General features: G+C 39.1%; 2 protein-coding genes across 3 annotated transcripts; one reads left to right on the top strand and one right to left on the bottom strand.

Annotated features, from left to right (window-relative positions):
- Positions 1-15,186: 15,186 nt before the first annotated feature.
- LOC121426254 (CCR4-Not complex 3'-5'-exoribonuclease subunit Ccr4-like) lies at positions 15,187-45,028 on the bottom strand. Of its 2 annotated transcripts, none has more exons than XM_041622485.1 (8): positions 44,989-45,028; positions 24,045-24,313; positions 22,827-23,003; positions 21,065-21,244; positions 19,166-19,360; positions 18,237-18,317; positions 17,069-17,167; positions 15,187-16,316 (listed from the first exon to the last, which is right to left on the bottom strand). In XM_041622485.1, the coding sequence occupies exons 2-8, from the start codon at positions 24,297-24,299 to the stop codon at positions 16,056-16,058; spliced, it is 1,248 nt and encodes a 415-aa protein (XP_041478419.1). In that variant the 5' UTR covers positions 24,300-24,313; positions 44,989-45,028; the 3' UTR covers positions 15,187-16,055. The 2 variants fall into 2 exon arrangements, with proteins under 2 accessions (XP_041478419.1, XP_041478420.1); XM_041622486.1 differs by having other exon boundaries at positions 24,045-24,309; positions 44,989-45,023.
- A 1,107-nt stretch (positions 45,029-46,135) lies between these two features.
- On the top strand, positions 46,136-58,329 carry LOC121426235. The gene is made up of 2 exons (XM_041622456.1): positions 46,136-47,199; positions 54,459-58,329. Exon 2 carries the CDS (start codon positions 54,719-54,721, stop codon positions 57,035-57,037), a length of 2,319 nt encoding a protein of 772 aa, XP_041478390.1. The 5' UTR covers positions 46,136-47,199; positions 54,459-54,718; the 3' UTR covers positions 57,038-58,329.
- Positions 58,330-72,089: the final 13,760 nt, after the last annotated feature.

Here is a 72,089-nt window from a genome sequence, read left to right as displayed (position 1 = left end):
ACAACTCAGCAATCAGACAGTAATGTTTCTCGTGAATAATCGTGAAATAAAAAGCTAAGAATAATTTTATTATATTTGATTTTATTAGTGAAATGAATTATTTCAAAATTTATCTTAGTGTAAAGGACTATATTTTGGTTGTTTGCGCTTTGTAAAATTGTAAAAAAATATAATAGAAATAATCTGATTTAAATCAAAATAAATCCGATATTTTGTTTATTTAAAAAATGATTAAAAAATCGACAACACTAATAATTATCTCGGCAACAAGTTTACTGGTAGGAAATTTCTCCTTAACCCCCCCCCCCCCCCACAAGATCCTATAATGCAGAGTCTCGAGAACATAAACTTACTGCGTTATAGGTAATTTCAGATGCATAGTGTAAAGTTACAGAAAATTCATTTGGTATTTCGTTTATGAAAGTTTGCAAATTGCCTTGAATCCGGGCCTTTAATATATCCCCTTTTTCTTTTTTAAATGAGACTTTTTGTGTTAAATTTCCTGTTTCAAGAATTTACAAAACGATTCTGTTATTGTTCTGCAAAATTTTCTGTCTTTAACTTTGTGACGGGCCTGAGAAAAGAAAGCAAAATAGGGTTAAGATGAAAAATAATAAAATGGTAAAAGAAAGAAATGGAAAGGAAAGTAAATATTTATTAAGTACGTCTTCTGTTCTTTCGCTCCAATCATTTATCTTTAGATTTTATTTTCATTTTATTTTAATTTATCATAATTTTAAGTTTTTTCCAACCTTACACCATCCTTCTCCCACTATTTATTTCATCATATTTTTATTTCTGCCGACAGGGCAATTGCGGGGTGTCACACCCTACCTCCACGGCCCCTCTCGAGTTGCCCCTGTTTATGTTACCTGCTCAAAAAAATGCCAAAAATTTCTTACCTGTTCAAACAACTTGCTCCAGATTATGCCACAGAAATCTAATAAGACTTCTTTTCTTTCAAAATAAGTTCAGTATTGTTGATAGTTTAAAAATAATTTCTTGAGAGACGAAATTTCACTCGCCGAGCGGCCCTTTGTTGGCTGATAGACAGTTTTGATCTAAATGTACAGCCTGTAGATACATCTACATCTTTAAAGGTGATCTGTCTGAAACGCCACGCCCACTCCTGGGGAATTCCAGCCTAACCTGGCCAATAAAAATGACTTACGAACATAAATAAGGCTGTTGCTGCGTTAATCGAGAATTGCCCCACCAATGAGAAAGTTTGTTTCGTCAACACGTGATCACCTGATTATGACGTCATTCTGGAGAGAAGGATGGGATTGCATGGAGCGGCGCTGTTATCATGGCTGACATTAGTCGATTGCCCAATCGATAGTGAATTTCCCTGCTGCCAAGACAAGATTTCAACATGTCTCTTCATTCGGGGTTTTTGTTGCAACGAAAATTATTACCCCCCCCCCCATCGTCTAATATTCAATTCAACCATCTTATATGATGAATAAGAATAAGGCCCATTATAATGTGATATGCGTCGAGTCTGAAGGATGGAGGTGGATAGAATAAGTTATCTAGAGCAAGTGGCGTAAATCCGTCCGAGCAGGGGGGGGGGGGTGATAGCAATATATTGATCTGAAAATTTAGACATTTTGGGACACCAAACAATGATGGTACATAACTATATAACCGTATACATAATTCTACTATCTATCAGTTAAAGGCCTGTCACGATATTTTGTCGTTGGTTATATTCTAAGCTATACTAGCTGAATTACACTTAACATCGATAAGCGAGAAACAGAAGCAAGCGAGCAAATTTTCAGTAGTTGGAAGACAAATTGGTGTCCAAAAACCTCTTGCAAATGGTGTTAATCATCGCATCAAGGGCTATGTATGCGGGGTATATAAATACTACCATCTATATCACCTGTATCACTTTTGATGATGACAGTTAAAAGCCTATTACGACTTTTTTCGATGACTATTGGAATGGTTTTGTAATATAAACTAATGATTTAAGATCAATACCCTCGTGCGAGCTACCATTTTTTTAGTAGGGAGACAGAATGAAAACATAAATGTCTTTCAAGGGGTGTTCAATTAAGGGAAAATCAAATGCGGTGAGCGAGCGCTGTGAGCAAGCCTTGAAAAATGTTGCTTCAGCGGTTTCAGATAGAGTGTATATTACGTGCATATAACGTATTCATAACGGATACAACGGACAAGCAAAATTTCGGCGTGGCTCCACCCGTTTCATCCGTTCCAGACAATGGACAAAATGGACGAACAAGTAAATCACAGTGGAAGAATGCTCGATGGATGTAGAGCGTAGGGAACATGAATGCAAATAACGGACACAATTTCCGGATGAACGGATGGCACGATTCTTTCTGCATCCGTACGTGCAGTGAGACTGATAAATGTTGCATTAACACGGTATTTTGATCAATGTCATTCGTTACAGGCAGTACATATATATATATATCCATATTTCTTTCGGGTGGGGGATATGGGGTGCAAATCATGAATCAACGTTCCAAAGGCGCTTGATCTCACAAAACAAACAAACTCACCCACACACACAGGCCTATATATAAATGCGCATCAAAAAAAGTTTACACTTAGAAAAAATCCTGTAAAATTATATATTTGTAATATCCTGAAGATTTTTCCACATTCTAACATCATATGACGATTTAACTGTCGAAAAATATTTCCGCTTGAGTGAGCACCACTTACTTTTGAAAAGTTAGTGAAAAATTATTTGCGCAGAAATCTGAAATAGTTGTGCGAACAAAAGAAGACCTTAATTATGAAGAACACGAGGAATTATTCTACTAAGATTGATTTGATGATGTATTTTACCTTTAACTTGTTTCCTTGCCAAAACACTTCCAAGAGCGCATTGCGCCCCACCCCCCACTCCCCCATACACCAAGGCCATCGTGACGATATTTGCTTTACACTGAGCTGTATGTGATTTACATGAAATGGCTTATAGGCTTAACTTTCATTTTGTTAATCATTTTCAAGCTTAGGAAAAGTGTGGAGAAACAAGTATTAAATGACAAATGAAATGTAAACCCACTCTAAATGATGCAAACTTAGTGAAAAAATGCTGGAGAAGCTGATATAAACTTTTGTTTAGATTCAGTTATGTCCTCAGATCCAGCTGGCACAAAAAGGGTAAAGGTTGTGCTTCCTAAGTGTTAAAATTTCAATTTGGGTGGCAAAATTGTTACAGAATACTTGGATGTATCCTTAATTTCAATTGACTAAAAGTGCAAGGAAAATCGATGAGAAATGTTTTGGAGGGTAAGTTTGATTTCACTCCTTCCCCTTTACAAAGGTCCCGGAAAACAAGCATTTCTGCGCAAAGAGATTTCTGCGAGCTTTACAAAAATGGACAGTGCTCACTCAGAAAGTGTAACATTCTGTCAAAACTTTTACTTGCATTAGATAGATGAGACCCAAACCCAAGATTATATGTGAAAAAATTACCCACATGATGTATATCCCAGGGCTCATTTTTCAAAGTGTAAACTTTTTTTTTTGATACGCACTGTATATATATATATATGTGTGTGTTAGAGACACATATCTCACCAACAATCAATAATGCGAGTGCGAAGCGCGATCGAGCTGAAATAAAACATGAAAAATGTACTTGTTATAGGACTGTTTGTCGTACCTCATAAGGAGGACATATCTCATTACAAAGATAATGCGAGTGCCGAAAGCGAGCTGAAATTTCTTATTCTGACTAGCTGAGTTTCATTTTTGGTACGTTGATTGAGATGGGTGCGCGAAGCGCGCGAGCTGAAATGTTGATATTTCAATCTGAAAAAATTGACAGTTTGACGTTTTTAATAACGAACAAGATATATCCAACAAAAGATTATATTGCAAAACAAAGCAGGAGTGATTTGGCATAATGAGCAAGTAATAATAATAATGAGGAGGCGAGGCGTATCAGGCGAAATTTTGACATTTTTATTTAAAAAAAATCAAATTTTGTGATAAATTTTGACTTAATATTCAGAAAATAATGTCACATTTAACCCTTGTTTCCTTCCTTTCATTTTTCCTTGATATTATATTTAAGCCCCCCCCCCCCCCCACCCCACCCATCTGTGAGCCACTGTAGAGTACGTAGGCCTATAGTTTTTGTAAATAATTAACCCTGCTTCCTAAGATAAGGATATGACAACCCCTCCACCGGCGGGGAACACTTGCCATAACAATCAACTCTTATGACTGTGGGCAACAAGGCGCGGGAAGACAAGACAAAATAATGAAAGTTTTCCACAATATCGCCGTGCATAGTCTATCGCCCATTGGGGCGTATGGGCTAAACCATCATCTCAGAGTAGTAGCTAGGTCCAGTAGCGTACCTAGGATTTTCCAAAGGGGGGGGGGGCAAAATCACCCCCCCAAAAAAATAATAAAAAAGGTCCTCAACTTCCCGTAAGGGGTGTGGATGGGGTAGGCAGGGATAGGTCCCTTGCATGGGTTGTGACTCGTCAGGGGGGGGGCAGTCTGCCCCCTACCCCCCCGTAGGTACGCTATAATGGCTAGGTCCCGGGGGAGCCACTTCCATTGACAATTGGATACCACGCGCGACCATGGGGTCTCGATAGGAAAGCACCCTAAACACGTATTTTCCATATTCTGAAATGCACCCCTTAACAAGACAGTATTGGCGTGTGAAACCCTACCATCAACCCCATCAACAAGTATTGGAAGCAAAACGATACTCTTGGCAAGTATGCCCTGAATTGAACCCCTAAACAAGTACAGCGATATTGTAATTGTTATATGTCACGGACGTCGGTTTTACCTTTACCTACATCATTGGGTCTAGTACGGCCCTGTTACAACCGATAATGTCGCACCAACGCATAATGTCGCAGCAACGCATAATGTCGCAATCTGCGACATTATGCCAAGAGCGTCCGACGCATAATGTCGCAGTCAACGCATAATGTCGTAGTTTTTCTAACGCATAATGTCACATGTCGCAACGCATAATGTCGCAGCAAATCGTTAACGCATAATGTCACATGTCGCAACGCATAATGTCACAGCGGTATTTTCTTCAGGACTCGAGCTACAGATAAGATATAAAACATGCTTTTACTTAGTATTTTGAGACACGAAAACGAGAATGAAATTATTTTGAAATCAGGATTACTCTTTGTATGGATATTTGTCGCTTTATTGCCATTTCGTATACTGCCTTTTCCCCGCTATCGCATGGTCTGATATCACTTCGTCTACCATTAGTTAGTCAACTATCAACATAGTCCAATAACCATTTCGTCTAATTACCATCTCGTCTAATAGCCAGTTGGTCTAATAGCCGTTGTGTTTATTAATATTTAGTCTAATTGTATTTTTTTCAGTTGGTCCTATATCCATTTTGTCCAATATCATTACGTCTATTACCTTTTTGTCTAATAGCCAATTGGTCTAATAACCACTTGGTGTACTCTCATTTTCGTCCATGTTCCATTTGGTCTAACTTCAGTTGGTTCGCTATCACTTTGTCTAAACCCATTTCGGCTAACAATCATTTGGTATCGTTACAATGGGTCCTATCACCGGTTCTAGGACAATTACCTCCCCCCAGAAAATCACCTTCCGGACAACCAATTCTTGACATTTAGCCTCCGAGGTAAATTACCCCCCCCCCGGGACAATTACCCCCGTACAATATCATCCAATGGCCAATTATTTCACAGACAATTACCCCCCCCCCCCCAGCAAATGCCCCCGAGGACAATGATTCCCCAGACAGTTACCGCCAAACAATTACCCCCGGAAAATCCCCCCCCCACCTTCTCTCTGGCATCGAATCAAGTGTGACCCCAGGGGGGAAGGGGGCACTCGACCAAACAAGAAGTAGGGGTGTGCCGCGGGCGAGACAAAAAACGGGGTCCTTGGAACGGATCGCTAGCGTGTCAGTGCTGATGCATCCGTGTGGAACGGACATGCGTGCATGATGTAGCTCGCCCGGCGGCGCGTTTCCGTTTTACACCCTGGCGAAGGCATTTTCCGGAAAAGTAGCTAAAAAGCGACTAGTGAAGAGTCTACGTCTACGTTTGTCAGCCGGGCGCGCGATCCAAAGTCCGCACCGAAGTTATCCGCAGAAACATATACTGTCTTGCAAATGCAGCTGCATGAGCTTATACTTTCCAGGTTTGATCATTTGCCTTGCCGACTTGCTGATGTCTGTCTTTCTCTCTATCTGTCTATATATCTATCTCTCAAATTCTATCTCTATCTATCTATGTAACTGCAGTATCTATCTATCTAATAATCTTCTCTGTCTCTCTCATTCTTTATCTAACATCTATCTATCTCAAATCTCTCTATCCATCCATCTGTCTGTCTTTATTTCTCTCTCTCTACCTACCTATGTAACTACAGTATCTATCTGTTAATTTGCCGCTCTTCTCTCTCATTCTTGATCTATCTGACATCTATCTATCTCTCAAATTCTCTATCTACCTCTCTATCCATCTGTCTGTTTTTCTCTATTTCTCTCTATCTATTTATCTATTTTTTAACTAGAGTATCTATCTGTTAATTTGTTAATAATCGTCTCTGTCTCTCTCATTCTTTAATTATCTATTTAATCTCTCTCTATCTATCTATCCATCTGTCTGTCTTTCTCTTATTCTCTCTATCTATTTTTTTAACTTATCTATCTGTTAATTTGTTAATAATCTTTGTCTCTCTCCCTCTTTATCTATCTAACATCTATCTATCTATCTGTCTGTCTTTCTCTACTTCTCTCTATCTATATATCTATCTATCTATGTATCTATCTATCTGTTAATTTGTCTATCTTCTCTTTCTCTCTCATTCTTTATCTTTCTATCTATCTAACATCTATCTATCTGTCTCTCAAATTCTCTATCTCTCTCCCTCTCTAGCATTTTCTCTCTTTCTCTTTGTCCGTCCATATTTCTATCTACAACATCTCTCTCTCTCTCTCTTTCTATCTATCTATCTATCTATCTAGTCTCTCTCTCTATTTCTATCTATCTATCGATCTATCTGTCTATCTTGTCTCTATTTATTTATCAGTCTTCTATCTATCTTTCGGCAGCTTCTAAGTGTATCAATCCATCAAACTTCAATTTGTCTTTCCATTATATAAGTATCTGTTTATTTTGATTTTGTCTGTCATTCTATTCATTTAGTTAATAATTTATTTTTATAAAAAAAAAACTATCATAAACAACGCGACTGCAAAAGCATGTTCGGATTTCACTCCTGACTGCCGCTCTCTCTGTACATGAAGTGCCGAGGAACTCTGTGCTCTGATCAGTAACTGTCGCGGTGGTGGACTCGCCTGTGTCGCACGCTGCATGCAACCAGCGACGTGTGTAGACTCTTCACTAGTCGCTTTTTGGCTACTTTCCGGAAAATGCCTTCGCCAGGGTGTAAAACGGAAACGCGCCGCCCGGCGGCACGTCCGCCGGGTGCGCTCGCGCAGAGGTCCGTTCGGACAGCGCTCGCGCCGAGGTGATGTGCGGCACCAATGCACTGCCAGCCATTCATTGTAGCGGATGAGCTCCGGAGCGGAACGGGAAGTAACGGAAAATATATGACAAGCTTTGGAGCGGATTTTTTCTTCTTTTTTCTCGATAAGAAGAAAATGTTTTGCCTTGGAGCGGCTTTATTTGTTCTTTTTCTCAATGAGACAAAGATGCTATGTCTTGGAACGGAAATTTGAGTGTAAAAATGGGGGTCCCCTCCGCTGCACATTATTATATACTTAGTGCCCCCCCGGGCGTGAACCATTATAATGGTCTGGGTCGGTGGCACAGGTTTTCAATATATTTTCTACTTTATCTTATGTTAATAACTTTCTCTCTTATATCGCTCCTCTCCCTTTTTCTCTCTCCCTCTCTCTCATTTTCTTCTTTTTCATTTTTCTTCCTTTTCCGCCTTTTTTCTTTTTTTTTTGTTTAGCAATGCCTTCGGCATCATGAAAAATGGGGGCGGGGGCTTGCGCTATACGCATATGCACATCGGAAAACTGTGTAAACTGGCCCACATACTAAGTTTTCATAGAACAATTGAACATTCATGAAAAGACACGATTAGACATAATAATCACAAATGCCTAATATCTCTGATTCCAGTTGATCTGATTTTTTCTTGATTCATTTGGGGTTTAATTTCAGGAAAAAATCAGGAAAATAGATAAAACATTAAAAAGACACCTTCACAGGTAGAAATATTGAAAGTCGGTAACGCAAACCATCAACACTACTATTGACAAGAAGAACCTATAAACCTGTTATTTTAAAACAATTCATCTAACAAGAAGCTAAGAATTATGAAACAATTGGTGCACATTCCAGATTAAGATGTGGCTTAAGTTTTAATACAGTAAGCAAAAAAAAATATGCAAAGATAATATACACAAGAACGCCTTGTAATTTTACTATTTAGGCCCTAACTCTGTGCACTCCCTTTGTCTAGGGGGTTATTGTCCCCGAGGCAGGGTATTTGTTCCCGTTGGTAATTGTCCTCTGGGGTAATTATCCGGGGGTAATTGTCCTCGGGGGGGGGGGTAATTTTCCTAAGGGGTAATTGTCCGGGGGTAATTGTCATCGGGGGGTAGTTGTCCGGGAGTAATTGTCATCGGGGGTAGTTGTTCAGGGGTAATTGTCCGGGGTAATTGTCCAGGGGGTAATTGTCCGGGGGGAAACTGCCCTAGGGGGTAGTTGTCCGGGGGGGGGGTAATTGTCCTCAGGGGGTAATCGTCCTCGGGGGTAGTTTTACAGGGGGTAGTTGTCCGGGAGTTATTGTCTAGGGGGGTAATTGTCCATGGGGGTTATTGTCCGGGGTGTAATTGTCCTCAGGGGGTAATTGTCCTCGGGGGGTAATTGTCCTCAGGAGTTAATTGTCCAGGGGGTAATTGTCCTCGGGTGGGTAAAATTGTCAGGGATTAGTTGTCCGGAAGGGTGATTGTCCGTGGGGTAATTGTCCTAGAACCAATGATTGGACCTATTGGTGATTGGACCCGTGGCAACGATACCAAATGAGTATTAGCCGAAATGGATTTAGACAAAGTGATAGCGAACCAACTGAAGTTAGACCAAATGGAACATGGACGAAAATGAGAGTACACCAAGTGGTTATTAGACCAATTGGCTTTTAGACAAAAAGGTAATAGACGTAATGATATTGGACAAAATGGATATTGGACCAACTGAAAAAAATACAATTAGACTAAATGATAATAAACACAACGGCTATTAGACCAACTGGCTATTAGACGAGATGGTAATTAGACGAAATGGTTATTGGACTATGTTGATAGTTGACTAACTAATGGTAGACGAAATGATATCAGACCATGCGATAGTGGGGAAAAGGCAGTAGACGAAATGGTAATAAAGCGACAAATATCCATACAAAGAGTAATCCTGATTTCAAAATAATTTCATTCTCTTTTCGTGTCTCAAAATACTAAGTAAAAGCATGTTTTATATCTTATCTGTAGCTCGAGTCCTGAAGAAAATACCGCTGTGACATTATGCGTTGCGACATGTGACATTATACAAATAGCGAATAGGCATGAGTGCGATGGTGCGAGATTTCGCATGATGTGAAAGAAAGATGCTCTATTCAACGAGGCGTTAGCCGAGTTGAATAGAGCGTTTCTTTCTTTCACCGAATGCGAAATCTCGCACCATTGCACGAATAAGAATATTCGCTATTTGTGTTGTACAACGCCTCGGAATCTAGCGAAAATATGAAAAAACAAGAGTTTTTCCCTCCAGTAATCTATGAAAAGGGAGCAAAAATATTGAAAGCGAAAAGCAAAATCCCACAAGCCGGGCCCACAAGCGCACATGACCTTGGACAGCGTTGCGCATTTAGCCAGCCAGCGAGCTGTACGCGCATTGTCACCTTATTCAATTAAATCGCATTGTGACGTCACCTCCTAAAGCCGTGCAATGGTACATTTTGGATGGTACGTCTTGTGTGCAACGGTACGAATGTGTGACGTTCAGCCTCCCATTTGATCGCGTACAACTAGCTAAGTAGGCGTTGTACAATATGCGTTAACGATTTGCTGCGACATTATGCGTTGCGACATGTGACATTATGCGTTAGAAAAACTACGACATTATGCGTTGACTGCGACATTATGCGTCGGACGCTCTTGGCATAATGTCGCAGATTGCGACATTATGCGTTGCTGCGACATTATGCGTTGGTGCGACATTATCGGTTGTAACAGTCCCCACCCATGCCTTGCGCAAATCGTACTCTAAACACGTAATGTTGACTGTTGGGGCAAGTTAGAGTACATCCTTAATTTATAAAACATTTTTTATACCCTCGCAAATTTGATCCTAAACACGTAAAGCTTCCTAGCGAAATATTACGTTACGCACGTAACGTGCCCTATCCTGAAAAAAAAATACATCCTTTCTATGTGTATTTTTGGTCTAGCAAAACTTTATATCCCCTCCCTCCAAAAAGCAAAACTAGCACAAACATGCATGCAGATGCAAACACTCGCACAGACAAAAAAAGAGAATAGGGCAGGTTTCAGTCTACTTTATTTCTTTCAAAATTCAAATTGGCAACCAGCTGCCAGGTGGGAAAAGGCTTTCCTGGTAAAAAATATACATCTATAATAATCCTGTCAATATATTAGATGAATGTCCACATATATGCAATTACATTTATAACAAACTATTAATTCATATCAACATGGTTGATGAATTAATTTGTATTCCTATCATTATTTCTTTAACAGTTCAGAAAATAACGGTACATTGAATTGCTTTCATTTAATAGTAACATGCAAGATAAGAGTGTATTAGTTTTTTCCCCCCTGGAGGGGGAGGGGAAGGGGGTGGAATGTGGGGGTGAGGAATACAATATTACTTGAATCATGGACCAAACAAAGAGATAGCCCCGGGGAGGGGGGGGGGGCAACTTACATTGACGACTGGATATCATGCGCGACCAAAAAAACACGTTAAAAGGATGTCCTTTTCACGATAGGGCACGTTATGTACGTAACGTGATAAGGGTGTCAAAAACACAAAAATAAGAAAAAGGGTATCTATTCGCTAGGAAAATTATGTGTTTAGGGTCAAATTTGCTGGTATGATAAAACAAAATTAAAATGTTTTATAAAGGATGTCCTTTTTGCCCCAACACTACGTGTTTAGAGTCCTATTTGGGCGAGCTCAGGGTAGAAGGTGGGGTCGTACTAAACCAAATAAGGTAAAGCCGACGACCGAAGGAACCGTAACAATAAAACATTCCTGTACTTGTTTAGGGGTTCATTTCAGGGAATATTTGCCAAGAGTATCGTTTTCTTTCCAATACTTGTTAAGGGTAGGGTTTCACACGCCAACTACTTGTTAAGTGGTTCATTTTCAGAATATGGATATTACGTGTTTAGGGTGCTTTTCGAGACCCCTTGGTCGCGCATGGTATCCACTCGTGAATGGAAGTGGCCCCCCGCCCGGCACGGACGTCGGTTTTACCTTTACCTACATCATTGAGTCTAGTACGGCCCCACCTCCCACGCCTTGCGCAAATCGTACTCTAAACACGTAATGTTGACTGTTGGGGCAAGTTAAAGTACATCATTGATTTATAAAACATTTTTTATACCCTCGCAAATTTGATCCTAAACACGTAGAGCTTCCTAGCGAAATAGATACCCTTTTATAGTGTTTTGACACCCCTTTTACGTTACGTACGTAACGTGCCCTATATTGAAAAAGAGACATCCTTTCTATGTGTATTTTTGGTCTAGCAAAACTTAATATCCCCTCCCTCCCAAAAGCAAAACTAGCACAAACATGCATGCAGATGCAAACACACACACAAACAAAAAAAGAGAATAAATAATAGAGTAGGTTTCAGTCTACTTTATTTCTTTCAAAATTATAAATTGGCAGCCAGCTGCCAGGTGGGCCGGGAAAAGGCTTTCCTGGTAAAAAATATACATCTATAATATTCCTGACAATATATTAGATGAATGTCCACATATATGCAATTACATTTATAACAAACTATTAATTCATATCAACATGGTTGATAAATTAATTTGTATTCCTATCATAATTTCTTTAACAGTTCAGAAAATACTGTACACTGAATTGCTTTCATTATATGCAAGATAAGAGTGTATAAGATTTTTTCCCCTGGAGGAGGAGGGGTGAGGAATACAATATTACTTGAACCAACAAAGTAGCTAGGACCCATGATTACATACTAGTATTTGAGACATGCAACCAAGCAGGAGAACTATAAGATTTTTTTTCTCAGCTTCAGAAATGATAAAGGAGAATGAAACCATTGGAACAAGATAGCTTGTGTGAAAACAGAAAAATCAAAGAAACAGATCAACAAAAGTTTGAGAAAAATCGGACAAATAATGAGTAAGTTATGAGCATTTGAATATTGCGATCACTAATGCTATGGAGATAGCAAATCGGCAATGCGACAAAGATGTGTGATGTCACTTGTGAACAACTCTCCCCATTACTTTAGTATATATTTCACTTGAATTGCCTCTTTTATCACATCTATCCATAGATCATGTGTTCTTTCTACATGAGGGCATGTAATACATATTTTTTAAGAATACATCTTGGATAAAGAGTTTGTATCATCATAAGAAAAAGTAAAAAGAGACATTTTGAGGGTATTTTATAGTCCACCAAAGGGAAAGTTGTTCATCAGTGACATCACGCATCCTTGTCGCATTGCCAATGGGAGGATCTCCATAGCATTAGTGATTGCAATATTCAAATGCTCATAACTTTCTCATTATTTGTCCGATTTTTCTCAAACTTTCTTTATTCTTATTCTTTGATTTTTCTGTTTCTACACAAGCCTCTTTGTTCCAAAGGTTTCATTCCCCTTTAACTAGTGTAAAGCCCCTCCCCAAAAAAGTGGGGCAGGGGGGGGGGGGGGGGTCACTGCCCCTGCCACATCTACAGAAGTGTTTTAAAGACTAATTTCAAAATGTCAAATTTCAATGACTTTTCATATTGACATTTTTCCAATCAAGCCTATTGTGTTTCAAATTTAAAGGAGAAAAATAGATAACAAACAGAATGGAGCCAGTTTGACAGATATCAGACAAGCAATAAGAAAGTTATGGCTGCTTTAAAGTTAAGATTCCTGTTATATGTAGATTTCAAATTGGCAAGTGGGTAAGTAAATTATGACAAGGGGCAAGGACAACTTTGCCACAGGTCATGTGACTAGCGCCCAGCTGAAGCGGATACCGGCGCTATACAAGAACCCATCATCATTTGTGGTTTTAAAATAAAGTACCCATTCCCCTGGGGCAGTGATCTAAATATAACCCAGGTAGTATATTGTTTTATGTCCTCATAAAAGAAAATATAATTTGAAGTAAGACTTTTGAAAAAAAATGACATTTTAGCCATCTTTTGTATAGGAATACAAGGAAAGCAGCCAATGCCTTACATTACTATGACATATACCGTATGCAGACAATTTGAAGTGTCCATCGCATTGTGATTGCCAATTTTTACAACTTTCATTCATAACTTTCTTTTTGTTTGTCTGAAATTGTTTAAGCTTTCACCTATCGCCTTCTCTGATTTTTCTATTTCCTCTGAAAACAAGTTCTTATTTGGGTTAGATTCCACTTTAATGCTTCCAGAATGATACATGTAAATAGCAGATAGCAGATTTTTTCATGAATGTGTAAATTTAACAAAATGTCAGGGTATGGCAACTGAATATCATGGAATTAAACTAGCAAAATAACAATGTCCGTGCATTGATAAACCATTTGTTTAACGATTAATAATATTTTTTAAAGGACAAGTCCACCCCAACAAAAACTTGATTTGAATAAAAAGAGAAAAATTCAACAAGCATAACACTGAAAATTTCATCAAAATCGGATGTAAAATAAGAAAGTTATGGCATTTTAAAGTTTCGCTTATTTTCAACAAAATAGTTATATGAACGAGCCAGTTACATCCAAATGAGAGAGTTGATGACATCACTCACTCACTATTTCTTTTGTATTTTATTATATGAAATATGAAATATTTTTATTTTCTCGTCATTGTCATGTGAAATGAAGTTTCATTCCTCCCTGAACACATGGAACTCCATTATTTTAACATTTTGTGCTTCAGGCAAGGAGGTCCTAATGCTCAAACAATAAAAAACAAAATAAATAGTGAGTGAGTGACATCATCGACTCTCTCATTTGGATGTAACTGGCTCGTTCATATAACTATTTTGCTGAAAATAAGCAAAAGTTTGAAATGTCATAACTTTCTTATTTTACATCCGATTTTGATGAAATTTTCAGCATTGTGCTTGTCTGATTTTTCTCTATTGTTTCAAATCAACATTTTTCTGAGGTGGACTTGACCTTTAATGATTAATTCAAGAAATTAAAGTATTTGAGGATGAAAACACCAGATAAATAGAAAATACCTATAGAAGATAATACTGATAATTGGGGCAAACCAAAACCCCCATTCTATTTGGTTCTTTGGAACATAATCTATATGTAAATTGCTTAGAGACTTTGTTTAGTGCTATATAAAAGCAGAATATTGTTTTCATTACTCATTATTAAACATTGGAATGAGGTTTGATTACATTTGTGATGCTTCCCTTCCCCAAATTGGGTTTTCTATTGAATTATTGGGGCAAGCACGTTATCAGGGTCCCATCTTACAAAGAGTTACGTTGATCGAATTAATGTTTAACTGCATGGAAATCCATCCATACCATAATTTTTTTCCGCAGAAAATTTGCACAATCTCCGTAGTAAACAAAGAGAATCACATTGAATCTCCAAGAGAATGATGAAAGTATGCATATACATCATATCTAGAAAATATTTTGAACAATCATGCACCTTAGTTTAGGTGATGACGTTGCTGGCTTTCCATAGTTGTTGATTGGATCAATCGCATGTATCTCTTTGTAAGACGGGGCCCTGGGCCTGTTGTACAGAGTTACGATTGATCCGATCATTCGTAACTCTATGGAAATCCATCAGTGTTATAATTTTTCTACAAAAAATTTGCACAATGTCCTTTTTTATGCAAAGAGAAGCACAGTGAATTTTCAAGAAAACAATGAATGCATGAATATACATCACAGAAAATATTTTGAACAAATATCCATAAAAGATGTTGACGTTGCTGGCCTTCCATAGTTGGGATTGATCAGATCAATTGTAACTCTTTATACAACAGGGCCCTGGTATATTTTTTATGAAGGAATCCACTTCATTGGACTTGTGTGAAATCCTTCTTCTGTCAAGTGGATTAATAAAGAACATTGCAAAACAAATGATGCACGGTGACAAAATCAGGGGCAACGGAACCGGGTGGGGGGGGGAGAGCTTCAGCCCCCCTTTTTTCTGAAACTGTGTACAAAAACGTAAAACTGACCATATGATTGTGATTTTTAGCATGGTCAGCCCCCCTACTTACAAAACCGTTCCGCGGCCCCTGAAAGTGTTCAGAAGTATCTAAACCATGACCAAGGTTGAGAGAATACAGGTCAAAAATGAAAATATATTATAATCATTCAAAGCTCTTTTTAAATATGACGAACACTCTTTCATGCATTACAATTTAGATTGATTAGTATGTTCATTTAGGTATAAAAGGGACAGTGCATATGCCTTCTTGATTTTGACTTATGGCACCAAAGGCCCTCCATAGTTGAGATAAGATTGATTCGAAGAGTCATAACTCTTACTCTCTAAGTAATGCTAAGGTCACTAATACCTGTAGAAAAACCATACTACGATTTTTATACACAGCAATAAACGGCATAAAATCATTCATACGGTGTTTGTAAAGGTATTTGTGACATAGCATAAGGTGTTTTTTTTGGTAATGTCCATTGGCGAGAGAATTACAATCAAACGAAACTCCAAAGAATCGAACTAAACCTGTTTCAACCAATCATTAGCATCCACTCGCATTTGAACTGTTGTGATGCATTCAAACAATTCTTTTTGCAAAACACCCTGGATCTTGATGCACTAAATTGACAGTGACAGTTTGTCACAGATCATGAAAAACAAATCTTGCTTTCATCAGCAGATGATCTGAGGGAAAGATCTGGTTAGGGCAGGCCCAGTAGGGGGCGATCACTTCCTTCCCGACGACTTCCTGTATCCCGAGGCACCTAAGCTTCTCTGACGAATACCAGATGTAATCCAAGGTCTTAATGCTGCGGGGTGGGGCAATGCTTCTGTTGAGATTTGAATCCATGACCTTCAAGGGAAAGTGCCTTGGTGTTGGGGGATCGGTGGTTTCTTCTTGCTGATGAACAAGAGCAAAAATATGTAACAGTGATTAGTGGTGCTTATCGCATTCCCATCTAGAGTATGTGTAATATATATGTGAAACTTCGTCTACTAGCATATGGTCTAATTCTTAGATCCTCAACATGCACTGGGACCACCCAATTTTCATGACAAAAAAAAGGGAGAAAAGGAAAGAAAATGAGAGAAATTTGATAGTTTTTCCAAGTGTTATTTCAAAATCCATCAGAACATTAGATTTCTTTCATTAAAAATGTTACAAATTTTGCTCGTTTACAGCTTTTCAGACACTTTGCCTGAAATCCCATGTCTGGCCCCCGATAATTTTTTTTGCTCATTTCCCTACTGTCCACATGGTCCACTTGGTCTAACCATCACTATGTGTAGCATCATTTAGTCTAATGCCTAAAGTCTAATTTCAACTTGTCTACTTACTTACACTTTTTCATATGAATATCTGGTTCATACACAGTTCATCTGGTCATATAAACTTAGTGAAATTAGACCATTGATAAAATGGGAATAGCATAAGCTTTAAAATTCAATTCCATTTCATGTAATATGATACATATACACAGAAACATTTCTTCCGAATAATAGTGAACCAATAATAAGTAAGCAAAAATGAATTTTGATATTCCAATATTTTGCCACATCTGATCACTAACTATTAAATGATATATAACTTGACAATATTGATCAGCTAGATCAAATACATGTATGCACTAGACTGAGGGAAATGGTACTAACCTCTCCTAAAAGTCCCTCCAATTTGTTGTGTTTGGTGTATGCTTCTATCCACTTAAGTCCATAGTCATCTGTGTAGCAAGTGAATGGTGGTTCCTTTCCCTACAAAAATTAATAATAGTAATAATAACAACAACAACAACAACAATAATATACAAATAATGCATGCAGCCGCCGAGTGCGTTAGTGGAAATGCAGAGCACGCGAGGTTTCTTTAGATAGATGCTGCACTGTGCACGAGCCGCTTGCGGCAAGTGCCCAGTGTGCATCATCTGAAGAAACAGAGCTTTCTCTGCATTAAATTTTACGCACGAAAGAGTGAGTGCATTATTTGTTTTATAAAATAGCAACACAAACAAATTTTTAAAAAGTTACAGTACAGTTTTGTTGGACTTCTCCCGGGACTACTACCGTACTGGTTTACTCAAGCGTGCAATATCAATTTTCGTTGCGCACCTTTTGCACTGCCTTGCAGTGCACCGAAAAAGTTGGATGTCATGTGACGTGTATTGGCCAATCACGATGCTTAAAAACACAGAGCTATTTTATAATGATAAATAACAGTCAGTTCTTGTCAGCGCATAACACATGAATAAAGTCTCTATGCACTTTCAAAGGACTTGGATATTGAGTGGAAAGATGAATATTATAAAATTATAAAGATTAATACACATAAAATCTGAATATGAGTCACAAATATGAATATGCATCTACATCATTAGTTATGGTATCATAAATGGAATGTACGATTAAATGAATATCATATGAAATATTGGATGGTGGGTTATTCAAATGTGACACGACATTCGCTCCCGCAACAATTGCTCCGGGCTTTATTTCATCGAAGGTATAGGGTTAGGGTTGAAATAGAGTTTAATGTTAGGTTTAGGACAGGGAAGTGTTAAATCCAGGGTTATATTGCTTATTCTGTTATTGTGTGGAATTAACAGTGTGCAATTGTCGCTGGAGCAAATGTTATGGAACCAATTCAAGTTTGTATTTTAGTGGAACTCACCTATCTCTATCAAATCTTACCCTCTTTAGCAATAAAGTGATTACACCCCACCATATCATAGCGAAAATGACCCATTATTTAACAAGGTATTCTTGCATGAGTAGAACAATGTGGACAATATGAACCTTCCTCTACAAAGACAAAATTAGCACTTACACAAATCTCTGCATATGAACTCTTCAAATTCTTGAAGCTATGGCAAAACCAGCGAGGAAGGACGTCAACCAGGCAAGATTCCTAAAGATCAAATAATAAAAGAAAAAATAATGATTTACCCCCCAAAAAATGTATGGGCAAATTGTATAAAATGTATTAGTCCGTCCCAAGCACTCAGTGTGGGAATTTCCTTAAATGATTTGTGCCTATTTTCTAGCTCATAAGAAAATGTGTTATCATACATTGTAGGGGTATTAGCAGGCTACAAAGCCTCCCAAATCCTACCACACTAATACCTGTCCTTATTATTATTATTATTAATAATAGGCACAGGCACAAGTGACGCCAAACAAATAATAATAATAATAATACCTGTCTATGTGAAGACGGAGGTGGGGCGATTCAAGGTATGTACAAGGTAGGCTCAAGTCATCTTGGCCAGAGTAGTTTTGCCTCCTTAAGCACCAGCACCGGTGACCCCTATAGAGGGTTCCATCAGGACGCCACGAGCAGCCATCGTGGAGGACAGAACAATGGGACACCTGTGCATTAGACCTTAAAAACAATGATTGATCATGGTTTGATGCAAAAAATTTTATTACTTGATCTTCAACATTGCTACCTGAGGGAACCATGCATCAATATTGAAATAAATGGATAAAGCATAAACATGCTCGTTTGAGGCTACAGGAAACACTTAAAAGTACTAAAAAAGGTCGCTATTTTCTCTTGGGTGCATGTGTGCATGTTGTTTCTTATGTAATGGTATGGTCCCATATACTATCAATTTGTCATGGATTACTTTTCCTATAGCTTCAAGCTCATGTGCGCAGCAGCATACAACAAGCTCTATCCAGTTATTTTTATATCAATGGTGGGAACCCTCCAGTTGAAGGGGACTGTACTGTTATACCACACAGCCATATTACCTTCCTATGTCCTTCATCATTGGACTTTGAATGGAATGGATATTTCCTTAGATCCATGCGGCTCTTGTCGTCTAGGCAACCGTCTCTGACGAGTTGATAGCCAGGCATGTCAGGCCGATGATTGAAATCGCCGCACATGATGCAAGCGCCCTCGGGTGGTGAGAATTCTTGAAGTCTTTGAACAGCAAGAGCAGCCTGTAAATGTGAGATAATATCACACATAATCGTTAAAAAAAACCCTTATCATATGTCACTTATCAATGAACAAAATTAAATCTTTATCAATAAATAAACCCTGATATCAACTGAAATGTAAAATTAGTTACACAGGTCAATGAAAGATTCAGCAATCTCCATTCAAAAGCGATGATAAAAAAAATCATATTTAAAAAATTGTTGTCATACAGGCAAGCAAGAGGACATCTCCACCATGATCCAACTTTTGAGTTTTCATTCTATGGGAGCAATGAAGCAATATTGAATTATACAAACAACAAAAAGCCACAAAAATCATTAATTTTCTTGAAATTCATGGTATCTGCAGACTACTTGCAACATCATGTTTCCTGCAGACAGTCGAGAATGCTGTTAAACAAAGTTTAGCAATTGATCAAACAGCTGATTTGTACAATTGATTGCATTAATTGTTCATTAATGATAAGTCGCAAATATCAGCCCAATGACCGATTGCTTAGTTATATATTACAGGGAGAAATCTATGCATATCATTCTTAAAGATCCAGACCGGACCCAAAAATGAAATTGACAAATTATATACCAATCGTAAGCTTATAAGCTACTAAATACAGCAATGTATGCTTTATGCATTTTCATCGCTTCCAGCTGAGTATTTGGCTTAAGAATATTCCAATTATCGGGTTTCGAACCCGGCTTAGAAAATAGGCTTTATTGTGCTTTTCACCTGCCTCGAGACCGTGACGTCACGTTGTGTAAGAAGCGTCGTGATTCCATAGGTTTGTACACAGTAAAACTGGGTGTTTTTTTTGCTTTCAAGATAACGCATTTTATTCCCTTTACTTCTATCACAGAGGGATACACATATATTTTTCCCACAAGCTTGAATTTATGAAATCTACAGTTTTGATCTAGTTTTTGCCATATTTTATTTCCTGCTTATTTGGCGCAGATTTCAATTCTAATTGCATTTAAATTATGTATAACAACTTTTCCTGACATAGCAATTTAGGCCCAATAAGAGCCAAACAAAGAAATCACAAAAAAGGTAGTGAATAGTTGTAGGTTTACATCAATTTGAACAGTGAATAATTTTGAGTGCCATTTTCATCTGGAAACGAAAAAAAAAATGGATTCATAACATGGAAATGGAAGAAATTACCCAATGCTTTTGTATACAAACCTATGGAATCACAACCCTCCAGACACAACGTGACGTCATCATTTCCAGGCGACGTGGGGGTGCTCAATCGAAGCGTACATTGGAGGAGAAGTTTCTTTAATTTTTATTTAATATTTTTAAGAAATGGAAGGAGATATATGTAATATTTTTGGTACATTTGTATTCTATGAACCATTACCTTTATTTTGATATATGATTGTTTTTACACCGGTCAGGGTCTTTAAGATATATAATATCGTCTTGCTACTTTCATTCTACAAGTGTGCACTCAAGTCCAAATAAAACTTCTGAAGGATTCCATAGTGTAGGAAAATAGTAGGTTTCACAGGACACAATGTTTATTTCAAGGGCAAATGTTGGTCCTGAAAATGACCACCCAAACTCGATGTTTCAACAAGTGTGTTCTTGTCGTCTTCAAAGAATGAGCACAGTATGTAAAAGCAGGCCTTACTTACACTGTCCAAATGCAACAACACAGGTATATGTACGTGTCTTTGATAGTGCATCATATTTAAACATACCTGCATTGCATTAAGGTCCGGTACAATACTGGTCTGCCACACTAAGTGAACATTTGCGACTGTGAGAGGGCGCCCTGTATTCAGACAGGTGAAGGATGTAAGCAAGATTGGGGTCTCATACGCAGCCCGACTCTTGATAGCTTCACAAAGATCTCTGTCAATCTCTTCCCCTTTCAGTTTCTGAATTGCATGGAAATACAAGTGATAATTAATATTGGTTATTTTAACACAACAAGTGGAATGCCTCTGGCCGTCTCACCTGCATCACGTGGTTCAATATAGCAGCAGTGCTGACTTTGAATACTACTCTAACTCGCACAAGATGTTCAGTGATACATGGTTACTCTTATGTCCACTTTTTATGAACTAGACCAATAAACTTACAGAGATATGATGGTTATTCAACAAAAAACCACAACATGGCCAAAGTTCATTGACCTTACATGACCTTTGACCTTGATCATGTGACCTGAAACTCGAACAGGATGCTCAGTGATACTTGATTACTCTTATGTACAAGTTTCATGAATCAGATCCATAAACTTTCAAAGTTATGATGGTAATTCAACAGATACACCCAATTTGGCCAAAGTTCATTGACCTTTGACCTTGGTCATGTGACCTGAAATGCGCACAGGATGTTCAGTGATACTTGATTACTCTAATGTCCAAGTTTAATGAACTAGACCAATAAACTTTCAAAGTTATGATGGTAATTCAACAGATACCCCCGATTCGGCCAAAGTTCATTGACCCTAAATGACCTTTGACCTTAATCATGAGACCTGAAACTTGCACAAAATTTTCAGTGATGCTTGATTACTATTATGTCCAAGTTTCATGAATCAGATCCATAAACTTTCAAAGTTATGATGGGAATTCAACAGATATCCCCAATTCGGCCAAAGCTCATTGACCCTAAATGACCTTTGACCTTGGTCATGTGACGTGAAACTCATGCAGGATGTTCAGTGATACTTGATTAACCTTATGTCCAAGTTTCATGAACTAGGTCCATATATTTTCTAAGTTATGACGTCATTTCAAAAACTTAACCTCAGGTTAAGATTTGATGTTGACGCCGCCGCCGCCGTCGCCGTCGGAAAAGCGGCGCCTATAGTCTCACTTTGCTTCGCAGGTGAGACAAAAAGGGAGTTTAATATTTCCAAATATAATATTATGAATGCTGCGCTCATCAAAACATTACGGACACATTTTCATCAGATGAAGGGTCAAAACATGAATGTTTATTCATAGAGAGGTAGTTGCTAACGCTGGTTTGACCGAGTGTACTTGGTAGAGAAATGCTACCTCTAAATATGCTTTTCACATTGCATTTCTTTAACCTCATACTATCTGCTTAGCGAAGGTTAACGCCTTAAGCCCGGACTATTCCACAGCTCATGAATATTGATGATTTTACCATACAGAGCGTGATCAATGTGCAATTTCGACTTCTGTGATTGGCTAATGCTTAGCCCCACTTTCCTTAGCCCTGTTTCGTTTTCACACTGCATCTCTTAGCCCCACAATTGTGGTCCACATAAAAGCCGGCTAACCCTGCTTTTTTGCAGGGCGAGATAGTACCTTACTATTTACCGTGCTAGCCCACTTTGCTAAAACGTAGTGTGAAAACGAAGTGGGCTAAGCTTAACCCCGGGACATTGGTGGGGCTAAGGCCCGCCCCCCCCCTTAGACCCACCAATGTCCCGGGGTCCGGGGTTAAGGAAAAAAAGTACAGTGTGAAAAGCATATATCTTACCTGAGCTATCCAGTCTTTGAAATGAGCAGCCTCTTGCTTCTCAAGCCTGAACCTTTCTGAGCGGTAGAAGGTGGCCACACCCTCTGGTACTCCCAGTGCCTTCTGATGGTGAACACCATGGTAACCCAGACTCTGCAGTTCTGGAAGTAACGTCTGGGTGTAGTAATCGGTCTCTACCTGAAATAAACAAGCGAACATGTTTATAATAATAATATAGGGTATTTATATTGCGCATATATCCATCTTGTTAGGTGCTCAAGGCGCTCCTATATTACCCGGCTAAGCTAGGCATTCATAGCGCACAAAGCTTTTCCAGGAATTACTTCCTACCGGTACCCATTTACCTCACCTGGGTTGAGTGCAGTACACTGTGGATTTTTTCTTGCTGAAGGAAATTACGCCATGGCTGGGATTCAAACACATGACCATCTGTTTCAAAGTCTGAAGACAAATCCACTGGGCCACAATATCAACAGAATATTATTGCATAAACATTTCATAAAAAGTGATGTGACATTATCGAACATTATTTTACAAATAATTACTGATGATGAACGGGCAGACTATTTCTTAAGGTGATTTGGATTATCAAGCTATCTTTCCCAGATGAAGCACAGAACGTTATCAACAAATCCATTCAAAGATGTGATAGATTCTCCCATCCACTGTCACAAAACAATGATCATCTTCTTCATATTGAAAACAATATAATTTTAGAAAAAAGGGAAGCAAGGATATAATCCTGGCAAAGCTATTAATTATCAAGAAGTACAATCTTTCATGGAAGGGTGCTCTGTTTGCTTTCAATGGGCATTTGTCTTTGCTTTATCAAACCCTAAAGAGAATTCAAGAACCCTCACCTGAATTGTTATTTATTTTTAGAAATTTTGCTCACAAATGAACCAATTATCATTATCATAATCCGGTATCTTGTGATAAATGCATACATTTATTTTGCAGGTTCTACAATGGAAGACTGACGTACCTAAATCTTCCTAAGATTCAAAATACAAATACCAGGTATAACTATCCAATATTTTACAACGATGAATGGTTCCTGAGATATCATCTAGTTCAAATTGAAATTCAAAATATATTCTTGGTATATCTATGAAAGATATTGGAATCCATCATAATTATGAATATAGATGAAAGGTAAAAGAAAGCCACAAACCCATACATACAATCTTTTTTTTTTAATTTTAGATCTACATGTACCTCTTGTAAGCAAATGATGTCTGCATCGCCATGGATACGAAGTTCAACCATCAACTGGTGATGCCTTTCAATCGTCTCCCGGTGTCCTGTCGGGCAGAACGGGTATCCCTGCGGCTTGATGTGGATGGATGCTAGGATATTGTAGGAAACTATGGTAACCGCTGCAGCACCTGTTGATGCATCTAATGGGGGCAATGATGTCTTCCAGTCAATCTGAGAATGATGCATGCTGTTCTGAAGTTCTTGGCTTGCCATACTTTGAAATCTTTCTATCATAATTAAAGAAATGAAAGGTCATTTGACCGAAATTGTCCATGAACTATCTACGAACTGGTCTATTGACAAGTCTTATTTCTGTTCATTCCACTGTTATATTATCATTTTCTTTGATATTATTTTGATTAAATTATTTTTTTGTTATTTAATTTTATCTTATTTCTTATTGAAACCTAAGGGAGTTCTTTATTGATATCATTAAGCATTACACTGGTTTATATTATATAATCTTTCTTCAGAGTATGTAAATTAGTGGATTCATTCATTCCTTTGTTTTTTCTGTTGTTATGACTGTTTTTTTTCATCATTCTTCAATATTCTATCCATTCTATTGTTGTTTTTCTTCCTGTATATTGACATTTATATTCTTTGACAAATATTATCATTCAATTATTTTGTATTTATTTACTTGTTATTTATTATTGGAAATATATAAAGGGACTTCTTTTGAGAATGTTTATTTCATAATATTAAAGTATTACATTTATTAAATTCTCATGAAGTGAAGGTATTTTCCAATTCTAGTGCATTTAAGCATCTTTTATTTTCAAAAAAATATCACCCCTGTATACTATTGCACAAAATTCACATCCTGGGGCCGATCCGCCGATTGCATGAAAGGGTCTTTCCAAGGACCATCTTTCGTGCTGCCCATCTTTTATGATGCGCTATAAGCGAGGTGTTTCTGAAATTTATAATTAAAAAGTAAGATTTGTTAGCTTGCTTTTAAATAAAAATTTATACAATTTCATATATCACATCATTTTATGAACAAATATTTTGTTTATTTTAACGAACGAATAAAATATGTTTGCAGATAATTTATCTAAAATGCGTTTCACATGGCGCATCATAAAAAATGGGTGACAAGAAAGACGGTCCTTGCAAAGACCTTTTCATGCAATCAGCCCCAGGGCAATTCCAAGAATGGAACCTTTTTTGGTGAGGATGTTAGAAAGTAGAAAGGCAAAGACAAACTCAAACTTGAAAGTTTGGAGATCAACAACCTTGTCTCAAAAGCACATTATCAAATTCAAAATTGACCTTGACCTTGAATTGCGCATGACCCCTAAGGTAGCTGGCTGTCAAAAGTCCATGCACCGTTCTTCATCGTTCTTCCCGCATCCGGGTTTTCGCTTCGGCTTTCCCGCCCAACGTTCCTTTCTCTTCAAAGGAACGGTCGCCATCAAAGGCCCTTTGATGCCACCGTTCTTTTGTTCGTCTTTCCTGCAAGTCTTAATTTCTGTCGAAAGGCCGAAGAATTTATTCTAAATAGCTCCCTCTACGACCAAAACAAATGTGTGCCTTCATCATGTTCATATTGACTGTTGGATCGAGATTTCGCGTCACTGTTCTGAACTGTGGTTCGCATCTATAATGGAAGTTCTGGTGCATTCATAAAGCCACGGTAGCTTAATAAAAAATCACGCACCTGTCATTAATCGTTACTGATCTTACGAATTTGCTGCAATAAACATGAAAACCTCTTTTTTGCAATTGGAAGAGAGTCAATTCATGATGTTTTAGGTGGGAAAATAAGATTCCACATATTTTCGTTTCGTAGGCCCAAGCCATTCGTATAATTCACGTCGACTTAGAATATTAATTATTACTCGCATCTCAAACAAGTGTCGAGAGCCCCCCCCCCCCTCCAAAAAAAACCCAGAAGGAAATAGAATGATAAAATAAATATGACCGGAACAGCTTGAAACTATTAGGCATAGATAGATCAAAGATTTACAAAGATTTATTAGAAACTGTTTTAAATAGTTTCTAAAAATTTTTGACGGGCAACAATTTCCCCAGGATAACATATTGTCTCTTAATTTTCTTTATCTCCATGTTGTAAAGAAGCGGGACCAAAAGAGATTGTGAAAAGAGGAAAAAGAAAACTAAGAAGTCAAAGGGAGAGGAAAGGAAGGGGAAATAGAGAGAAATAAGAAAATAATATTGGGATGGAAAAAGAGGAAGGGTGAGAAAAAAAATGGAGGAAATACAGTTGAAAGAGTGGGAAAAAACTCGGAAATTTGAGAGGGGTTCTCCAGATAAGCGATTCCATGTCCCTCGACATCAATGTCCGATTGTGTTAAAAACGACTGTCATCGATTAATATTAATCTTTTTTTTTCGTTGTTTGACCAAATGCGTGCGCATCCCGATTGCTGCTTCTGCATCGAAATCAATATTCATGAGAAAGCAGAGTTGTGTTCTCGCAGAATTCGTGATCAGGTGGGGGGGGGGGTTAAAAACATTTTCCCCAAAATTCATGACTTGCGTCTTCGGAATGAGAGTACGCATGCGCGTGGACTGGATATTTACGAAATTGTGGTCGTCTATTTGAATATTGTATGCCATGAATGAATCAGCATCCTCAAATTTCCGTTACCTTTCTACCCCCCCCCCCCATTATGAGAGGCACAATTAAAATTTGTAATGCAAAATGCAGCCAAAACAGAAGAGTGCCCCCCCCCCCCTTGAAAGCGAACCTAATTTCCCCCCTGTCATGGATCCGCCCCCGACCTTTAGACATTATGTTGTATAGACCCAATTCTTGGTTGGATTTACATTTACATAGGGCCCGCCCCCCCCCCCTAGTGGCGGTGCAAAAAAAGGGGAAAGAAAGAAAAAGAGAGGAGAAAAAGAAGGGGAAACATAGGAGGAGGAAGGCGAGTGAATAAGATGAGGCGAAGACTTAGAAAATAACTTTAATAATCATTACGCTACTGGGACAACCAATTCAAAGAAATAAACAAATATCAACCTTGGGCGGCCGATCGGGGAAAATATGGGTGAAAAATGAAATCATCCTCCCCCTATTGGCGGAGGCTGGATCCACCCCTGATTTAGATTTACATTTTATTCACACTATCGATCCCCTCTCGGGGCATGAGTGTACAACATAAAAACATATAACAGACTAAAGTATAACTTCATTTAATTGGTTTAACGTATTAAACGTAATGTTCGGAATTAAAGATAAATACCAATTGTGGTAACGATCAGAAAATTAGTTCGATCAGAATGCAATAAATTTTACCAACGAAGTGTTTGTTTGTATAAATGAAAAATATTTGCCAAATAGCCCTGTGAAAGAAAATGGTAAAAGTGCTGAGAAATGAGCGATATAAGCACAGAATTCCATCAAATGTCAGGTATTTTTGAGGCAATATTATAACACACTGTACCACGTATGCTTTTTAAAAAAAAAACAAAAAAAAACAAGTACACACCTAGTTACAAATAATGCGTGAAGCATTTCCATTTATTTGAATGCAGGATAAAAGAGCACAGGTGTCGTAGCCGGGGATCGAACCCCGGACTTTCCATGTATAGCCAGGCGCCTTAGACCACTCGGCCACGGCACCCTCACATGTTTTAGCAATCATCAGAATTATCGATATTGAGCGGCGATTTCATTATTCTACAAAGATAAGTGCAGGCGCGGATCCAGGAGGGGGCCGAGCCGGCCCCGGCCCCCCTATTTTTTGACAACCTGCAGAAAAAAATGTTTCTTGATAGAAACTACGAAAAGCAGGAAGAAAAGTAAGAAAGAGCTATTATACCCATGATGTGTAATTTACAGCCTCGTAACGGCCGGCCCGACCCCGAAAGGAAACAAGAAAAAGATGAGGGGAAGAATTGGAAAACAGACTTTATATAAAAAAAATTCGCTCGCGCATCGCGCTCGCATTAACTGTCTAATGAATCCCATTCAAGAGGATTAAATGGCACTTTATATATCCAGTTCTGAAATCAATTTGCACACAATATTTTAGCTCACGCATCAAGCTTTCATTTTTTTGTTTGATTTACACAAATTGTTATATCAAAATTTTCAGCTCGCGCTGCGCGCTCGCATTGTTTTATTTGTGAGTAACCTATCCTCTTTGGAAATTCTTTCCAAAATTTGTCAAAATGCTCCTGTATCATGTCAGTTTATCAAAAAAATAAGCTCGTGCTTCGCGCTTGCATTTAATTGTTTGAGACATGCAAACAAGCTTGTTCTTTAATTTTGAATAAAAACGCACTTAGACCGTCCAGTTTTCAGGTCGGAATATCACTCATTACTTAATTAGTGATACTTGTATCCTCTTCACTAATCACTAAAAACAGTCCTAATTGAGTCCCTTAATTTTCACGTTTCGGCTCGCGCTTCGCGCTCGCATTGTTTAGTTGGATACTTATCTTTGTTCATTATTATAAAAACTGCTCAGAATCTTCGATTTTTTTGCACGCGCTTCGCGCTCGCATTTTATATTATGACCACATGAGATACCTTATCTTGTTTATAACAATAAAAACTAACATTTACTTAAAACTTCAGTCTTCAGTTAGGACTACCCCCTGAAAAACCAACAAAAAATAGAATTATGCGGCCAATAGAGAAAAATTTTGCTGAAAATATTTATCAGCCCCCCTAATGGCGAAAGCTGGATCCGCCCCTGAAGTGCACATTAATGTACTAGATCTAGATTTATGATAAATATTTCGTATCGAAATCGTCATGTAATCATATTTAAAATTGCTCCTGATATCTTGTGCTGTTCATGGTCTATAACCTCCCATAGTTATCGATATCGTCATCACCGCTGTTACTATCGCAATCATCTTCATTTCTCTATTATAAGTATTATCTTCGTTAACATTTCTATTATTTCATTATAATTTCATCTTCATGAATCGATCGGGTGGGAGAAGGAGGAGAAGACTGAGAATTACCAAGGAGAAGCAGACGTACATGTAGAATGGGGGAGCAGTAAAAAGGGATGATAATAATAATGAGGGATGAGGAAGGATACGGAGAGGAAAAACAAAGATAGAGAAAAGAAGGAGATTCAAGAAGAAAAAGAAGAAGAACGAAGGAAAAGCAGTAGGAGACGTATAAGAAGAGCAGGTGGGCAGAAGAACAAGAAGAGAGAAGACGTAGAAAAGGGGGAGGAGGGAAAAGAAAGAAGCAGCAGAAATGAATGAGGTGGAGAAAAAAGAATAATGAAAGACGACTAAGGATATGAAGAAGAAAAAAGATAAAGGAGAAGGAGTAAGAAGAGTAGATGAAGAAGGGGGCGAAGGATGAGAACAAGAAGAATAATAAGGTGGAAAAGAAGAATAACGACGGAGAAACAGAAGAAATAGAAGAGGGGGGGGGGGGTGAGTTTGTTCTAAAGTAAAATCAATGTGAGTAGAATTAAATTAATGTTTTTATCTATATTGCAGTGATTACATCATTACAATACTAGGATGCCATTATGTTCAATAATTTAAGCTTCAAAATTCTGTACCTTACGGGTGAAGATATGGGGCCGTAAGCTGCAGGGAGACATGTAGAGTGATATATTAGCATTAGATCATTACTCTAAAATAGATGGAACGTGATTATTTATTTATAACTAATATTAGTTAGTACACTTACTGGCCTAAAAGCCAAAGCAAATAGGGCCATGATATAAACTTCTCCATCAAGAGAATTGAACATTATTGACCTTTCAGGATTGCTTGGCATTGATACTCATCGAACTGTTCTTAGTCATTGCCCAGGCCTATGATCATGAAAGAGCAAGATCACTCACCCGTATAGTAGAGAATCATTGACAATAGCATGCTCAGCGGTTCGTCACAGAAAACAATGAGAGAGCTAGACGCCCACAGTCTTTAATTCCCCATATCCGCTGTCGTGATTATTGTCGTAATTTCAATAGATAAACCTACTTCAAAAGACCGTTGGCCCGCCCGATGGGGAATCTTTTGTAATAATGTAGTGTATTAAAGTACGTGTATGCAGTAACTACCATCCCGACTTCTGTTGTGCTATTTAAAAGATTTCTTTCACCATCATCGAGGAGCGATTAGCGTGTAAAATCGCATAAATTATCTCACAGAACGGATATAATGTTCATGATTACCAACATCACCATAATCATTACTATTATCTTTCATATTTTTTTAATGATATAAACTATAAAATTGATACTGGAGAACGATTGGAAATAGATAATGAATGAATGATGATAACAGTGATGATGATGGTGATAATTAGAACTTTGAAGTGATATTAATGGACATGATAATACGAATAACATGAATAATAATATCAGTGATAATGTAAACATTAACAAGCGAAGATGATTGGTATATTTGAGGCAATGAACCATGTATAACTTGAGACGCGTTTTTCCTTTATCATGTTTGTTATAAAAGGGTTTTCATATCATGATCCTGAAAGACATAGATTATATTTAGATTAAAAAGAAAGAGAATGGATAGCAATCTAATTATGGGAAAGATTTTGCGGGATGTCAAGTCCCGGGGGGGGGGGGGGGCACTTACATTGACGAGTGGATACCATGCGCGACCAAAAAAAAACACGTAAAAAGGATGTCTTTTTCACGATAGGGCACGTTACGTACGTAACGTGATAAGGGTGTCAAAAACACAAAAATAATGAAAAAAAGGGTATCTATTTTGCTAGGAAAATTACGTGTTTAGGGTCGAATTTGCGGGGATGATAAAACAAAGATAGAATGTTTTATAAAGGATGTCTTTTTTGCCCCAACACTTCGTGTTTACGGTCCGATTTGCGCGAGGTGTAGAAGGTGGGGTCGTACTAAACCAAATAAGGTAAAGCCGACGACCGAAGGACCCGTAACAATAAAACATTCCTTTTTGTTATTTAGGGGTTCATTTCAGGGAACATTTGCCAAGAGTATCGTTTTGTTTCCAATACTTGTTAAGGGTAGGGTTTCACACGCCAGTACTTGTTAAGGGGTACATTTTCAGAATATGGAAATTACGTGTTTAGGGTGCTTTTCGAGACCCCATGGTCGCGCATGGTATCCACTCGTGAATGGAAGTGCCCCCCCCTGGGTGTCAAGTCCGATGCAGTATAAAAATTGATTGCATATCGCGGTCGATGCGATTCTTATATCCCCGATGGGCTTACCTTTAGAATCCAATGTCATGAATCGATTACAAAAATCTCTAGATTTTAAAACGAGAAAAACAATGGATACGACGTACTTTTTCAGAACTTTATACTTAATAAGTCTTTGAGACAGAAGTGGATACATGGATACTAAGATACGTGGATACACATGGATACGAGGATACGTGGATACTACTGGGATACGTACGTGGATACGTAGGATAAGTGGATACATGGATACGATGATACATGGATACGAGGATACGCGGATACGTGGATACGAGGATACGCGGATACGAGGATACGGCCGGGCATCTGGGATGTTTGTGGACAAAAGGGGGAAAGGAAGGGAGAGTCCAGGGTGACCAGATTTCACAAAATGAAATACGGGACAATTGACAAACGAAGATCAACAAAGAAGCCCACCCACACAAAGTGTGGGCTTCTGAGAATCCATAGTATAATTATAAGACTTTTGAAAAAAAATATAAAGAATTAGAAGGGAAGGTGAACGAAAGAATGATCGAAGGAGAGAAAGAAAAGAGATGATTGGGAAGGAAAGAAAATAAAGGAAAACAGAAAAAATAACAGAAAGTTAGAATAAAAGAAGGATGAAAGAAATAATAAAAGAGATAAAAAAAGGTTTCCGTCATTCTTTGAAATGAATGTAGAAAGAAAGAAAGAAAGAAAGAAAGGAAGGAAGGGAAGATTACTAAATGTCTGAAAGACAAAATAAAGGAGGGAATTAAAGGGGGAAAGGTGAGAAAAAGAAGGAGGAAAGAAAGAATGAAGGAAATAAACATGTTTCCTTCATTCTTTGAAAGAAAGAAACAAAAGAAAGAAAGTAAAAATAAGGGAAAAGAATAAGAAGGGAAAAATAAAGAAAGGAATAAACAGTGGAAGGGAAGAATGAAGCTAGGAGGAGAGAACGAAAAAAGAGAAAATAATGGAAGGAGAGAAAGAACGAAAAGAAACAGGAGACGAAGAGAGAAGGATGCCAAGGTAATTATAAGGAAAGAAAGAATGAAGGAAATAAAAAAGTATATTTGATAAAGAAGGAAAGAAAGAAAAATGAACAGACAGAGAGAGAGAAAAGAAAATGTCTAGGAAAGAAAGATAGATGGAACAAAAAAGGCAAGCAGAAAGGATATAGGGTATATATAAAATAAAGAAAAAGGGAAAGTTCAAACTTCAAGTAAACAAAAAAATCCAATCATCTAATAAAAATCTTAATTTTATTTGGTGTTTTTAATGTATTTTCAAAATTTTAAACATAAAATGTTTTAGAAATGAATAAAATTTCAAAGTGAAAAATATTGTCAAACTTAAAAATTAGATGAAGCATCGCAGCATCGTGCACACCAAGACTCAAAACGAAAGCTGAAACAACTAGATCTATGAAAAGTCAATAACATGTTCCTCCGATTACATCTCCAAATCATTAATCTGAGAATCCATAGTATAATTATAAGAATTTCCCGCCGATTTTGTGATTATTTTGGTGGAAAAACTGTCATGTGAGATGTTTGCACCATTGAGAATTTGCTTCGATCCTCCATGCCTAGCTAGTAGCCTGCCACACACAGGCAGGAGGCCAGTTCGTTTGCAATGTATTAGGTTAGCAAGAAATCACCGCAGAACTTGCAAAAGTTCACAGTTATCGATTTAATTGTTGTCCCTGCTTCGTCAGCTGTTGGTTATTTAATGAAAATTCGCCACTTTTAAATGTATTAAAGGGGAATGAAACCTTTGGAACAAATAGGCTTGCGTAGAAACAGAAAAATCAAAGAATAAGAATAAAGAAAGTTTGAGAAAAATCGGACAAATAGTGAGAAAGTTATGAGCATTTGAATATTGCAATCACTAATGCTATGGAGATCCTCCCATTGGCAATGCGACAAGGATGTGTGATGTCACTGATGAACAACTTTCCCTTTGGTGGACTATAAAATACCCTCAAAATGTCTCTTTTGCTTTTTCTTATGATGATACAAACTCTTTATCCATGATGTATTCTTAAAAAAATATGTTTTACATGCCCTCATGTAGAAAGAACACATGATTTATGGATAGATATGATAAAAGAGGGAATTCAAGTGAAATATATACTAAAGTAATGGGGAGAGTTGTTCACAAGTGACATCACACATCTTTGTCGCATTGCCAATTTGCTATCTACATAGCATTAGTGATCGCAATATTCGAATGCTCATAACTTTCTCATTATTTGTCTGATTTTTCTCAAACTTTTGTTGATCTGTTTCTTTGATTTTTCTGTTTTCACACAAGCTATCTTGTTCCAATGGTTTTATTCTCCTTTAACTATATTTTGTTCAATATTCTGAAATACGGGACAAATAGGCGTCCGGGAAGGGTTTGTCGGGACGCCGGGACACAGGAGCAAAATACGATTTCCACACAAAATACGCGCTTGTGTATATACAAAACGTGATTAAAATATGAAATTTCTGATCGCAATAGCCCTATAACATATTTTTATTCGCGCTTTGCATTCGAATCACTTGACTGAAAGGGGAAGTTCACCCTGAAGAAAAATTTGTTGTAAAAATAGCAGAAAAAATAGTATAAAATATTGAAGGTTTTAGGAAAATTTATTAAAGAGTAAGTTATTATAGTTCAAAATTTGGGATTTGTGACGTCATAAACGAGCAGCTTCGTATGTGTTATGTAATATAAAATGTATGATTTTCAAAATTTTGATATACAAAAGCTCCAGTGAAAACCATTTTCAATTTTCTGAGAAAATAACATTTCATTGTTTTTTACCATTCGCTATGTAGGAATGCTGCTCGCATATGACGTCACAAATCAACTAATTGAAATTCTAATAACTTTTTCATTATTTGATGAATTTTTCTCAAACCTTCGGCAATATTTTCTATTATTTTTTCTGTTTTTTTTACAATAATTTTTTTGTCAGGGTGAACTTCCCCTTTAAGAGTTATGTATTCTAAGTATCATGCACGTATTCTGGGAGGGGGAGGAGTCGTTGCCTTTGCTCCCAAGGTAGGAAAAAAGGGGCCTGAAAGGGGAAGGAGGTAGTGGAAAGAAAAGCTGAATAAAAAGGAGGAATTATAAAGGAAAAGAAATAAGAGGAAAGAGAGAAAAAGAGGAAAGTGGAAAAACAAAACAGGAAAAGATTGATAAAAAGGAGGATCAGCATGAAGAGAAAGAGAAATAAGGGGGAAAGAGAGAAAAAGATGGAATACGAAAAAGAAAAAAGGAAAAGAGAAAAAGACAAAACAAAGGGACCAAAATGAAAATAAACAGGGGGGCGCTTACTTGCTCGTAACAAGGGGACTACAGACTGACCTTAAACTAGAAGGGGCGCGAAATTGATGTTTCACCAACGGGGGCGTCAAATTGTGTTACATTGCGATCACTATTGCTATGGAGATAGCAAATTGGCAATGCGACAAACATGTGTGATGTCACTTGTAAACAATTCTCCCCATTACTTTATTATATATTTCACTTGAATTGCTTCTTTTATCACATCTATCCATTGGACATGATTCTGTTCTTTCTTCATGAGGGCATGTAATACATACTTTTTTAAATACACAATGGAGCTTTAACGTAAATTGTCCACTATTGACGCTAATTAACACCACAAGCTCTTTAAACTCTTAGAAAATAACAGTGACACGTGTGCATTGTATTCAACCAAAAGTAAGAATGAGTCTCACGCCGGTCATGAACTTGAATAGATTACGTAATCACTATTCACTATAAAGTACCCAAGTCTTAATCCCACCTTTCAAGAATTTGGGGTCTTAATCTTACATGGTAGCCCTATAGTCTCAAAGCATTACGTGTGGTTTTGTATCTGTATCTGTGGACTGAAGGAATTATGAAGTGACATTTTATATATTAAATCAAATTGCATATGTTTAGTAAGCATGTCATATTTCAAAACTTAATTTCCATATGTTGGAAATAAGCCATAAATGTCATTATTTTCTTCTTTGAATTATCAGGTCATTTTTTAACTATTAAATCTCTAGTTTTAAGTTAAAAATGATAAATAGAACGACTCATATTAGATAATTCATAATCAAAACGAGACAAATCACATTGACGAATGGCTAAGTTACACCCAGGGAGTAGGAATGACTGCTTAAATCCGATGACCGAATCTGTAGGTGTTTAAGTAAAATTGGTTCTTTAGCGCTTTATAAACAACGACATAAAAGCGCAACAAGACATAGCCCTGAATGAAATTAATTTGTTTCAAAAAAATTGAAAAGGCATAACTTTCCTATTTTACCTTTTTTGATGAAATAGCTTGTTACTCATTTTCCTACTTATTCAAATCAATAATTTTTTTGGTATAGAGTTCACCTTTTATAAGCTGCATATTCGTACATGTTATTATATTAGCCTTTACTGAAAAATCTATAATAATCCAAACAGTTTATTTATGTTTTGTTTACTGAAATCAACTTAATTAAATAAAATCAATTCTAAAAGGATTAAAATTTATAGCTAAAATTGTAATTATATGGGCATAGGCAATTGATACATGTTTCGCTATAAAGAGAGCAGCCAATTTGGAACAATTAACTTATTAAAGTAGCCTTTTCTATCTTTCTCTCAAGAAAAATACAAATTAAAAACGATGTAAATTATCTGGCAGAAAGGGTAATTAGGGTGCGTGATGCTTCGTTCTAAAAGTTCTTTTAGTATCATGTACTTCTTTATGTGGTTTCCATGTTCTAGAGTATCAGGAACTCCTTGATGTTCCTTCATAGTACCAAACTATCCACATATCAGCTTATCCGCGTATCCACGTATCCATGTATCCAATAGTATCCACGTATCCGCGTATCCACGTATCCACGTATCCAAGTATTCATGTATCCAATAGTATCCAAGTATCCACGTATCACTAAGTTTAGTCAGATAACATTCCTCTTCACCATTTCAAATAGCGGTAAGAAAATCAGCCTTTTCATAATCCGGTCACTTTATTCAATACTTATCTAGGCATAAATTCATGACATATTATAAATTACATTTCATAATAAAGAATTAAGAATAAAACGAGTCATATAGGACTAATACTTATTCGTATTTATAATCAGAACGAGACATTCACATAATAACCAACCAATGAAAGTCAAATCCAATTTGTGCTCAAAACGAAATATTATATCAAACGCGTCATTGCATGCCGATGTTCTGTTACAAATGCAGTTCTAGTACTCCATGCTCTTTTGAAAGTCATCTGGATGTTAAGTAGGAAGATAATTGTTTTTAAATAAGTAATTTATATGCCAATGATGCAGTAATCCAGTATCTCATTCACAAAAAAATTATTGCACTCCCTTACTTCTTATTCCTATCCTTTTCTCTTCATCAAGTTCATTCTTTCTATAATTTTTGAAAAAAATAAATTATATGCCATTCATGCAATAACTCATTAACAAAACTTTTTATTCACTCCTTTACTTCTTATTCACATCTTTCTTAAAAAATCGGACAAAAAAATTTAATTATCAGGTCATTTTTTAACTATTAAATCTCTAGTTTTAAGTTAAAAATGATAAATAGAACGACTCATATTAGATAATTCATAATCAAAACGAGACAAATCACATTGACGAATGGCTAAGTTACACCCAGGGAGTAGGAATGACTGCTTAAATCCGATGACCGAATCTGTAGGTGTTTAAGTAAAATTGGTTCTTTATAGCGCTTTATAAACAACGAGATAAAAGCGCAACAAGACATAGCCCTGAATGAAATTAATTTGTTTCAAAAAAATGGAAAAGGCATAACTTTCCTATTTTACCTTTTTGGATGAAATAGCTTGTTACTCATTTTCCTACTTATTCAAATCAATAATTTTTTGGGTATAGAGTTCACCTTTTATAAGCTCCATATTCGTACATGTTATTATATTAGCCTTTACTGAAAAATCTATAATAATCCAAACAGTTTATTTATGTTTTGTTTACTGAAATCAACTTAATTAAATAAAATCAATTCTAAAAAGGTTTAAAATTTATAGCTAAAATTGTAATTATATGGGCATAGGCAATTGATACATGTTTCGCTATAAAGAGAGCAGCCAATTTGGAACAATTAACTTATTAAAGTAGCCTTTTCTATCTTTCTCTCAAGAAAAATACAAATTAAAAACGATGTAAATTATCTGGCAGAAAGGGTAATTAGGGTGCGTGATGCTTCGTTCTAAAAGTTCTTTTAGTATCATGTACTTCTTTATGTGGTTTCCATGTTCTAGAGTATCAGGAACTCCTTGATGTTCCTTCATAGTACCAAACTATCCACATATCAGCTTATCCGCGTATCCACGTATCCATGTATCCAATAGTATCCACGTATCCGCGTATCCGCGTATCCAAGTATTCATGTATCCAATAGTATCCAAGTATCCACGTATCCGCGTATCCACGTATCCACGTATCCAAGTATCCATGTATCCAATAGTATCCACGTATCCACGTATCCGCGTATCCACGTATCCACGTATCCAAGTATCCATGTATCCAATAGTATCCAAGTATCCAAGTATCCATGTATCCACGTATCCACGTATCCGCGTATCCACGTATCCAAGTATCCATGTATCCATGTATCCAATAGTATCCAAGTATCCACGTATCCACGTATCCGCGTATCCACGTATCCAAGTATCCATGTATCCAATAGTATCCACGTATCCACGTATCCACGTATCCACGTATCCACGTATCCAAGTATCCATGTATCCAATAGTATCCAAGTATCCAAGTATCCATGTATCCACGTATCCACGTATCCGCGTATCCACGTATCCAAGTATCCATGTATCCATGTATCCAATAGTATCCAAGTATCCACGTATCCACGTATCCGCGTATCCGCGTATCCACGTATCCAAGTATCCATGTATCCAATAGTATCCAAGTATCCACGTATCCACGTATCCGCGTATCCGCGTATCCACGTATCCAAGTATCCATGTATCCAATAGTATCCAAGTATCCACGTATCCGCGTATCCGCGTATCCACGTATCCACGTATCCACGTATCCAAGTATCCATGTATCCATGTATCCAATAGTATCCAAGTATCCACGTATCCACGTATCCGCGTATCCGCGTATCCACGTATCCAAGTATCCATGTATCCAATAGTATCCAAGTATCCACGTATCCACGTATCCGCGTATCCGCGTATCCACGTATCCAAGTATCCATGTATCCAATAGTATCCAAGTATCCACGTATCCACGTATCCACGTATCCGCGTATCCACGTATCCACGTATCCACGTATCCACGTATCCACGTATCCATGTATCCAATAGTATCCAAGTATCCAAGTATCCACGTATCCACGTATCCGCGTATCCACGTATCCACGTATCCAAGTATCCATGTATCCAATAGTATTCAAGTATAAGTATTCATATACATGACATAAAAATCTCCCGTTATCCCTGTATACATATCAACGTATATCATTCCTTTACAAAATATAAACATCATGAACATGATTATATGTCCTCCATCACGCTCCCCCTCATTGACCCTTCATATCTTCCCTTTATAAGTCCTCTCATTTTACATCTAATATTGCTGCCACTCTCTCTTACACATCAACCCCCGGGCATCAACCATATTGGACAAGTCGTGTACCTTACTCCTTACGGGGCTACCCCCCCCCCCCTCTATCCTTTATCCATCTCCCGATTAATTCGTTCACGAACATAGAGGGCGACAAATTGCTATCATTGCACAACGGAGGCAACATTATTAGGAATAGGACGTTGCTCTTGTAATCGATTCATGACATTGGATTCTAAAGGTACTCCCAACGATATCATCCCCAAGAGTCTATCAAGTTATGAGTTTATGTGCATTTTTAGCAAAATTGACATTTGTAATACGAGATTATTCTAATTTTAGAGTGCTGTAACATCCGAATTGCATGGCATTCCTGCTACGTACGTTTTGAATTCATCGGACATTTCGATTTCTGGATGCATGTTATATCAGTTAAAGCGGTGTACGTCTGAATCATATTGATTGTCATTTGTATTAACTTTATGATAACGTTGATATACAAAAACAGAATTCATCAGGTTCTTTATCATTACACCAATGATATGAACTTATGCACATATAGGCCTACGTCTTTTGCTTGATAGAACACTGACACCCCCCCCCCCCCCTCCATTAGAGCGAGAACAATATTGTGCTCTTTCATTAATATTGATTTCGATAAGGAGATCGGGAAGCGCACGCCATTAATAGGAATTTACATTATTTGTATACCACTTACAAGTGAAGCACAAAACATGTATCTAAACGCTACGGAACAAATAGAAAGAGAGAATGAATTTCACCAAAAATTAAAGTCGTTGCACAGTTAACAGTAGGCTGTAAACGATAGGGGGCTCCACATGCGGCGGGAAAGGCTATTTACCCCCCCCCCCCCAAAAAAAAAAAAATAAATAAATAAATTTCAATTTCTCTCTTGAATCTGCTTGTTTAGTACTTTCTGTTAGATTGTTCCTGAGTTGGATCTAGTGGGGGCAAGGGGCCCGCCCCTCCCTCCTCCCTCTATTGGCGGAGCAAAAAAAACGGTGAAAGAAAGAAAAAAAAGGAAAAGAGAGGAGAAAAAACATAGGAGGAGGACAACGATTGAATAAATAAGATGAGGGAAAAACAATTAAAAAGAATTCTTTCATGTCATTAAATAAAATTTTCGCTCATGCTTCGCGCTCGCATTGCCTTTTAGGTGATTTACACATATGGAACTTAAAATATCAAATTTTTAAGTCAATATACATAACATATTTTAACTCGGAAATCGAACTTTCATTTTTAAAAAGTGTTCTGAAAAAAAAAAATTGTCTGAATATTAACATTTTCTGCTCCCGCTGCGCGCTCACAAAATTTGATTTGTCAGGTACCTATTATTTTCCTGTATTCTATTTTAGTTATCAAAATATCCCTATTCATGTCAGATTGTGAAAACATATTAGCTAGCGCTGCACGCTCGCATTTTGATTGGTGAGTTATGAAAATTTCAATATTAATTATATTACAAACTAATTAAAATCTCCATTTTATGACAGTTTATCAACAATTTTCGGCTGGCGATTTGCGCGCACATTGATTTTTGAAAATATATCAACTCATGCATCTTATTCATAATTATAGAAGTGCTATAATATTGACAGATTTCGCGCTCTGATTAGGCTTATTAGATTAATAAATTAATTTAATGATAAATTGTCCCTTTTTCAGAATGGAATATCAAAAAGTTTCATCTCGCGATTTGATAAGAAGAGAAATAGGAAGACAGTCATAATTTTCATATGATGGAATATTGTTCTTAGAATTTTCCGGCCCTATGTCAAAACTCAAAGTAATAATAATGAATCATATATGTTCCTTTTTAAATGTGATCCATATCCACTCACTATTCTACAAATCTCAAATTTTCCGCTTGCGCTTCGCGCTCGCATCGATTACTTAGTTATGTATGTACCTTTTTCATGATTACAAAAATTGCTTAGAACTTCCATTCTTCAGGTAGAAAAGTAAATATTTTCAGCTCACGCTTCGCGCTCGCATTATCTAATTGTTGAAATATGTAACGTTTTAATTTACGGATAATTACGAGCAGCCGTTAACAGATTCCTTTTTTTATCAGAACGATCAATGCGTACTAAATTCATTCATCTCGTTTAGGATCAGAAGCATTGCCAGAATGCTATTTTAGGACAAAATACATGAAATAAAAAATTTTAAAAAAGCGGGCGCTTTGCGCCCGCACTATTTAGATTAGGCTTGTGAGATTATTTTACATTTATTTTTACATTTGATTTAAAGAATAAAGCTTAAAAGTGACAATATTTGGTTTACATATTATAAAGCGCCTTCTTATATTCCAATTTTACCTTAAACGTAAGTATTTTATTTTCAAACGAAGTCTATGAAAAAGGTGCAGTTAGGCTTTCATTTTGATGCCAAATAGTCTCATAATTGGGATTAGTTGCAAACACGGTTTTCGAATAGAAGGCACATCGGGGAACATCAAAGTAACAAGACAGTCACCAGCGCTGACAAAGTGATAATCTCCCCTTGACATACCCCTATATACCAATCAAGAGGTCATCTTTCTATTGAAATCCGCCACCACTCAGACCACCTCTATATGTTCAAGAATATAGGGTAATCTCCGCAATCAAGAATGGGGTAATTTAAATCTACCTTGACAATGGGGTAAGCCGTTAAATACAGCTTGCAATGCACTGGCCCATGTCATTTTCAACGTCCGGCTTTCGGGGAATTACAATTAGCATGAAATGGGTAGTTCTCTTGTTCTCGTTTTGTCCCCATACTAGAACCTTGATTTGTTTCTTTTCGTAATGTGCATTTTGATATGGTTTCCAATATATTTCTCAACATTTCGACATTTAATGTAGTTTAATGCTTGCCTTTATAAAGAGCAATATTACATAAAACCTGCTTGGCGAAGCAGATTATAACATAACGTTCGTATGATAAAGTGAAGGTCCTCATTTGGGTATGAACGACATATTCTCATTAAAATACATGTTGTGAGTTTCAAAGTGTGAGTTTCACACTTGTGTGCAATGGCATATTTACATTAACAAAATTGATAATGGCTCTCAAAGGGGGGCCGGCACACGGGCCGGATCCCCCCCTGGATTCACTACATAACTGTACCCTCCATGTGCAGAATATAGACCCCCGTATAGACCCACTACTTCTTTTAGTAGAGGTCACAAAATAGACCACAATACTTTTGAGAGCCCAACTATTGTTCAAAATAAATACGGCGCTTATTGGATTGTATTGTGTTACTCCGGCAGGATCCGCACCAGCATGCACTCCATCCTTGTTGATCTAGTATGCTAAATACCTCGGTCACATTTGTTCTAAGGCAAGTCGAAAACAGTCATTTTAACAGTTTTTGTACCAGCTAAATATAGGAAATTTGAATAAAATGAATAAAACGGCTGTTTTCGACTCGCTGTATGGCCGCCGTAAAGCAAATATGACCGAGGTATTACCATTTACTGTTCGTTAATTTATTTTTGGTGCGCATTTGAATATGCAAGCTATACAGAATGCAGCTATACAATTAAGAGGTGAGGTACAAAGTTGGAAGGGAAACTAGGCCAAAGAGGCTTTCGTGTTACGTCGGTAAATTATGTTTACCTTAGATACTGGGAATCTAATTTGCAATAATTTTGACAGACACACATTGCAGATTAATTCAGATATTTGATAGGAAGAAGAAATCAACGGCAATATACACGTATTGTTTAAGTCAAACGTGAAGGTTAAAAGAAAATAGGTATAGAAAAGTTTTAGAAAATTCAAAGGAAGAAATGAAGTTGGATAAAAAAAGGAACCATCAGAATTAAGTTGACAAAATTGAATTTTGTATGTAGAACAGGAAAATTGAAAGAAATAATTAAGTCCCCTCCCCCCAAGCGGACTGGTTTGAAGGGGTGGGGTCACCATGCATAAAATTATGGTACTTGTGGAGGCCTCAGCCCCAGATCCTCTTCGGTTCTGTGGCTCCTGGATGGTAATCAAGAACACTAGGTCATAGAGCACTCTAGATCACAGGGGAAATTTATATAAGAGAATAAAGACGGATCACAGGTAAAAAGATATAGTATAGATTTTCCTGTCCAGTGTCATGTCGGAGTCACTTCAATGTGTTAAGTTTCATTTTAATTCACGCGATATTTTTCATCGGTCATTCAAAGTTTAGAATGGGATTAATAGAAGACGCTTAATTCCTTTATAAACACTCAACTCTATTCATGGTCAAGACTACCTCAACTTTGATAATTTCAATATTTATTTTTAAGTGCTTTTGATTTCGTTCGAAGGTAAAGATTTTTGTAATGGTCTTAAAAAGTAACGAAAGTACTTTTTGTTCTGAATTTCGGGTAATGAAATTCAAGAATTGTGCATTTAAGCTACAATTACCGATATGACAGCTTGAGCATCCAATTTATTTTTTATTCGTTTGTTTTACACGGCATCTGTATTATGTGCGAATATATAAGTTTCTAGAATTCCAATGTTTAAACAAATGCAGTGGCGTACCTCGGATTTTCCACAATGGGGGGGGGGGCAAAATCGCCTTAAAAGAGTCCTCAACAGGATATAAAGGACATTTCACAGCTAAAACAAATTGACAACCAAAAAAAAAGGTCTTCAACTTCTCGTCGGGGGGGGGGGGGGGGGGGGGGGGGGGATAGGTCCGTTGCATGGGTTGTGACTCGTCAGGGGGAGGGGGGGGAGTCTGCCCCCTGTAGGTACGCTAGTGAACATATATATAAGAGGGCTAAATTAAACATAGGCCTATGTTAAGCTCAAATTTGAGCTGCCCTTAGTTTTCAACCTTTTTTCCAGAAAAAAAACGGTTGCATTTTATGTATTTATTGTTATTTTTTGTCACGGTAGCGTTTCAATGTATATCTTTAAATGCCATCATTTTTGGACCAAGGTATGATTTATATTGTATCTTTTGCGTGGGTTTTTGCATTTCATTTACAAAGATGTTAAGGAAAATTCCATATTTTTCCTCTTCACCCGACAATGCTGACTGTGTGGGCTCAGTGTGATGAAAAAAAATCTTACCCTCGCCTGAACACTTACTTTCAGAAATTCAATATGTTAACGGTATGTTCTTCAAAATAAAACAACATGCTCGTGCTATTAAGGGCAAAAGCTTAATTGTTCTATTAAAGAAATGAAATCTAAATCTAATTGAAATTTGTCATATACTGAAACCCGAAACGAAAAATTCTCCCCAAAAAATGTGAAAGCGTAACTTTTGAAAATATATACCCCACTGGACTACGCACACCGATACAAGGACACAACAATATTCAGATCAGTGACTAGAGATCGGGCGTTTAATAGTTTGCCTAAAATGCCGATATCGTGGACATAGAGGGCGCTCATGCAGAAACATCTTATCGGAGAGACAACCGGGTGGTGTCAAAAGAAAAGATCAAAGCGCACGCTTCCGTTTTCGCTGCAAAAGGGAACCGTGGCGTCTTGAATGGCAAGAGCACTGACCCGTAGGAAAGAAAAATGGACAATGGAACGTTGAGCGGGATCGCCGTGGAATATAAAGGTAAAGACGCACGCACACCTTTGACAAGCCGCCTAAATCCAAAGGTACATGACATCCAGATGCTGGTGATTGAATATAATGTTATAGTACATCAACAACAACAACAATGGACAGATATGAGAGACATCTACACTACAGATTTCCTATAACGTTTGTAACATCATCATGTGAAACGTGTTATCCTCTTTTAGTGACTTATACTATAGTCTTGGCTCTTCTCTTCTTGGCATCAAAATTATATCTTTTCTCAATCCATGTAATTGAATTGGGATGACATTTTTGGTAGACCACCACCAATGACCAATCAACATTCAAGAGAAAGAAATTCAGTTACTGAATATTGGATCTCTTACACTCCCACGACGATATCAGGCGATTTACACCATGCGCAATACAAATACGATAGCACAGAAACGTGACGATCTTAATGCGACAAACGTGCAAAAGAATCGCTGTACTGGTTGTATTACGCATGGCTGCCATGCACTACTTCCTAAATGAAAGATTTGACAGCTCTAAATTACGGTAATATTAATTATAAAGCAATCGTATTGAGTAGTGTTGAGTTACTCACCAGATATTAACTTCGGAGATTCTTAATCATTATTCAAATGGTCTAGAGAGGATATTTTCTTGGGAAGAAGTCGCAGGCTCGTAGCAGAAGACGGAAGTGAGGTAGGCTGGACGGACGGACATGACGGAAGCTTCAATCAAAATGCACATGATCCTCGATCGATCAGCGCGTAGCTTGCTAGCTCGAGGGCACGTACGTGCAACCCGGAAATCTTATGGGCGCCGCCATTAATTTTCCATTTCGTCGAACTTCGCGCTGATTGCTGGATCCTTTTTTGGTCTCATGAAATCTGAGCCAATCACAACCATCGTTTCCTTACAAAATATGAATATGCACGATTATAAAAGAGATTTTCACCCTCTTTCATATCATATACATTTCGTTATGGTTCTAAGTTAAGAAATAAATTAAAATATCACTTTAAATGACCCATTTTTCTGATAAAAAAAATTAGATAAAAAAGGTATATTTTAATCAATCATATAAAAAAACTGCAACTTTTTAAAGAATTCTTTTAAAAAATATATTATTCTAAATGATCATCCCGATCTTTTTCTCATTTACAATTACAAGTGTTAAATTCAGCCTGAGGCTGCAGGGTCATGTGAAGAACAGCAAATTCAGAGTGAAAAATTGTGAGATTTGACATATGTATCTCTGGAGGACGATTTTTTGGAAAGTAAGGAATTTATAGAATTATCGCTCGAAGGATTCAAAAGAATACATTTCAATCGTTAGTATTTGGGTGGCTTTTGAAGCAATCTTGCTAATTAATATGTTTTTTAATCAAAACTAACGATAGATAGAGCCGCCAAAATGTGATTTTCACCGTACGCTGCCTTCTTAGGCGCCCGTGCGTAGCGGCCTCGATTTTCCTTGGAACGCGGTGGCCTGTGTAGTCCCATATCGGACTTTACGCGTTACATTGAAATGTAACCTACTCATGGTTATTCATGATCCTTTTAAAATATAAATAAATGTTGTAAGAGTCAAATCTGCTGCCATATCAATAATATATGTATTCATGAATATCATTTGTGAATTTCAACCAGTTTGAGATGTAAACACGTTTTCAAATTCAATATTCAATGTGAGTGACCGAGCTGAAAAAGTGAACAGTTCCAACTCGTAACTGAAATGCATGTTGTAGTAAGTCACCCCACCCCCATACAGGTTCACTACCGACGGGGCTATTTAGAGAGGGCGCTGGACCACTTGGGAGGCTGGAGCCAGACGAACGTCGTATTTGAAGCTGGAACTGAACGAAGAACACACACCTGAGGAATCTCTACAGATAAACACAGGTATTTATCTGTTTTACGTTCACTTGGTTTCATATACCACACCTAGTGGTCAAGCTAGGGGCGCGACCGCTACAGTGGCGCTGCGAGCCTGACTGTGCTTGCTTTTGCGGGCATTTTAGAAGGAAAATAAAAATAAAATTAATTTGGGAATAATTGTCTCGCGGCGAGCTAACGGCCCCCTATTGCGCATCGGTTGAGCTGATCCCTATGCCCCGCTGCGTGGGGGGAAATGGTCGCCGCTCGAGTGAGATTAATCAGTTTTTGCTTGGGCTAATCACGGGTGATAGGACTAAATTTAAAGTCTTGTCATAATAAGTATATTCTATGAATATTGTCCCTTGTTATATGTTTGCGTTTGTCCTGAATTGAGACGTTGAGTCTTGATTTGGGGCATTTTTATGCAAGCATCCCCTCTCTTTTTTGGTCAGGTTTCCGTCGCGGGGACTGATGGTAGTTCCGGTCCCGTGACGGAAAATTCCATTAAAGCAAGGAGAATACACGTGTTGTTGTCTTGTGAGTTTGTTTTTAGTTTGGTGCTTTTATATCTGTTTTTAGTTGTGGACGAGTGCTTTACGTTGATGTGATTGTGTGTTTTGACTGTGATTTTGGTGTTTTCGGTGAATTTTGTGTCGTTTTGCGAGTGATTTGTGAGTGCACTTTTTGTTGTTGGGGTGCTCGACGCGGACGGGCACGGGTGATACGGCTGGGCTGGAATACGGCTCGGAACGGGGATCCACGGAGCGGGGCAGCCGCGTAGGGATATTTTCCGAGTTTACGGCCAGTGCCGCCGCCATCTTGTTTTAGAATCGTCGACTCAACGTTGAGCATTCATTTTTCGAGTGAAGACTTCTGATTTGAGATCGAGAACGTTTTTGGCCTTGCGGAAGGTGATAGAGGCAAGAAATAGGTAGGAAATTGATCATATTATTTTCCGATTATAATATTATTAGTGCAGTGGTTGTGTTAGCGTGTTGTTTTGCTCCTCGAAGCTGGGTTCATTGTTCGATATATCTAGATTAGATCTAGAACACGGGTAGTCCCGTTCGTTCATTTTCGGGTGGGCTAGGACGTGTGTGTGTGGATATACTGTGTAGGGTGTTTGCGGCGTAGGTGGCGTAGTGTGAGAACCCACCCACTCACTGTAGTGGGGAGTTCAGAAAAAAAAAAAAAAAAAAAGATTTTTTGGTGAGAGTGTGGGGTGATTCGGCGTGAATAAAACATTTTGTGTGCTGAACTTGAACTGCAGTGTGATAGAACCAGCTTCGAGGATTAATAAAATAAAGAGGTAAATTAATAACAGACAAGTTGGGCTTAAAGGTTAATATAAATATTTTTAGAGCTAGAATTATTCTTTTTGGCAGTGCTAGTGTAAACTATTAGTGACAACCGGACTAAATTAAGTTAATTACTAATAAAAGCAAGAATTTTATACGATAAATTGGGCTTGCCTTTGGACCTAATTTTTGGAGATAGCTTTTTCGGATAACTTTAGCAGGCTTTTGGTGGGGCCATTACTGTGCCTAACCAGTATCTGTTAAAGGTATATTTTTGGACTTTTACCGGTTTTTATAATTTTAGTTGCTAAAAAAATAAAAGAATTCTATACAATAAATTGGGCTTGCCTTTGAACCTAATTTTTGGAGATAGCTTTTTTGGATAACTTTAGCAGGCTTTTGGTGGGGCCATTACTGTGCCTAACCAGTATCTGTTAAAGGTATATTTTTGGACTTTTACCGGTTTTTATAATTTTAGTTGCTAAAAAATAAAAGAATTTTATACAATAAATTGGGCTTGCCTTTGGACCTAATTTTGTGGGATAGATTTTTTGGATAACTTTAGCAGGTTTTTGGTGGGGCCATTACTGTGCCTAACCAGTAACTGTTAAAGGTATATTTTTTGGACTTTTACTGTTTTTATAATTTTTGGTGGCTGAAATTAACTGGCTTTTATTAAATAAATTGGGTTTGGATTTAGACCTAGTTTTTTGAATAACTTTGGGATAATTTCAACAGGGTTTTTGTTGGGTTTAGTATTGAGCCTAACTGGACCTGGATAGGGTAACACCAATCGGGGTAAAGACAACATGGACGGGGAAGATAAAATCCCCATCAATGTATGCTCCTTTGAGGAGTTTAGGTCGCTAGGGCTAAGCTCAGCTCTAGCTGGGATAATTCAAGGGATTAGAATGGATCATGGGGAGATAACCCCTGAGCTTTTTGGGTGCAGCCCAGTACTGTGCAATAACCGAGAGCTAGCGGCAAGAGTAGATTTCTCGGGGGGCACCCAGGGGGGAGAAACTAGTATTTTCACTACCCCCAGGGGGCGTCCCACTATGAGCACCCCGTGCAGGGAACCAGACCCGAATGGGGCGGGGCCAGGGGGTGCTTATCCATATGATCATTACCCACCTGCGTCAAGCCAGACTAGTGGGTCCTGGGGCACCAGCCCCTCGCACCTACTACGAGGTGAGCGGGGGCCCGAGCCCCCAAGCAACCAAGGGGCAAGCATGGGGGGTGGTGTAGATCCGAGGGGCAGACCCAGGCACCTCGTAGGCGAAGAGGCTAAGGGGACGTATGCCAGTAGATGCATGCAGGTAAGTGGTGATTCTAGCGAATGGTCCGGGGGAGATGACTTCCCCGCTAGACACCCCTCCCAAGGGGGGAGGCAAGGGACAGGTATAAGGACCAGGGTAGGAGATGGAAGGGGCTCCTCAGCCCCACCCCCTACCCCAGACTACAGTTCAAGAAAGGTGCGGGCGGGTATGACACGCCCAGCCCAGTATAGTTCGTCCTCGCCGCCTAGTAGTCCGGCAGTGTCACCTGCGAACTCAAATGCTTCCTCAGGAAGGGGGACTGGTGGTGGGTTACCATATTGCACGCTGCCAAAGTCCCTCACTTTCGACGGCAAGGGTAACTGGAGGGCTTTCTTTAGGAAATTCTCTGCCTTTGCTGATCACCACAACTGGACGGCCACTGAGCGTGTAAGCCAGTTATATTGGGGTCTGAAAGGGAAGGCGGAGGATTATCTGCTGATGGTTTTAGACCAAGAGCCAAATATGCTGTATGCAGACTTGATATCCAGACTACAGCACAGGTTCGGGGAGGAGGGACTATCCGAATCCGCGCAGTTAGAGTTTGTGGCGGCCAAGCAGGCACCCACTGAGTCTCTGCCGGAATGGGCCGACCGGGTGCTCCAACTAGCGGCGCGAGCTTTTCCGGGGGTCGATGGCCCCTACCCACATAGACAGGCGGTCCTCCGCCTGTGCCAGGGCGCCCTCAACCGAGAGGCGGGGTGCCATGCTCTTACGCGTAACCCATCTACCGTGAATGAGGCGCTTAAGTATATTGAGTGGCATCAACACGTGCACCGCGCTATGTACGGGCGGACTAGGCCGGTCAAGGCCGTGTCGCGAGCAGGTGAGGAGGAAGGAGAGGTCCGCAAAGTGGAACTGCCCCAGACCTCCTGTAGGCCTGAAGGGGAAGCAAATAATGCAGCCCTCGAGCGAAAGGTGACAAATCTGGAGCGCAAGACCGATGAGCGTTTAGGGCGCATTGAGCGACGTCTGGATGGGTTTGAACGGGACCTCAAGAAGGTCCTTGAAGTTATTCAGGAGAGGCCCAAACCAGCGCGCGAACGTGGGCGGTCACCCGCTCGGGACAGGTGTTATGAGTGCGGCGGCATTGGCCACTACAAGAACAAATGTCCCTCGGTCCAAGAAAATAGGGCTAAGGTTCAAGTTTCATTCGTAGAGGACCAGGAGGAGGAAAACTCCAGCGGGTCGGAGGAGGTGGCCAGCCCCCGGCCCACGTCGCCAGAGGCCGAATAGAGGAGCCAAGGTGGGCAAGTAGTTTGGAAGGGCCACCCGAAGGCCCATCTGAAGTTGTAAAGAGTACGCCGGAGTGTCTGTTAATCCCGGGAGATATTGTAGCTGGGATAGCTGCTTATGTAGAGGGTATAACTGAAGCTGCAGTGGGGGATCCACCTGGTCCCTTGGACACCAAGATACCAGACCCTGGTGGAGCTAGTTTGGAGTCGGCTCCAAAGCCTCGCCCTGGACTTGAGTGTGCCAGCGAGGTTGAGGAGGTAGTGGTGTGCAGGTTGGTTTCGCGTTCTACTCTCAAGGTCTCAGTCGTTATAGGGGGGCAGCCAGTAAGCGCAGTTGTCGATACCGCAGCCGAGGTGTCCATCATCTCGGAAAGGCTCCTGCAGTTACTGGACCCCCAGCCCCCTACACTGAGGGAAGTGGTCCTGCATGCAGCAGGACGGGATATGAAGATGCGGGGGACAATCGTAGGTCCCCTTTCCATAGAGCTTGGGAATCAGGTGTTCTCAGAGGAAGTCTATGTAGCCCCTATAGCTGATCATATGCTCCTGGGGCTAGATTTCCTCAGCAAACGCAAGGCTGCAATTCACCTTAAAGATCCTCACATGCAGCTGGGAGGCCAGCGAATCCCGCTGTGGTACAGTGATGATCCTGGGCGGCAAATCGCCCGGGTTCATGTGCTTAAACGAGTAATTGTCCCCCCTAATGCAGTCAAGCGGATCACTGGGGTCTTAGATCAACGTTTAGGGGATTTCATGTTCAATCCACAGGGAGGTTTACCGGTCCTGGTCCCTAGCTCGGTTCACAGGGCTGGGAATACATTGGAGTGTTATGTCATAAATCCTACTGATAGACACCTTAAGATAACTTGTTCTGAGGTGCTGGGGGAAGCAGAAGAAATAAAGGAAGGGGAGATGGGACCTCCCATTGTGGATAAAGGGGTCCTTCAATTAAGCGTAGATGAGGGAGGCGAGTTGCCTCCTCACTTAGAAGTCTTGTTTGAACAATCGGCAATCCATCTGTCGCCAGGGGAGCAGGGGAAACTCCGGGACCTGCTCATTCGGTTCTCAGGAGTATTCGCGAAAGATGAGTTTGACCTTGGGAACTTCGAAGAGGTTGAACATTCACTGGATACTGGGGACGCCGCCCCGGTCAAGCAAAAAATGAGACGCACCCCCTTGAATTTTGCGCATGAGGAAAAGGCGCACCTAGACAAGATGGTCCGGGCAGGGATTATACAGCCGTCCCAGTCCGAATGGGCATCCGCACCCGTCCTGGTCCGTAAACGGGATGGGGGCGTTCGCTGGTGCATAGATTATCGGGCATTGAATGCGGTCACCCGTAAGGATGTGTACCCACTCCCGAACATCGAGGAGTGTTTCGACACACTAGCGGGTAACGCTTGGTTCTCGAAGCTGGATGCAAATTCGGCTTACTACCAGGTGAAGATCAAAGCGGAAGATCGCAAGAAGACCGCATTCACCACCAAGTACGGATTATATGAATTCGTACGCATGGGCTTTGGCCTATGCAATGCGCCGGCAACCTTTTCCAGAGCAATGGATTTGATCTTGCGGGGGATTACTTGGCAGATTGTCCTAGCCTTCCTGGATGACGTCATCGTCCTGGGAAGGGATTTTGATGATCACCTAGCCAACCTGGAAGAAGTTCTGGGTAGGTTTGCTAAGTTTGGGCTTAAACTAAAACCCAAGAAATGTGTCTTCTTTCAGAAGAAAGTAGAGTTCTTGGGGAGGGAGGTCAGTGCCAATCGGGTTCAGCTTCGTGAGGAGCATATCCGGGTGGTGCAGGAGTGGCCAGTCCCCAGGACAACGAAGCAGGTAGAACAGTTTCTGGGCCTGGCGAACTACCATCGGGCATTTATCAAGGGGTTCGCCGGGATAGCGGTTCCTTTGTACCGTATTACGGGCAAGCAGCCATACCATTGGGGAGTAGAGCAGCAGCAATCTTTTGAGGAGATTAAGCAGCGGCTGACCGAGGCGCCGGTCCTGACCATGCCCAACGCACAGGACATGTTTGTCCTGGACACCGATGCCTCTAATGATGCTATAGGAGCAGCGCTCCTCCAACTGCAGGAGGGGCAGGAGCGGGTGGTGTCTTATGGTAGCTGCGCACTTACAGCAGAGCAGCGGAGGTATTGTGTGACACGAAGGGAGCTGCTGGCGGTGGTCAAATTCACCCGCCAGTATCGCCATTATCTATTGGGGAAACCATTCCTGGTCAGGACAGATCATAGCAGCCTCACCTGGCTCCTTCACTTTAAATACCCCCAGGGGCAACTAGCTCGCTGGATGGAGGAGCTCAGCCAATATGACATGCGCTTAGAGCATCGCCCTGGCAAGAAACATGCCAATGCGGACGCTCTGTCCCGGGTTCCACTGCCCGAGGGTCTATGCGAGGAATATCGCTTAGGGTTCGATCTACAGCAGTTGCCTTGCGGCGGCTGCGGGTACTGTTCCAAAGCTCACCAAAACTGGGCCGCATTTGGCGAGGTGGTGGATGATGTCGTTCCCCTCGCGGGACGGGCAGCAAAGGTAGGGGTTCCTACTGGGCCAGCAGGCCCGGAAGATGGCCTGGTAGTAACACATTTGGAAGTTTGCACTAGCCCGGAAGGGTTTCTTGTTGAGGTGGAACCAGCCCCAGTGCGGCTGGCCAAGGTGAGGCCAGTGGGCGTTACCGATGAGCCGCTGCCCATCGACCGGGTTCGGGATGAACAAGGGAATGATCCTATCCTGGCTCCACTAGCGAGGTGGCTATCAACACAAGAAGAACCAGATGAAGCTACCATACTTTTGTGGGGCCCCGAGGAGAAGTATCTCTGGGTTAACCGGTCTCTATTCGAACTGATAGACGAGGTGATATGCATGCGGGAGGAAGGCCAGGGGACACGGTTGCTGGTGCCCAGGTCACTCCGTGAGGAGGTAATACATGCCAACCATGATCTCCCAGCAGCGGGACACCCGGGTCGAGACCGCACAAAAGCCTATCTGCGTGCCAAGTATTTCTGGTACAAGATGGGGAAGGATGTGACAGAATATGTTCGGTCATGTTCTATCTGTAACCAGAATAAGAAGTCAACCAGGTATGGCAGGAGCCCCTTACGCAACTACCATGCCGGGATACCGATGGAGCGGGTTCACCTGGATTTTCTGGGGCCTTTGCCCAAGTCACCCAGGGGAAATGAGAACATACTTATGATGGTGGACCAATTCACCAAGTGGGTAGAATGTATTCCGCTGCCGTCACAGACGGCGGAGGAGACAGCGCGCGCAGCGGTCGGCGAATTCTTCTGCCGTTTTGGATACCCGCTGGCCATATTTACGGACCAGGGGCGGAACTTTGAGAGTAACCTCTTCAAGGGGATTTGCGAGGCGCTCTTGATCCATAAGGCGAAGACTACGCCGTACCGACCATCAGGCAATGGCCAAGTGGAAAGGTACAATCGTACTCTGATGGACGCGATTCGCTGTTACATCGGCCGGACTCAGAAACGATGGGACGAGTTTCTCCCTCAAATAGCGGGGGCCCTGAGGGCCACCGTCAATCGTCACACGGGCTATACTGCCAACCGTCTGATGCTGGGGCGAGAAGTGAACCAGCCGGCACATCTGCTGTACCCTCTGCCGGGGGAACCAATGTCCCTTGACAGCGGGGAGTATCTAGGGAGACTGACTAAGGCTACTCAAGTTGCCCATGAAGTCGCCCGGGCTACGCTCAAGGATACTCAGCGTCGCATGAAGCGGGATTATGATATCCACTCATATCGACGGCAGTACGAAGTGGGTGATCCGGTTTACATCTTGGACACCGCCAAGGTCAAGGGTAAGTGTAAAAAGCTGAGTCGTCCCTGGAAGGGTCCGGGCAAGGTAGTGAAGCAGCTAACGCCTGACCTGTACCGGGTAAAGCTGCGGAATTCCATATCTACTGTCCATCAGGATAGGATGAAGCCGTGCCGTGACCGCGAAGTTCCAGACTGGTGTCAGGGGTCAGAGGAAGTGGATGTGGAAACGCTCTACTGCCTCTGTCGTCAACCCTATGACGAAACTAGGTTCATGATCGGCTGCGATAAGTGCGATGGCTGGTTCCACGGGGATTGTGTGGGGGTGACCCCAGGGGAGAGTTTAAACATTGATAAGTATTACTGCCCCCCTTGTACAAGTAAAAATTAAGGGGTTTGGTACCCCTAGATATTTCTGTGGGGGCATAAGGGTCCTGGGATGCGTAATTGCATTTTATAATGGGATAATGGGTTTATAACCACCCCTTTTATGATTGCTGAATACTTATGATGTTTTTTCTGTTCTCCCTTTTTGTCTTTTCTGCAGATGGAGGAAGCGGTCAACCTCCCGCTACCCTCTGATGGCGAACTGGAGGGCTCTGTTGGGGAGGACGATGTCCAGATCCCTTCTCAGGGCCACCCTGACCCGGGGACACCGGATCAAGGCGAAGGGGTGGGACCTGCCCCTTCTCAGGTAACGGGGGCTGGAGGACCGGTCACGGTTCCTTCAGCCAGTGGGAATATTGTGGGGGCCCAAGCGGCACCTCTCAACGGGGGGCTACCCGAGCGCCTCCAGGGTTTGAGGGGATGGAGAGGGCCGATCGGCCCTTCTCTGGGGAACAACTGCGCTGTTTGGAAGCGTTGGAATGGCTCATGCAGGGCCAACTCCTTCCATATCCGGGCGCGATGGTTAGTACAGTCCAATCTGGGCTATCCTGGGATTTGATTATGGGATTTGTAGACAGGGCTTATGCGCGGGCGGTGGAGATGGCGGATGCTGGTTGGGTCCGCTGTCTACACGAATACCTTGAGGGACGTCTGTCCCTTGACCAATATGGGGATAGGTTTCCGTTATTGGATGAAGGGGGTGGGAACGACGGATTGGTGTATTTTGACCCAGATACTCCCTGGTGGAACCCCGCCATGGAGAAGCAGTGTCGTTTCCCTCGAGGTTTGGCATACTTTTCCCCCTTCGCGGGGAGGGTATCCTCGGTAAAAGCGCCAGCGCCATGGTCTCAGGGCGAGCCGGTTCCTGAGGCCTCAACTGCGACTTGCAGTTTGGAGCAGGTGGGACTTGGTCCGGAACCAGCTCCGACTACTCCGGAAGCTACCGCAGATCCAGAGGAGGAGGATATGGATACTGGGGTCCCAGCGGCAGCATTTGAGGCTCCGTCTTCCGATGATCAGGAGGCCCCATCCGAGGACACACAGGCCCCTGAAGCCCAGGCCGGGGAGCCGTCCACTGGAGGTAGGTCCATCCTGCGCGAGGGGGAGGCGGGTAGGCGCGACCGGGCATGGACACCTGCCAGCCCGGGTAAACGCGCGCTGGGCGTAGCTACTGGGGGGCCGGCTCACAAGCGCAAGGCGAGGGGGCCCTGTCCCCTTTGTCAGCAGCGGCCTCACCATAAGCTGAAGACGCATGTGTACCGTCACATGCCGCTAGCCCTCCGTTTGGGGCTGGACAGACCCGTTGGGGAGGACCTTCCTCTCCTGGAAGTAATGGGGTGCCTTCGATTCTTGGCTCAGTGTTTCACAGGTAGTCCTGACTTAGACTCACTGGTTAAGTTTGTCAATCTAAAGGCCCCCGATACTTGGAATTGGCACATTCCGCCGTCCATGGAAGCGGGAATGTTCCGTTTTCTAGAACAGCTGGGAGCATCCCGTCCCAGCCGTATGTCAGTGCGTCCCTTAAACTCCGTTGCCGCATTACTCCACTGGCGAGTATTAGCATTCCTGGTGGGGCAGCTTACTAAGGAGGAGACTCGTCAGTTGCACCGCCTTGGGGGTTCCAGTGCCCCTGAGAAGGAGGATGCTATGCCAGCCAGACCGGCACAGTCCGAACCGGCAGGGAGCACACTTCCCTCGACGCCGGTAGTAAAGCAGAAGAGGCCCACATCATCTGGGCATGGCCGGGACTATGTCCCAGCTCGTTCGATTCCGGCGGCAGCGGGCGCGCCACCAGCTGCTAAAGGGGGAGTATCGGCTACCCCTGCAGCACCGAAAGGCTCGGTGCAGACCCGGGTTTGGACCCGAACCCCGGGATCTACCCCGGAGGCTAGGCGCGTTTCTTTCGCGGAGGTCGCGGCAAGGCCTCCCATACCCCTGGCTGTCGATAGCCACTTTCACTTAGACTTCCTGGAAGATCGTCTGGGAAAGAAGGGCTGGAAGTGCGCCGAGATGACATCGGGCAGGGAGCCTCGGGTCCCAGTCCGTCTGGTCGGGGGTGTCGCAAATTTCTGTGACCCCCGTAGGTATAAGAACATCAAGTTCCCGGAGGGTCGTGACTGGAAGGTCTCTGTGGGGGTACTCCCCCGCTTTGCTTCCGGTTTCGAGGAGTGCGACTTAGACGCCATGGGCCGGCTGGCTTGTGACTCTAAGACCAGTGCGCTCGGGGAGATTGGCTTGGACTACTCTCTCCCTTCCTCCACGTGGTCGAAGCAGCTGCGGGTGTATACGACTATCCTAGAGCAGATCGGGGTTACCGGTAAGGTCCTTGTTTTGCATCTGAGGGGACAAGAAGGAAACACTTCCGATGTCCCCTCTAGGATTGTCAGGAAGGCAACCCGGACGAGGGTCAACAGGCACCAGCGGATTCACATCCACTGTTGCACCCTCGGACCTATAGAGGTCGAGGCTTGGGGAAAAGTTTTCCCCAATACCTACTTCAGCTTCGGCTGCAAGGTGAAGTCTTTCACCGGGGAGCAGCTGGACGCCTTGAGGAAGGTACCCCCTACTAGGCTGTTGCTGGAGACAGATTCTCCTTATCTCCCTGTAGGAGGGGTCAAGATTATGACACCTGCATACATTGGGGAGGTAGGAGAACTTGTCGCCTCAGCTAGGCGCATGAATTCCCTCACCCTCATGGAGCGTGCCCGGAATAACCATCTGGCGCTCTATGGGGTGTAGCGGGGTAGGGAAGGGGAATGGAGGAGTTTTATCCTCCATTTTTTACGAAGGGATTCCGGTTCCCTTTGTGTTATTGGGTTAGGTCGGTGGATTCTACATGTTTCTTCTGTGTGAGAGGGGACCAGTTGAGTCACCTCTTCTTTGTACCCTTTGTGTCCTTTTGTCTATGTTTTTTGTTGTCGTTCTTGTCTATTTAGGCCATGTAGGGAATGCTTCATGGTCCACTTTGGAGGGGAGTGTTTTAAATGGCCCTTTCCATATCATGGCAGCACTGACGCCCTCTTCCTGCACCTGGGGGACCTAGGATGGGCACTGGTGGGCCAGTTTCCCATCCGAACGGGAATGCTACGTTTTGCACAGCCCTGGTATGAGGGTGCTTCACCAAGGGAGGGACAGCGGCAGCTCACTGCTATGGGAAAGCGGAGCTTTCTGGGGAGGGGGGACCCTCCTGGGGTATGGGTGTTGGTACGGGTTTTGTATTTTTATATATATATATACGTGTATAAATGCAGCTGTTTTTATACGTTTTTGTACGTATTTTTGAAAGAACCTCAGGGAGGTGTGAATATTAAGTTAAAAGTTATTACGGGTTTTAGTGTTTTCAGGTTACTGTTTTTTGAAAAAGTTTAAGGTGTTGAGCAAGTTTTTTGCACAGTTGTGCCAAGCGTTTTGGACAGTTTTTGCAGTTTTTGTATATAAAAGAACAATTTGTTTGATGGCTAATTATGGAAAAATCATACTTAATCATGGGGGAGTACAATTTTGCGCAAGTGGTTTTACCAAAATTTAAGGGGCCTTGTGCAGTATTGCAAAGAAGGTGCATGTATATGACAAAGCGTACATGCTGTTGCTAGTAATATACATTTGGATACATTCTGCGGGGTGTTTTTTAAAACGTTTTGGAATTTCTACATGAGCTCGTTTTTGCTTGTGCCCAGCTGGGAAATGAGGTTTCCTGGTTGGAGTGTTTGGGAGCGGAAAATTTTTTTTTCCTCCCTCTACCGGATGTCTGGTTAAGAAACTCGAGGGACCGAGTTTTATGGAACGGGGGGGACTGTTGTAGTAAGTCACCCCACCCCCATACAGGTTTACTACCGACGGGGCTATCTAGAGAGGGCGCTGGACCACTTGGGATACTGGAGCCAGACGAACGTTGTATTTGAAGCTGGAACTGAACGAAGAACACACACCTGAGGAATCTCTACAGATAAACACAGGTATTTATCTGTTTTACGTTCACTTGGTTTCATATACCACACCTAGTGGTCAAGCTAGGGGCGCGACCGCTACATGCATGTACCGGTATGCAAGATCAAGCCAAGGCAATTAACTGTTCATATCTTCCTTATGCCCATAAAAAAGATGTTCAGTTAGATCTATCTTACCTTTGTATTTTTGTGCTGAAAGCCAGGTCAGCGGTACTTGAGTGAGTTGCTCTCTGACCAGACCAGGTCCACGTCCACATGATGGGGTACGGGCCGGGGGGGGGGGGGGGCCGGGGGTGTGGGTAAATTCCGGGGCATTTTCAATATGCGATGATTTTCTTTAAAATTAGAGAACCCCATATCTGCATTTACATTAAATGCAATTTTTTTCATAGATCTTTGATAAAAATATTTCTTTATTTCGTCTTGAACACTACCATCTCTCTCGCTCTCTCTTTCTTGGCGTTAAGGCCAGAAGGGTATGTGCGTTGAGGGCTCTCCTGTGAAGACAGCCCCTTCATCATGATATAAGCACATTGTTTCTCATTGATATCTTGCGCTTTGGGTCTAAATCAAAATTACCTAATCAATACAGTGAATATTAAGAGATTGATCTGGGTACATATTGTTACCTTGACTAGAGATCAGAAATTTATTTATCAGCATTTTTCTTTTTTCACATATGTTTCTGACATCTGCTAAATCTTGAAGAATTTGCAAAATACATGTAGTGGACAGCATGAAGAGTGATTAGAATTGATTACAATTATTTTGATCTTTTCTAATCGAATATAAATTTTCTTTTAATTTTGTATGGTTATTTACTGTAATTGAGATTGTGGTATGAACAAGAATATATTTGAAAATTTTATTTAAAATTACTTCATATTAATTTCCTTATCATGACCGCTGAATCCATAGTTATATTCTGTTCAGAGTGTACCAGGAGTAATCTGTCTAGCCAGGAGCAAGCAAACATGGTTCGCTTGTTTCAGAAACAGATTTTGTTTCAGGTAAGAATGTTCATGCCCTGGCTACTGATGAAGAGCATGCATGTTTAGTTTCTTTTTTAGTTTGATAAAAATTCTATTTTAACAGGAATACCACAATGATTATATTTCCTTGCATGTTGAGAGTTAATCAGAATGTGTAGAAATGAGTGGCGGGGGGGGGGGGAGGCAACAGCATGAAACAGTGAGAGAGAGAGAGAGAGCATAAAGGAAGATTAATTTGCTTTATGAAATTGAGTTGTTTACTTGCCTTCAATACAAGTCTACAATGTTCTGTTTATGTTTTGTATAATAATAATAGTTGAAATTCAATATCTCTATATGTGTTGTAAATTTTTGGATAGGGGCCAGCCAGATGAAGAGTTTTAAACATTAAACCTATTTAATAAATTTCTCCCCAGTTTCCAAGGGAAAATAAGAGACATAAGCCACCTTCAACCCCACCCATGATAAACATATAACTTACCATGAAAAACATATAAATACAAACATAAAAAAAATCAAATTACAAAATTGCAACATTTACATAATAGCGATAAATAATAAACATGATATTTACACAAACAAGTGCAAATTGGCAAAATGATTGAAGGAATAACGGCCAGTGGAAGAAGTTATATTGAACAGCCATTATTATCATTATTATTATTATTGTTATCATTGATTTATTTTTTAATTGTTATTTTATTCTAATAATCATGATTATTAATATTTCCTGCTGAAAAAATTAAAACTAATCATATTTACTTCATTACTTTGCGATTGAGTATATTGGCACAACTACATATGCGGGTCAAGGTGTACGTCCTTTTTATCACAATATTGCTCTTTTAGCTTTAATTTTGTGGTAAATTTTTCAGGACAATTAAAAACTGGAACTCTCTTTGTCTTACAAGGTATCTTAATGCCACAGAATCAGCACGATTTTGCAAGATTTGTGATGTGGTGCTCCATAGACACACACATAATGACACAGTACACACTATAGGGGCCTGCGGACAAGGGTAGATTCAAGACTCAATAGCGGGAAAGTTTGAAATTAACACTTGTAATTGTCAATGAATAAAGTGTTGCAAATGACCTAAATAATACAAAAAATCATGAAATTAGGGTACAATAAGTTGCAGTTTCGAGATATTATTTAATGATTTGAACTATACCCAAAATGTGCAAGAGCACCACCATATCTCGGGATGACGTGCGACGCCGGGAAGAAGGCTTTGTTTAACTAAATTAACATCATGAGTATTGATGAAGTTTATATGTATTGATTCGTTATACATTCGTCAATTCGAAAATCGACACAACTTATTTTGGGGACCATCCCTGAATTAAATATTTTGGCCTAAAGTGACCTCATAATTACTATCCTGTCTCGTTTACGATTTTTTGGTATTATTTGACGAGCGCCCTCTCGCAACGTAGTGGTGAAATTAACCAAGATGGCGCGACACGTAAACTTTCCATTCACTGCGTGTAACGTGCACGTACGTGAGGGGGGGGGGGAATGGATTGGATGAGGTTTAAATGAGCAATAAAAAATACATCTGGGACTTTTTTTCAAAACTGTGTGGAAATTACCTGAGAAAATGTAGCCTCGATGGGGAGATGATTTTCCGGGATTTTGGTAATTTCCTCTCATCCTATATACTCGTGACTTAAAAAAGGGCCTTTATTCCGCACTTGCTTTGATGAAACACACGGCCCTATGCCAAAAACTAAATAAACAGACATAAAACCATGAATGAAGATCACTGAAAATGATGGTAATTTATTTTTTTTTTCGGTGGGGGCTAAAGGGAGACACCAAAAGGAAGAGGAACAAGGAAAGGCAAAAGAGGAGATCAAGGATTATTTTTTCAATCAGAGAACTTTTTTAATTCCTTTTTTATACCCGGCCCTCCCTTTCCCAATGGCCAATATCCCGACAAGAATTTACATAAGGTTTGGGTCTCATCTATCCAATGAAAGTAAACGTTTTGACAGTATATTACACTTGAGTGAGCACTGTCCGTTTTTGTAAAACTCACAGAAATCTGTTTGCGCAGAAATGCTCATTTTCATGCTGTGTCAAGGGGACCGGGCAAAATCAAACTTACCCCGCGAATCATTTTTCATACATTTTCCATGCACTTTTAGTCAATTTAGATAAAACGGATACATTCAAGCATTTTGTAACATTTGGCCACCCAAATTGAAATTTCAACACTTAGTAAGCACAACTTTTACCGTGTTTGTGCCACCTGGATCTGAGGACATAACTGAATCTGAATAAAAGTTTACATCAGACATCTCCAGCATTTTTTCACTAAGTTTATATCGTGTAAAGTGGGTTTTCCTTTATTATTCATTTAATACTTGTTTCTCCACACTTTTCCCAAGCTTGACAATGATTAACAAGAAGAAAATCAAGCCTAGGCCATTTCATGTATATCACAGCTCAGTGTAAAGCAAATATCGTATTGATAGCCTCGGTTTGTTGGGGAAGTAAAGTGGGGCGCAATGCACTTTTCGAAGTGTTTTTGGCAAGGAAACAAGTTGAAAAGGGTAAAAGATATCTTCAAATCAATTTTACTAGCTAAATTCCTCGTGTTCTACACGATTAAGATCTACTTTTATTCGCATAGCTATTTCAAAGTTCTGCGCAAATCATTTTTCACTAACTTTTCAAAAGCAAGTGGTGCTCACTCAAGCGGAAATATTTTTCGATAGTTTTATCGTCATTTGCTTAAATGGATCTGTACCAATGTTAAATTGTGGAAAAATCTTCAGGATATTAAAAATGTATAATTTTACAGGATTTTTCTTAGTGTAAACTTTTTTTGATACGCACTGTTATGTGCCGTGTTCAGAATACAAATTTTTATTCTATTTCTTTTTTAATCTCTGAGGAAATAGCACTCTGTAACCGATACATCCTTAATTAGTTGAATATTATAATAAGTTATGACATTTTCAACTTTTACTTGATTTCACAAAATAGTTATATGCACATCCTGGTGGGTACGCTAATGAGGGGGACTGCTGACATCATCCACTCACTGTTTCTCATTGTATTTTATTATATGAAATATTCTAATTTTCTCCCCATTGTCATGTGGAATAAAGTTTTATTCCTCTCTGAACATGTATAGGCCTAATTATCCCGGGAGCCACCAACATAGACGAGTGAATACCATGCGCGAGGTGGGGCCGTTCTAAACCCAATGATGTACGCATATATAGAACAAGTGGAATGCCTCTGGCCGTCTCACCTGCATCACGCGGTTCAATATAGCAGCAGTGCTGACTTTGAATACTACTCTAACTCGCACAAGATGTTCAGTGATACATGGTTACTCTTATGTCCACTTTTTATGAACGAGACCAATAAACTTACAGAGATATGATGGTTATTCAACAAAAAACCCCAACATGGCCAAAGTTCAATGACCTTTGACCTTGATCATGTGACCTGAAACTCGCACAGGATGTTCAGTGATACTTGATTACTCTTATGTACAAGTTTCATGAATCAGATCCATAAACTTTCAAAGTTTTGATGGTAATTCAACAGATACACCCAATTCGGCCAAAGTTCATTGACCTTTGACCTTGGTCATGTGACCTGAAACGCGCACAGGATGTTCAGTGATATTTGATTACTCATATGTCCAAGTTTAATGAACTAGACTAATAAACTTTCAAAGTTATGATGGTAATTCAACAGATACCCCCGATTCGGCCAAAGTTCATTGACCCTAAATGACCTTTGACCTTAATCATGAGACCTGAAACTTGCACAAAATATTCAGTGATGCTTGATTACTATTATGTCCAAGTTTCATGAATCAGATCCATAAACTTTCAAAGTTATGATGGGAATTCAAAAACTTAACCTCAGGTTAAGATTTCGATGTTGATTCCTCCAACATGGTCTAAGTTCATTGACCCTAAATGACCTTTGACCTTGGTCATGTGACATGAAACTCTAATAGGATGTTCAGTAATACTTGATTAACCTTATGGCCAAGTTTCATGAACTAGAACCATATACTTTCTAAGTTATGATGTCATTTCAAAAACTTAACCTCAGGTTAAGATTTGATGTTGACGCCGCCGCCGCCGCCGTCGGAAAAGCGGCGCCTATAGTCTCACTCTGCTTCGCAGGTGAGACAAAAAGGAAAAACCGATATCTGTGACAGATAACGCTTAAAATATTGCTGTACTTATTTAGGGGTTTAATTCAGGGAATTGCCAAGAGTGTCGTTTTGTTTCCAATACTTGTTAAGGGTATAGGGTTTCACACGCCAATACTTGTTAAGGGGTGCATTGTCAGAATATGGAAAATACTTGTTTAGGGTGCTTTTTGAGACCCCATTTTCGCGCATGGTATCCACTCGTCAATGGAAGCGCCCCCCCCCCTTACCATCTTGACTGAACCATAAAATTTTGAAACAATATTGTTTCAACATTTATGGTTCAGTCAAGTTGGTCCTTATTGTCAAATCTGTTTAAGAAAAAAGAAAAAAAAAAAGAGTGAGTGAAGGACATCATCGACTGTCTGATTTACATGCCACTGAATTGAGCATAATTATATCATTGTTTTGTGAAACATAAGCGAAACTTTGAAATGTCATAACTTTCTTATTTTACATCCGATTTTGAAATGAAATCTTCAGCTAGTTTGATTTTTCTCTATCTGTTCAAATCAACATTTTTTCTGGGGTGAACTTGACCTTTAAATGAACTTTCAATAGACCAATTCTCATTTGACAAATAGCAAAATAACATTTATTACGCCATCTACTATAGGCATCAGACTACATGATGATTAAATCAAGTGATGGTCGTATCGAGTGGCTTTTATAATAGCCATGCTGGATTTAGACAATCTGAAAATTAGATTAGAGTGCTAGGACTAAGAAGATACAAACAGGAAATAATAGCAATTTTAGATCGTTATAAATAATTATGATGGCATAAATTCATTTGATTATTAAAGGGGAATGAAACCTTTAGATCAATTAGGCTTGTGTCGAAACATAAAAATCAAAGAAAAACAACAAAGAAATTTTGAGAAAAATCAGAACAATAATGAGAAAGTTGTGAGCATTTGAATATTGCAATCACTAATCCTATGGAGATCCTCCTGTTGGCAATGCAACAAGGATGTGTGATGTCATATGTGAACTTTCAACTGATGGACTATAAAATACTTCAGAATGTCTCTTTTTGCTTTTTCTAATGGTGATACAAACTCTTATAACCCTCCTCTAGAAAGAACATAATTATGATTTATGGATAGATGTGATAAAAGAGGCAATTTAAGTGAAATATACACTAAAGTAATGGGGAGAGTTGTTCACAAGTGACACATCTTTGTCACATTGCCAATTTGCTATCTCTGTAGCATTAGTGATCGCAATATTAAAATGCTCATTTCTTTCTCATTATTTGTCCAATTTTCCTCAAACTTTCGTTGATCTGTTTCTTTTCACATAAGCTATCTTGTTCCAAGGGTTCCATGACAATTATTGTTCCACTCTTAATTCCACATCTAGTCGAATGACCAACTTCAACCCTGGGTCTAGCAATATACCCACTCTAAATTTAAACCTATACCTAACACAAAACCTATATTGTCATTGGCGGCGGAAGCCAACAAAATTAGGAGGGTCTACCTGAAATTTTGTGATGGACACAGGTAAAAAATTTGACAATAAAAAAAAGGTAATCGACCTAAATTTTAGGGGGGGCCAAACACATTTTTTTGGGGGGGGGTTGTTGCACCCACAAATGTGATAACGCCCACAAATGTAATAACGCCCACAAATGTAATAACACTTTACCCACAAATGTAATAACACTTTACCCACAAATGTAATAATTTTGGATCGCCCACAAATGTAATAATGACTTTACCCACAAATGTAATAAATTTGAAGGGATTTTTGGCGAATCCGTTCTAAGCTAAAATCCTATAGTAATGCGTTCATATAGCACAAAAGTGCAAAGTCTTTTTTCAGACCGGGTTAATAAAACATCAAAGTACAAGTCCAAAGTCTTTCTTCCAGACCCGGTTGTTTCAAAAAATTATAATATAAATCCAAAGTCTTTTTTCCAGACCCGGTTGTTTAAAAAAAATATGATAAAAGTCCAAAGTCTTTTTTTTCCAGACCCGGTTGTTTCAAGAATTTCAATAAGTCCAAAGTCTTTTTCCTGACCCAGTTATTTCAAAAATAATGATCTTCCTGTGGAAAAAATGGAAATCGAGCTTAGTCTTTTCTCCAGACCCAGTTAATTAAAACTGGTGGAATTAATGTCTTTGTTGTTGTTTCAACTTATACGGTGTATATTGTGAATATATGCACTAGGAGTAAATTGAGAATCAAGCGTAGTCTTTTCTCCAGACCCGGTTCCCTGTTATTTAAACATTATGAAAAACAGTTTAAAAACAGTATAAAGACCCCATAATCTTATTAATGCTGGATATAGCGTAGTCTTTCAGCCCGACCATTTTTTTCTTTAAAAAACGCTAATAGTAAGAATTAGAAAAAACCAAAGTCTAAGACCAAACAAACCTTCAACCTAAGAACCTGTTTTAAAAGAGGTTTAGAGTGTTGTCTTTATTCCAGACCTAAAACAGTAACGAAGAAAAATCTTCTAACATAAGACCTTATATTCTTATTCTCGTGGACTAATACGAGTTTTAAAACGTACTCTTTCCTCCAGACCCGGCTATTAAAAAATGTAACTGAAAAACTTTTAATCTAAGACCAAATTTCCAAAGTTTCACCCAGTAAAATATGTCTTTTTTTTAATAATACTACTACCCCTACAAAACATTGTAATAACGCGTGGGTAAAGCAGACATCCTTTCTCCAGACTTGGTTACTATTTGAAAAATAAAATAGTTTTTACAAATATTCTAAAACGAATACCCAATAATCTAATTACTGTGGAACAACATGAAGACCGATTGTCGAAGATCGACTTTCCTCCAGACACAATTATTTCAGGAATAAAAAATAAAAAAAACTCAACCCCCAACAACGAATCTAAGAACCAACAATCCTCCAATTTAAGACAATGCATGTAGAAAAACACATGTTTAGAGCGTTGTCTTTATTCCAGACCCGGTGATTTAAAAATTATTTAAACAATCCTAAAAACAAAAGACTCATATTCTTATTCTTGTGGAATAACACGAGTATTATGCTAGTCTTTCGTCTGGACCCGGTTATTTGAAAGATAAAGAAATATTGAAAAAAATGACAGCTGAGACCAATCTGCAAAATTAAAGCCACTTAAAATGCTTGTGTTGTATTTACCCCTCACCGACGTATATTATAACTTTTGAAACGACCGGGTCTGAAAAAAAGACTTTGGACTTGCATTATAATTTTTGAATAAACCGGGTCTGGAAAAAAGACTTTGGACGTGTATTATAATTTTGAAACAATCGAGTCTGGTAAAAAGACTTTGGACGTATATTATAATTTTGAAAAACCGGGTCTGGAAAAAGACTTGGACTTGTACTGTAATATTTCATTAACCGGGTCTGGAAAAAAGACTTTGAACTTTTGTGCTATATGAACGCATTACTATAGGATATTAGTTTAGAACGAATTCGACAAAAATCACTTCAAATTGATTACATTTGTAAGTAAAGTCATTACATTTGTGGGCGATCAAAAATTATTACATTTGTGGGTAAAGTGTTATTACATTTGTGGGCGATCAAAAATTATTACATTTGTGGGTAAAGTGTTATTACATTTGTGGGCGTTATTACATTTGTGGGTAAAGTGTTATTACATTTGTGGGCGTTATTACATTTGTGGGCTATTATTACATTTGTGGGTGTAACAGGGGTCCATATGAATTTAGGGGGGACGCAGGAAACAATATTGACAAGCAAAAAAAAAAGAAAAAAAGAAAAAGGTTATCAAATATGTTCTAGTAAAAAAAGTCAAAATGTGATTAGAATGACAGTTGCACCAAGCTGACTCTAGTATTAACCAGTCATTTTTGACTGATTTGTTTATAGAATGTACATCTTACACAAAATCAAGCCGAGCAATTGTCACAGGAGCAAATGTCATCGCCAATTAAATAGTTTACCATTTCAGGAATGAATCCTAAAATAATCAGCATAATTATATCTGTAACAAAACAAAAATAAGACTGGAACATACTGGGAATACAAAAGAATACCAACCAAAATTGTTTCATTGACATCTTAGGATCCAGTGTTGGGCCTTTCTTGTTATCTGCCACTGTTGTCGAGATATTAATTTCTGAAGGGGGGGGGGGATTGAGGAACTTGAGGTGGTCATGGACAATTTCTGCGAGCATCACACATCTGCTTTAATTGCTGGCGTACTTGAAGCAGTTATATATTTAATATACAGGGGGGGGGGGATTTTATTATCTTCTTTAAATCTATTTACAACATAAGAATATAACAGTTCAACAAAAAATATATATATAACAGGAACATATTGCCAACTTTGTCAAGTATAAACATTATCAAAATAGCAAAAATTAAAGTTAAGAGAACATTACATAAATACTTGCTTTTCACCATAAAAATTTGTTTCTGATTTATCACCTAAATGTAATATGAAGAACACAATTGACAAACGACACTGACAAAAATCATCTGATAGTTTTATCAATTCTGAATTTAATATAAATATATTACATTCATATTTATATAGTATATTGATTAAAATAAGTAAATTCAAATGCATCTTTGGTAAGAAAGACAGGTGGTAATGTTTCTTTTTTATTTTAAATATCATTGAAATTAATCACAAACCAGATATCAATCACAAATCAACTAATGGGATAAAAAGTGCACAAATATGACATAAGAAACAGAACCTTCATCACAACAGATGAATGATAACTAATTGAACACTCGTCCCACTCATCCCAGAATGCTACCACATCCCATGTTCTTTGTTTCGTAACATTATAAAATGGGGCAAAATAGTGATTCTAATTTGAACAGAATACTAGTACATGCAAGTTGCAACCCACATGTATTGACAGCGATGTGCAAGTTCCTATTGGCATTCATCATTCTCGGAACTGCTGTCACTTTGTACGATGCTTTATTTTTCAATCCTATTTTCAAAGTCACCATATTTGGTGTGATGGAAGACAGAAAAAGCAATTTGACCATTAATTCCACATTTTACAATTTTGACTTGGGGCTATCTTAGAACTTAAAATCATTGCATCTGTTTCAACTACTAACAAGGATAAGACGCTAATCAAGTTTTCAATGGGAGTTACCACAGTGTCACCATAATTATATGTAAAAGTCTGAATAAAACTGGTACCCAATCAATATCAAATATTTTTTGAATCTGTACCAAATGTATCGGCCCTAGTTTTTTAAAGACATTTAAGAACATACAGAAATATATTTTTGTACACGAATACATGGCAAGAAAAGATCCAGGTGGAAGTCTAAATTCATCACTGATGAACTTCTGTGCTAGGCTATTCCACACATTCACTTAAAAGGAGCATCGTACAAAATTATGATGCACAATACAAATGGTCAAGGAAAATCTTTCAGAGAAATATCACTACTTTAGGGCTTAAATACTGAGAAAATGGGAGCCATACCAGTCTGTAAGTGTAAGAATCACCTTGTGCATGAGGGAGTCATTGTTCTATCATGGTTATCAGATCCATAATAATTCATTGAATTCCTTGGCCCATATTGTGAAGTCGGGTTTAACTTAAACTCAGGTTTAAGTATGGATAGCCAATTGTTACATAAATCACTAAACAATAGAGATATCTTATTTCAGCTCATTTGGCTCTCAAATCATTCACAATTGTCTAGGAAGTATAAAAAGTACAAAATTGTCTTTACCATCGATGAATCAGGAAAGAGCAAAGTAAACATGAGAAAATACAATTTAATGAAAATTTTGAAACTTTTGGCTTCCCATAATTTTAGGACAGAGTTAGACCATGGTCTATAAAGTTAAACCTGACTTCAGAATACGGGCCATTGAGTCCATAGAGGTAATTAGTTTTGTTGGCAGTACAGACAAGAGTATACAGTGGTGCTAAAAGGTTTTGTACCCCACCAGAAAATGCACTCCTTCATGCTGAATCTAGAAAACGATGCTACAATGTCCGGCAAGCCAAGAGAAACAAGCTACATATTGAATGGAATATTCTATCACCCAACTTCACAATCAAATTTCTAAAAGATGGCAAAATCTCTAATTAAAATTTTCTGGTAGGGTTAACTAACCTTTAATCACCACTGTACATATTAGAGCATACATACATGTACATCATACATATTACATAATGGATGAGGAAAAATGAACAAGTCTAATAAGTTAACAAATCATATAAATCAATAAACCTCCAATATTGACAACTGACTGATTAAGATGATTTGACAATCAATTTTATGACAAATTACCATTATTTCATGGTTACAAGCTTGACATTGCTTCAGTTTGCTATTGCAAATACATGACAAAAACTTGTCAAGCAATCTCTAAATAACAGGATAACAAATTTCATCTCACAAAGTTCTGTCAATTTTTTTTTGTCTCCCCACTCCCCTCCCCTTTCAACAACAATCATGTAACATAAAAGATAAAATCATAAAATTGAGTGCAAGTAAATGAAAAATCACCATGCACAAAAGAGTTATGAGTGATTGTATAAAATGCAGTGGTTGTATTGATACCTCTACTTTCTTTATAAATCCGTTGAAAAGACTTTTGTTGAAAGACCTCCTTGTAGAAAGTCTGAATGAATGTTACATGTCAGGAATTAAGTCAGATACTCAGCGAAAAGGTCTGATCACTTTATTATTCAAAAAAGGTGACTGTAAAGAACTTAATTGGAGACCTATTAAATTGCTGAACTGTGATTACAAAATAATAGCTGCTGTCCTAGCTGCCAGAGTCCATAAGGTTGCTGACGAAATTATTCATGAAAATCAAACTGGGTATATAAAGGGACGTCTATCAGCTTGTAATGTAAGGTTAACAAAAGATGTTACCGGTTTTTTCAATAAGCATTGTAAAACAGGTGCTATTATGCTAGCAGACTTCACGAAAGCTTTCGATGTTTTGAATATAGAATTTTTAAACGTGTGTTTGGAAAAATTCAATTTTGGTGAATCATTCCGTAAATGGATTTCAGTTCTTTATAAAGACATTTCAAGCTCTGTTTTGGTAAACGGTTGGATCTCAACAAGTTTTAATATTGGAAGAGGTATAAGACAGGGATGTCCATTATCAGCTCTTTTGTTTATCATCGCTGCCGAATTTTTTAGCGATTAGTATAAGAGAAAACAAAAAGATTAAACCTATTGAAATTACAGAAAATGACGTTCAACTTAAACTCTTACAATATGCTGACGATACTATTTTTTGTTCAAGATGAAAAATCGTTAACAAAAATATTAAATGAATTAAAACATCTTTGGTAGAATAGCAGGACCAAAGATTAATAAAGAAAAAACAGCATTGATATGGTTAGAAGATACAAGTAAGAAATATGATATTAAAAAATACAATTTATCTTGGACTATAAAACCTGTAAAATACTTAGGTCATTATATTCATTCTGATAATGACAAATCGCTAAACTTAGAGTGGGAAAAAAATTAACTAAATTGAAAAAGACTCTTGACAGCTGGTCAAAACGAAACTATTTTTAGTCGGGTAACTATTCTTAAATGTTTAGCACTTAGTCAAATAATACATTTGAGCATTGTTGATTCCATTCCAACGAAATTCCTGAAAATTTTAAATAATATAGTGTATAGATTCATTTAGAACAGAAAAGTAAAAATTAAAAGATGTACTTTAACAGAAAATTATATTAATGGTGGAATAAAAATGACTGATGTTCACCATCAAATGCTAAGCTTTCGGTTAAAATGGTTAGGAAGGTTCTTGAATGACAAAACAGAAATATGGAAAAAAATGTGTTCATATTGGTTTGACCTCCTAGGAGGTATCTCGTTCCTTTTAAATTGTAATTTCAGTATTAATACACTGAAAATTATAAACGAAAGGAAAATACCAACTTTTTACAAAGAAATATTGGAGGCCTGGGAAATTTTTAGAACTGTTACCACATTGAAAGATGTGTGTATGTGTAACCCTAACTGTAATGATAATCGAAATCAAATACTTTGGCATAATAAACATATAATATTTGATAACCAGTCTTTATTTTATAAAGACTGGTATAGAAGTGGTATAGTTTACTTAACAGATATTATTGGGAGAAATGGTTACATGCCAATGGAAAACATTCAGAGAAAGATTGATATAAAAAGAAGTAAAAATACTGTTATTTTTTACTACACAAAATTAAAAAAAGGCAATACCAGCAATTTGGATAAAAAGTTTGAGCGATAATAGTGGCATCACTATCCGACCTCATGGTTTTATTGCTCCCCAGGTAATGATTGGAAAAAGTTTGAAATGCATCAGTGATCTGAGTAGTAATACTATATATAACCTGTTTCCCTCAAAAAATACTTTCACCAATAAATGATGTTTACATTGGGAGAACAAACTTGATATTAATGTAAATTGGGCAAATGTATTTAAAAATAATCTTATTCAAGTTAGAGAAAATAAATTACGAGAGTTCAATCTTAAGTTATTATATAATCTCTTACCAGTAAGAAGTAACCTGTTCAAATGGAATTTTGCAACAGATGATTTGTGTCCAACATGCAAGGTTAAAGAAGATATTATACATGCTTTTATTGACTGTGAAGTAAACAAATCCTTTTTCAAATACATCAAAATTATTTTGCGAGAAGTTTACAATGTAAAG

The sequence above is a fragment of the Lytechinus variegatus genome, chromosome 13 (genome assembly GCF_018143015.1).
Source record: "Lytechinus variegatus isolate NC3 chromosome 13, Lvar_3.0, whole genome shotgun sequence".
NCBI lineage: Eukaryota > Metazoa > Echinodermata > Echinoidea > Temnopleuroida > Toxopneustidae > Lytechinus > Lytechinus variegatus.
The sequence above is the reverse complement of the archived record's forward strand: the minus strand, read 5'-3'. Positions and strand labels throughout refer to the sequence as shown.

Excerpts from the sequence above, each read along its gene's own strand:
- LOC121426235 (XM_041622456.1), top strand. The coding sequence starts at position 54,719 with ATGGAGAGGGCCGATCGGCCCTTCTCTGGGGAACAACTGCGCTGTTTG.
- LOC121426254 (XM_041622485.1), bottom strand. The coding sequence starts at position 24,299 with ATGGCAAGCCAAGAACTTCAGAACAGCATGCATCATTCTCAGATTGAC. Across the intron at positions 18,318-19,165 it reads ATGATGAAGGACATAGGAAG|GAATCTTGCCTGGTTGACGT; the intron begins GTAATATGGCTG and ends TTTGATCTTTAG. Across the intron at positions 17,168-18,236 it reads GTTCATATGCAGAGATTTGT|GGAAAGGAACCACCATTCAC; the intron begins GTAAGTGCTAAT and ends TAATTTTTGTAG.